This window comes from Pelodiscus sinensis, chromosome 17 (assembly GCF_052426305.1).
Source record: "Pelodiscus sinensis isolate ZL-2025 chromosome 17, ASM5242630v1, whole genome shotgun sequence".
Classification (NCBI taxonomy): domain Eukaryota; kingdom Metazoa; phylum Chordata; order Testudines; family Trionychidae; genus Pelodiscus; species Pelodiscus sinensis.
This window is the reverse complement of record NC_143068.1, coordinates 19,873,338-19,945,426: the sequence shown is the minus strand read 5'-3', so window position 1 is coordinate 19,945,426 and position 72,089 is coordinate 19,873,338.

The window sequence follows — 72,089 nt, the reverse complement described above, 5'->3', positions numbered from 1 at the left end:
TGAGTGCAGGGATAGAACAGGGGAGCGATTGAGCACTAAGACTCCCTAGGTCTTTTGGCCAGCAGCCATTTTGTGCCAGCAGCCATGGGGAACCAGTTAAGAATGGGGGCTGGGGGTGTTGGGAGTCGGGGGGGAGGGGGAAGCCGGGCAGTGAGTGTTTGTAGGGTTGCCAGGTGCCCGGAATTTTCACCGCCTGGCTGAGGAAAGTTCAGAAAATACCGGACATCTTAGGTGTCCGGTATTCTCTGAATTTTTTACCAGACAGGAGGCAAAAATACAAGACTGTCCAGGTGAATATTGGACACCTGGCAACCCTATCTGATACAGGGGCAGTGGGTACCATAGGCAAGGGAAGGCATTGCCTTCCCAAAAGTGCCTACAGTCTCTGCAAAGTGCCTGGGAGGCTAGGGGCCACAATGTGGTAACCTGGCTCCCCAGGAAAGCAGGGGCCACGGCTTGGCAGCCCAGTTCCCCAGCCACTCAGGAGGGCTGGGGCTGTGGCACAGCTGGCTGGCTCCCCAGCCACCTGATATGCATGGGAACTGCTGGGGACACGGGCTGCAGCACGGCTGCCCAGCCGGTTGGTGGCCTGGAAGGATCAGGCAATGCTATTACTGTCCCAGGTGCGCTGGCCATCTGCGAAGGGTGGGGCCATGCCACTCACCAGGATAGGGGACACTAAAAGGGCTGGGGGCTGGGCGTAGCTCCACGGGAGGGGGCAAGGTAGCAGCAGTGGTGGGGTCTTGGACAAAAGGAGCAGGGCTGCAGCTTGCCTTTCCCAGCTAAGCCTTCACCCACCATCCATGATCTGATAGAAACTACTTCGGGCACCCCCAGTGCTCCTAGTTCTAGCACCCTTATCTTAAGTGCACATCCTGAAATCCTGGGAGAGGTTGCTGGTGTGAAGTCAGTGACTGGGTCTGTATTCAGAAGTAGTAGCGATCTGATTTAAAAAAAAAAATCCAGCCCTTCTGTTTAATAAGCTTTTCCATCCTAAATTTGCCAACTCAGGAGTTTTGGAGATTAGGGATAAACAAGCTTATCTGTATCGAAGTGTTCAGACTCACCCATCACTGGTTTACATACATTTTCTTTAGAATTGCACAATATTTCCTTCATGAAGTTTATTGAGAATACAGAATCTTAATTGCCTGCTTTGAGCTCACAGAGGGCTCAAGTTGTGCAAGAAAATAAATTTTCAGTAACATGTCAACATTTTGAAATAGTTTTAGAATCTAACCGTACGTGTAACTTTCTTTCACTGGAATATAAAGTTACTGCAATGAGTCCTGCTGACAGCAGAAACAGAGCTGGGCACATTCATTCTTTATTCTTCAGAGAAATAAGCCAAATGCATTTTGAAATTAAATTAAAGTTCTGGAAAGTCATCCAGGAGAACAAATTCTTCTTAGCAGTATTCCAACAAACAAGATGCTTTTTAATGAAATAAAAAAGCAATACTAAATAGCAGGTAAAAGAAATAAGCTGCCATTGCATTTAGCTGTGACGGTAGGAGTACCTTCCCAGACCTGAAGAGGAGCTCTGTGGGGCACGAATGCTTGGCTCTCTAAGCAACAGAGGTCGATCCAATAAAAGATTTTGCCTCACTCCCTGGTCTCTCCAATAAGTTGGGTGTGACTCAGATGTAACTGCACTGCATTCAAATAAACTATAGTAAGCTTCCGATAATCCGGCACCTTTAGGACCCAGGGGGTGCTGAATTCTCAGATATGCCGGACTATCGGAAGGGGGGGGCTATGATGGGTCCGGGATGGGAGGGATGCCATCCCAGACTCCTCATAGCCTCCCCCTTCCGATAGCCCAGCTCTGCCCCAGGCGTCCCTGATTCAGCAGCTGCTGGTCAGTTTCAGCAGCAGCTGAATTGGGGACGCCTGCAGCAGAGCAGCTAGAGTGCTGCTGGGTTCGTCCAGTAGCGCCGAACCCTTGGCGCTGCGAGACCAACCTGGCAGCCCCCCAGCTGCTCTTGGGCACGCCTGGGGCAGAGCAGCTGGGGTGATGCCGGGTTGGTCCCGCAGCGCCACTCCACAGTACTACTGGACCAACCGGCAGCACCCCAGCTGCTCTGCCCCAGGTGTCCCCAAGTCAGCCACTGCTGAAACTGACCTGTGGCTGACTCCAGGAAGCCTGAGGCAGAGCTGCTCTGCCCTGGGCTTCCTGGAGTCAGCCGCAGGTCAGTTTCAGCAGCGGCTGACTTGGGGACACCTGGGGCAGAGCAGCTGGGGCGCTGCCGGGTTGGTCCAGTAGCTCCAAGGAGCAGCGCTACCGGACCAACCCGGCAGCACCCCAGCTGCTCTGTCCCAGGTGTCCCCAAGTCAGCTACTGCTGAAACTGATCAGCAGCTGATTCTAGGAAGCTGGGGCACAGCAGCTCTGCCTCAGGCTTCCTAGAGTCAGCTGCTGATCAGTATCAGCAACGGCTGAATCGGGGACAGCTGGGGTGCTGCCGGGTTGGTCCCGCAGCCCCGAGGGGCAGCGCTACGGGACCTACCCAGCAGCACTCCAGCTGCTCTGCCCCCGGCTTTCCCGATTCAGTCGCTGGTCAGTTTCAGCAGCGGCTGAATCGGGGAAGCAGGGGGCAGAGCAGCTCCAATGGTCCGGCTGCCCGGAGCACTTCTGAGTTCCTGATGGTGCCGGACCTTCAGGAGTGCCGGACCATCGGAGTTTTACTGTACCATCAAATTGAAGATTAAAAACTTTTAAATTGTGATTCTGCCCTGCAAAGTGATAAAGAGAAGGGATTAAGACTCTATATTAAAAAATAAAAAGCATGGAAGAGACCCCAGCCTGGTTCTAAAAATAGTAGGGTAGATGTTTGAGCTCCAGCTGCAGCCCAGGCTCTGAAATCTGACAGGAGTGGAGCGGAGCTCTAAGTCAGGACTCTAGCACATCTGCACATCTGCATTGGTTTGTTTGGCACTGTAGCCAGATGACCTATACTCAGAGGGTATGTCTGTCTGCATAGCAGAGCTAAAGCCGAATTAAGCTATTTTGACTTCAGCTACACAATTGACGTAGCTGAAGTCAAAATAGCTTAATTCGGCTTTTGCCGCTGTCTACACAGCAGGAAGTCAAGGGAAGAACACTCTTCCTTCAACTTCCCTTACACCTTACCATGAGTCAGAGTAAGAAGTCCTCCAGCTCCAATATTGTTTCAAAATAAAGGCTTGTGGTGTAGACGCGCACCATATTCCAAAATAACGCTCCTGTGTAGCTGTACCCCGAGACTCAACATTGCAAGTCTCGTTTTTGCAGTGTTGATATACCTTATGCAGAATGGCATCTTCTCACTTAAAAACATAATATAAGAATGGTCATACTGGTCAGACCAAAGGTCCATTTAGACCAGTATCCTGTCCTCAGATGACACTGCACAGCAGGATGGAGTTAATGGCCCTCACCACCTGCAGGAGGAGACAAAGAAACATACAACACAGAGAATCAAAGGGGGTGCCTGAGCCCTTGGGAGGTCCCTGCCTTGTCCTCCTCCCCCCACAAACACCCCCAGGAACCACTCCCTATGAGGGCCTCCCCCCAGCAAGGCTGTGTGAGGGCGGGACTTCAGAGCCCCCCCGGGGACAGCTCACCCCCCACCCATCCCCAGCCCCTCCTTTCCCTAGGTTCCCCCCTCTTCAGTATTCCCACCCCCACGGACTGCAGCCTGAGAGTGCCTTACCTCCATGAGGAGGGTCCTGACAGAGGACATTCCCCTTGCCAAACTGGTTGTCCACAGACGGGTAGCTGTCTGCGGTGGCGGCCTTCCAGATGGCGATGGCAACCCCCTTCTCCTGGTGTCACATTGTCGGAAGGCAGGGACGAGCCAGGCATGCAGCTCTATGAAGGTGGCCTTTTTCATCCTGAAGTTATTGAGCCACTGTTGGTCGTCCTACCACTCCATCACCAGCCGGTCCCATCATTCGCAACTGGTGTGCAGCCTCCAGACCCTTCTCTCCACTGTGGGGTGCAGTTGCAAGGGCCTTGCTCCCACACACAAGTAGAGGGTCTCGATGTTGAGCTCGGAGTCGAGCTCCTGCAGAACCATGAAGGCAGCCTGCACAAAGTGCTGCAGAAACTGCAGCATGGCAGTGTGGGGCCATCGAATGCCCAGAGGCAGCTCTGGCTCTATGCTGTGGTGTCCAAAGGCTGGGCAACCAGAGCACGCACTGCAAATGTTTTTGCTGTCCCTCGGAGAGGCAGGCAAGCAAGCAGCAGAAGCTGAGAAATGGCTGTTCAGTGGGCTCCCTTTAAGCACTCATCTCAGATAGCCTTAGGCAACAGCACCTGGAAGCAACTGCTGACCTGATGCCCTGCCTAAACTGGTTCCAGATGGCCTTACATGCAAGATAGCATCCACACTGATTGGACACTATCTTTCAAAATAGCAAATCGGTATTTCATCGCGCTTTTTGTGTGTGGCCGCTCTCTTTTGAAATAAGTTTTTCTGGAAGATCGTTTCCGGAAAAGCTTATTCCGAAAGAAGCCTGCACTCTAGACATTACCTTAGTGATTCCTAACATTGTTTGCTTTTTTTGACTGCCACTGTACATTTAGTGGCAATAGCTAATTTAGTCCCCATAAGTTTATATTTAAGTTGTCCAGGATGCATTCATCAACATTAAGTTTAATCTGCCATTTTGTTGCCCAGTCTCCTACTTTTGAAGCTTTTCACAGTCTGTTTTAGATTTAACTATCTGGAGCAGTTTTGTATCATTGCAAATTTTGCCTCCTCACTGTTTACCCCTCTGGATAATAATGAAAATGTTGAATGGGATTGGTCCCAGTATGTACCCGAGGGACCTCTCTCTATTCTGAAAACTGACCATTAATTTCTACCCTTTGTTTCCTATCTTAATCACGTATATCAGTCCATGAGAGGACCTTCTCTCAGACTCTTATCCCATGACAAATTACTTTGCTTAAGTTTTTGGTAAGGGATCTTGTCAAAGGCTTCCTGAAAATCTTAAGTACACTATATTAACTGGATTCCCTTTGTCCACATGCTTGTTAACCCCCTCTAAGAATTCTTGTAGATTGGTGAGGCACAATTTCCCTTTATAAAAACCATATTGACTCTTCCCCCAACAAATTATGTTCATTTATGTATCTGACAATTCTTTTATTTACTATCATTTCAACCAGTGTGCCTGGTACTGAAGTTTCATTTAATGGCCTGTAATTGTGAGGGTCCTTTTTAAAAAATTGGCATCGCGTTAGCTAGTTTTCTGTCATTTGGTCTAGAAGATGAATTAAAGGATAGCTTACATGACAGTTAGTAGTTCTGCAATTTTACATTTGAGTTCTTTTAATTCTTATTTAACTAACCTCCTCATTTTCATGTAGTTTCCCCTTTCTTACCTTAAATGCTACACTGTTGGGCTGCTATGGTGTTTTTCCATCACAAACACGTTAAATTTAATATAAATTAAATTATATTATGGTGTCTGCTTCCAAGCAAACCTACTATATTTACCTTTGGAACCAGATCTTGTGCACCACTTAGGACTAAATCAAGAATTTCTTCTCCTCCTGTGGGTTCTGAACCAGCTGCTCCAAGAAGCAGTCATTTAAGATGTCAAGAAACTTTATCTCTGCATCTCATCCTGAAGTGACATGTACCCAGATCTATAGTAGAACTCCAGAGTCATGAACACCAGGATTACATAGAATCAGAGAGTATAGAACTGGAAGGGACCTCAAAGGTCATCAGATCCAGTCCCCTGCCCTCACGGCAGGGTCAAGCACCATCTACGTCATCCCTGATAGATGTCTGTCTAACCTGCTCATAAATATTTCCAATGATTGAGATTCCACAACCTCTCTAGGCAATTTATTCCAGAGTTTAACCATTCTGACAGGAAATTTTTCCTAATATCCAACCTAAACGTCCCTTTCTTCAATTTAAGTCCATGGTTTCTTGTCCTGTCCTCAGAGGTTAAGAAGAACAATTCCCCCTTCTTTGTAACAGCCTTTTATGTACTTTAAAATGTATCACGTCCCTTTCTCAGGCTTGTTTTTTCCAGACTAAACAAATCCAGGCCTTTCCATCTTCCCTCATAGGTCATGTTTTCTAGAACTTTAATAATTTTTGTTGTTCTTCTCTGGCCTTTTTCCAATTTGGCTACATCTTTCCCAAAACTTGGCACTCAGAACTAGGGTGGAACTAGACTCAGCCCTTGGGCAGATCTGTAACTCATTACTCCAGTGATTAAAATATATATTTTTTACTCCTGTTAGTGATGCAGAGCCAATGTACATGAGAGAAAATGTCTCTCAGCATATAGGTCTGTCTGGTTCTGATTTTTAGGACTGACCCAGACAGGGCTAATGCCCAACCCACCCACTTGAGTTTGAGAAGATTAAGTTGGTTTTATTTATTTATTTTACTTGTCCTGGCCCCCAACCTGCCCGTTTCCCCCAACTTGCCACCATTTCCTGCTCCTGAGTTAGCTCTCCTCCTCCTTCCCTTGAGCTTAACATGCATATGGCTACCTTGCCAGCAGCTATGTGCCCAGCTGCTAGGGTTGCCAGAGGGTTTAACCAAAAATACCAAACACCGCCCCCTCCCACACACAAAAAAAAAAAAACAAAAACCAAAAAAACCACTGTTGAGGGGGGAAAAAAAGGGGACGGGGGTGAGACCAAAGTTGTTGAGCAAGGCCTCTGGGTTGTTTTTTTTTTTTTTTTTTTGCTGGGGCTATCTTGTTTTCTTACTCTGTATGGGAAGAGAGCTCACTTGCGGAACCAGGAGGGGGAGTTCAGGGGGGCTGACAGAGGTGGTCTGGGAGGGGCCTGGGGGCTGGGCCCATTTGCTGATTGTGGTAGGGTTGCCAGATGTCTGGTATTTTTGCCTCCTGGCAGGAGAAAAAAAATAAATCAGAAAATACCGGACATTTTAGGTATCTGATTTTTTTTTTTTCAATTTTCTGATTTTTTTTATTGGACAAGAGGCAAAATACCGGAAAGTCCGGGTCAATACCAGAAGCCTGGCAACCCTAGCAGCTCCTGCTCTTTGCTGCTCCCAGCTGTGTTTTATGCATGTGCCAGCCGACAGTCAGGGCAGTGTGTGCGTGTGTGTTACACCCAATCTTCAACTGCTGAGACACAAAGTCTCGTTGCAGTGGGCAGCCTAGGAGGCTAGAGGGCGCCCCGAAAAATACTTTAACATCTGTGACTTTACTGCTAGGACCGGGGTCCCGTCGCAGAGGGCAGCCAACAGGCTCTCAGGACGCCCCGAGTTTATAGGAAGAGCTTATTACACCTTAGATTTCAGCTGCTAGAATTCGTAATTCCTTCGCAGCGGGCAGCCTTGGGGAAAGACTGAAAGGTGCCCCAGTGGATTTTGCCACCTGGGTGTGACAAATCCAAACGCCCAAGCTCTCCCTATATCTGTCCCTAATGACCAGCTGAAGTTCTTTTAAATTGTGCTTGGTTCTGTTACAGCAACTGAAGGAGTCAGGTTAAAGCTTAAACAGTTACTATTTTATTGTTACAGGGTAAACTTAGTTGTTAAATGCTACTACTGTGTTACAGATAACACAGACACTACAAAGGACAGGACAGAAATTACACTAATAAGTCACTTACAGGTACCATGAAACCCTTTTGGTTCTCTGAGCTCTTATTAAATGCATGCAAAATAGACACATAGCAGGTATACATTCTCACCCCTGCGTTCCAGACTTGGCGTGGCCAGCGTCTTTCTCTCAATCCCTCGGGAAGGAGTAGGGTGAGGTTGGGCGTCCCACAGACCTCGGGAGACAATCAATACCTGCCAGCAGGTATAGATGACTGGAGCTCAAATGGGGTGGGCTGCTGAACCTCTTTTATACCCCTTGGGTCATGTAAGCTTCTTCCTGGTCTCAAGTGGCCAATTAGGAAAAATGGCTTTGAACACCAAGTTTCCCACGAAGGGTGCAAAGCATAATTTACATCTGGGAAAATGCAGACAATGGGCACCTCTGGTATGTGATGGGCAAAGATTCCTCTCCTGGGACAGTGCAGGCCTGTCAATTACTGGTACTAGCCATCAGGGTGACGGGAGGCCCCGGGTCGTCAGCTAGCCCATTTACTGTCTGGTTTCTGTTTATGGTAGAGTCAGGGACAGGCAGCACACCTGTGTTCCCAGGGCATCAAAGGCTGACTGCCTTTCTCTTGCTCTATGGGGGGGGGGAACAAGATGGGGTTCGTGGAAAAACAAGATGGGGGTTCGTGGAAAAACAAGATGGGGTTTGTGTCTGGCTACAGCATGCTGCAGAGTGAGAGGCATTGCAGCATGTTGGCACATTCATTCTGCAGTGCACACATAGTTCAGCTAGGGACTAGCATATGGTAAAAGGAGGGCACGCACACAACCACTATCTTATCTCCCTACCCCACACTTGAGAGGATCCAGGTTTTTTCCCCTCCCAACACTTGAAGTCAGATTTGGGTTGGATTGCCAGGATCCACCTCTGCAGCAGAATTTATTTATTAAATTCCAACCACATAAAGGGTTTGCACACGTGTGACAGCTGGAACTTGGCTTATAAAACCTTTATTACTGATGTTGACAATGATGCCAAAGAATGAAAGAACCCAGCTTGATTTTCAGATCCCAAATTGAGCATGCAGCACTATCAGAACACATCTTACCTGACATTGAGCCCTTTGGAAATAGACATTTAGCGCTAATAAGCCTGGATTCTAACATTGTCATTTTAGCAGAAGTACTTCTCAGAGTAAACTGGACTTCAAAAGATTGTCATGATTATGAATGTGGTTACCTCAGAGCACCCATCAATATATTTATAGCATTTAGGACTTGATGGACTATGGCAATAGCATCACACTCTATGTTAACTTTGTAACAAACAGCTTCAGACGGGTAGCTGAGTTAGTTTGTAACTAGAAAAACTTTAAAAAAGAATAATCCAGTAGCACCTTAAAGACTAACAAAATATGTAGATGGTATCATGAGTTTTCATAGACACAACCCACTTCTTCAGATGACAAACAGAAAGACTTGAGATACGGAAAACACCTGGCTATAGAGATTGTACAGACCCCACATTAAAAAATAAAAAATAAAACAAAATAAAAAAGCACTGTGATAGGCAGACCTACCAGCTGACCAGCCTAGACTTCAAGTCATTGTTATTGCATTAGTAATTTCAATCATGAAAAAAATGCCACCTTGTCATGCCAGTTTTACAGGAAGTCCACTAAGAAGTATGAAACTTTCTTTCCCAATGTCATTTATTATTACAGAGAGGATCAGCAGACCTGTTTCCTGGCCTGTAACTGTAATTCATCTTTTAATTACATATTGCTTCAAAGGAGGATGGAGGCAGATAAATGTCTGCAACACAGTGTAGCTGTTAACAAAAATAAAACACGAGTATTTGATGGTGGTAGAAGGTGCCAGACACACAAGTCTGAAGACAGAAACATACAGCCCACTCAGCAGCTGTGTGGGCCTCCTTGAGGCAGCCCTGCCAACAGGTTTTGTCCCTGTCCTAAGAAATCACAGCCATTGAAAGGGTATTGAATTCCCCTCAAAAACTCTATGAATGCTGCCAACGAGGGGGCAACTATAAACAGAGATGCCAGCATTGTCCTCAATGTTGAGTGCTTTTTACTTCCGGGTGACTAACACATAAGCTATCCCAGGGTTAAAAAAGTACAGTGCAGACAAGGTGATTTACTTTTAGCACGAGGTAGATGCTGGGCTGACCTCACCTAGTTTACCTCATGCGACAACTAACTAATGTGCCTTGTCTTCATTGTGTTTACTTCAGGATAGCTTATATGCATTACTTACCCTGAGAGAAAAACAAACAAACAAAACATCTCTTTTTGAAGCAGAGAATACAAAGCCTAGAATGAGGCCACCTCATTTGTATAGAACACCGAACAGTGATCTGACAAATGATTTTTAGTATCTACACTAGATTATTCCAGAATCAAAGACGAGATTCAGTGGTAATATCATTTGGCTCTTATACAGCCGGTCCCCGAGTTGCCAATGGTCAACTTATGACCGTTCACAGTTATGACCGAAGCGGTCGTAAATGGCAGACCCCGAGTTACGAACACTATCTGCACTTATGAACAGCACGGTCGTGTGTAACTCTATGGGGTCCGACTTACGAACGAACTGAGTTACGACCAATTGCTTGATCCGTAACCGGTTTGTAAGTCGGAAAGAGGCTGTATTGAGCTTTCTATCAGTATGCCAAAGCACATTACAGAGGAGATCAGGCTCATTACCCCAATTTTATGGATGGGAAAACTGAGGCACAGAGAAGTGACGTGGCTTGCTCAAAGTCCAAAAGGGCCAGAACCAGGAATAGAATCAAAGTTTCAATCCAGTGCCCTATCTACTTGGCCTTCAGTAATAAAAGAAACCTGTATCTCATTGCTAAACCAGCCAGTAACTCATGTTGTTAGAAATCATGTATACATATTACTTCAACCCAATGAAAATGCTTATATGTCCTCTGATATTTAGGTCATTTTTCCCATCAGTGTTTCTCTCCCTCTCACACCCACCACTCCCAATATCAATATCTCCCCATTCAGGAAAGCTCATGAGGATGTGTTTAATTTTAAGTACGTGCTTAAGTCACATTAACCTTTGGGCAAGCATGTGGTTACATGATGTCTTTACTAGGGATGGATTTCAGCCTATCCTTATGTACTTTTAAATCGGCTTCCGTACCTAATTACTGGAAGATAGCTAATGTGACACCAATATTTAAAAAGGGCTCTAGAGGCGATCCTGGCAATTACAGACCGGTAAGTCTAACTTCAGTACTGGGCAAATTAGTCGAAACAATAGTAAAGAATAAAATTGTCAGGCACGTAGAATATTTGTTGGACAAAAGTCTACATGGTTTCTGTAAAGGGAAATCATGTCTTACTAATCTATTAGAGTTCTTTGAAGGGGTTAAACATGCAGACAAGGGGGATTCAGTAGATATAGTACACTTAGATTTTCAGAAAGCCTTTGACAAAGTCCCTCGTGTAAACTATATTGTCATAGGATAAGAGGGAAAGTCCTTTCATGGACTGAGAACTGGTTAAAAGACAGGAAACAAAGGGTAGGAATAAATGGTAAATTTTCCAGAATGGAGAGGGGTAACTAATGGTGTCCCCCAAGGGTCAGTCCTGGGACCAATCCTGTTCAACTTATTCATAAATGATCTGGAGAAAGGGGTAAGCAGTGAGGTGGTAAAGTTTAGACGAAATATTAGGAAATATTTCCAGACAGTGAAACTAAAGCTAGAGGAATATATAATACCACAAGGAGCGTGGTGGAGGGCCCGTCGTTTGTACCACGTAAAACTGTTAGATAAAGTACAGGAGTTTACAATGAAGGGAAGGAGAAAAAAGTAGAAGACCTGCTGGGCTCTGTATCTCCTCTCTCTCTAATTTTTTATTATTCATATATAACACGTGTTGTCATAACATGCTAGAATATATTTCAAAACACAGTAATTGTAAAGATTTCAAGACTTTGTTTTCCAACCATGTGAAAAATTTCATGTTGCCATGCCAGTTTTACAGGTATTACAGTATGTTAAAAGATAGTTAAGAACATGCATTTTCCACAACATATATTATTGCACCATGGAGTTAACCAAAGTTGCTTCTCCTGCTATTTCTGGTCACTTTTTAATTACAAAAGTTCTAATTAAAGTCCCAGGACTGGCCACAGATGAAGTATTGTACTGATTATGGATCCAGGCTTGTAGGGTGCAGATGACTCTGGCATCAATCCTGCAAAAGTATTTAAACCCGTGCTTAAACTTTAACCATAAGACATCCCAGTGTCTTCATATTAATGGAATACCGTAATTGGATCGGAGAGAAGACAAACCAGCTGAAGTCAGTGGGGGCAGTTTAAATGCTCTGTTGGATCAGGGCAGGCCTGCCAATAAGGGGAGGGGAGAGAGCAATTGCCCTGGGACCTGGTGCTTCCAAAGGGCCCAGGCTCCCAGCCACAGCTGCTGCTGAGTAGCGGTGACCCTTTTGAATCGTTGCAAGAGCATCAGAGCTTCAAGGCTCTGAAGCTGCAGGGCTCGGAAGGCTGGCTGCCCTGCTCGCCCCCTTCCCCACGTACACTTTGTTCTGGGGCCTGTGGTGGCTGTCGGCCCTGCTAGATCAGGGTAAGAAAACTCAATCTCTTGCAGGATCAAGCTCTATATCACCTTCTGGGTGAGAAAGGACATTTACCCACATTCATATGTGGCTCCAAAACAAAACATCTCTATCCACATCATGAATATAATTGAAAAAGAAAACAGAAATTAACAGAGTTCACCACAGGTTTATCCCTGCCTCCCTTCTTCCTCATTAATAGAGACCTTGAAGTCAGTAACAACTGTGATAACATATTTGGTTCTACTGATGTAAATGTACTTTTTCTTATCAATAGACAAACACCTACATCTATTTATCTCCTTCACCTTTTATTTACAAGAGTTTTCTGTCTTTGAAGATGGCTTACAAAGTTTCAGAACCTCACAGTACCAACTTGATTTCTGGAGCAAACAACATTTATTATGTACATTTGCAGGAGAGTCAAGGGAAGGAATGTTTCATTTTTTCAGTTGCATTTTCCAGATTTTCATCTTGTTCATGCTCCTGGGAGGAGGATGCCTCAGTTGTGCATCTGATCATCTCACTCAGTTGTGGTGTCTTGTCTCAAATTAGATTGTAAACTCTTTGGGAGAGAAAGCATGTCTCCCCACCCCGTCTGTCTCAACCGCAGCACTACAGGGACTCTAGTTTTTACCTAGGGTTACCAGATAGACCCCCCCCCCAAAATACCAGACACACTTGATCGTGGGGGGGAGGGGAGGGGAGACCAGCTGAGAGGGGGACGGGGCTGGCCAGGAGGTGGGGCTGGCAGGAGGAGGGGTGCAGCCACTGGCTGGAGCCAGAGTCCAACAGGCTGTGTCCCTGGCAGGCACTCCCTCTAGTTGCTAGTAGAAGCTGGGAGGAGGGTAGGGGGAGTGGCTCCCACACACTCCCCCTGCCCAGCTTCTGTATGCAACCAAAAGCTCCCAGCTGGGAGGCGGGGCTGCGATTGGTGCTGGGAGCCTCTGGTTGTGTGCAGAAGCCAGGCCAGGGGAGTGTCTGGGAGTCCCAGCCACTGCCCTCGCCCAGCTTTTGCACGGACCACAGGGCTCCCAGCGCCAATCGTGGCCCCGCCTCCCAGTTGCTCCCCCACCCCAACAGGCTTCCATCTGGCGCCCAGTCGGAAATTCAGAAAATACCGGACATTGCACATGTCTGGTATTTTCTGAATTTTTCTACTGGACAGAGGGTGCAAACACCGGACTGTCTAGTAGAAAACTAGACACCTGGAAACCCTAGTTTTACCCAGGGCAGCTGGCAGCTTCTGCAGGTCTGTGGGCAAGGCATGGGGAGGGAGTGGGCACTGGCTCTGTGCTCCCAGAATGGGTGGGACCTTGAAACCGCTGACATAGTAGCAAGAAGTAAAAAGGTTAAGGGTCAATTTGCCTTTTCCTTTCCATCCTCTGCTTCCCCGATCTTTTAAAATGAATATTGCTTTTGTCTCTGGAAAAAAAAAAAAAATCACCTAAATGGTCAACTCTGGTGAATATTCTGTACAATATTCAGCATCTTAGGCTATGTCTACATTACAGCTTATGTCAGTTTAACTAATGTCACTTAGGGGAGTGAATACACTGCCTTGCTGAGTAACACAAAAGTTACATCAATGTAAGCGCCGGTGTGGATAGTGCGTTGTCAGCGGGAGAGCTTCTCATGCAGACATTGCCACCTCTGCATGGTGGGGGTGGATTAAGTCAATGGGAGAGCTGTCGTCCGTCGGTTTAGAGCAGCTACCAGAGAGCTTACAGCCCTGCCGCTGCATAAGCGCTCTACTTTAACCATGGCTTTAGGTCATATAAGAATATTATATCAGTGTTCTTAGTTAGACTTACTGCTTGGCTTAACTAGGCCTGCCAACAGGAAGCTGACACAGGGCCCAGTTATTCAAAAGGGCCTGGGGCTCCCAGCTGCTGCTACTGTGGAGCCTAGGGTTGCCAGATGGTTTCAACAAAAATACTGAACACACTTGACATTACATCACAATCTATATTACATCTTATTTAGAAAATACCAGACATTTATATTCTCAATTTGTTTCCCGAACAGAAAGCTCAAATACTGCAGTGTCCAGTTCAAACTGGACACCTGGCAACCCTAGTAGAGCCTTAGGTCTTTTAAATTGCTGCTGGAGCGTGCCCTCCTGGGGAAGGCTTGGCACGCTGTGGGGAGCTATGAAGGCTGGTGGGCAAAGGAGGGAGGCTGCGTTGTGGTCCCAGCACCACTGAGGGCTGGCTGCTCTTGGTCATGCACCTTCTGGGAGCAAGGATCCAGCCCCCGCATCTTGCCCTGGGTCCCCATGAGGCCGTCAGCGCCTCTGGTCTTAACTTGTGGCTGAGGTAGTCACATTCCTACTAGAAAAAGTTGCATGAAGTCCTGACAGGAATTTACATGCTAACTTTTTGAACAGCATAGTAACACATACATTAGGGGGCAGGAATTTGTTGAGATTTGAGCAGGGGTGGAAGTAACTTAAATTTCTTACCTGTAAGAAATGTCACTGTGAGGTGGAGAGCAGGGGGCTCAGGATAGGGGGTGCGGTACAGGAGTCAGGGCAGGAAGTTGGGTGTGTGGGGGTCTCAGGGCAGAGTGGAGGTGGAAGGGGGGCTGGGAGTGTGGCCATCATGCTGCTTGGCTATTGGATCCTGGGGCTGGCCAGCAACCCCGTGCTGCCCTGACTCCTTTGCTAGAGACTGGGTGTGCTTTGGCCAGGCCACCCAGGGCCTATGCTTGTTTCACCATGTTGGCTTGGGCTCACTAGCTGGCTGGGGCCTCACCAAGGACTATGGGGCAAGGAGAGAGGTTTGGGCTTCTGTGGGGGAAGGGTGCAAGAGTGGGAAGAATGGGCTGCCCAAGCCGAGCACCGGCACAGAAACCTTTCCCATGTATGGTGGGAAGCAACATCCAGAACCCCACCCCAAGCCAGCCTCTCTCTTACTGATGTGCCTCACCAAGGCACACAGACTTGCTTTCATCTTTTGATCTGAGTAAGAGTCAAAGCATCCCTTTGCAATACTGGGCCTATGCTGCCATCACCTTCTTTCCCCATTTGTTTCTCCCTGATGCTCACCTATTGCGGAAGGCATATTGGTGAAGTCTTCTAGGATATCTTTTCCAATGAACAAATCTCTAGACTACTTTCCCACAGTCTTCTTCAGCACCTACCTTACTGGAGATTCTTTCTCCGGGTACCTGCATGTACTTTCTTCTCCCAGACTCTACACCACAATTACTCTTATCAGCTCCTTCATCACACACTGAACAAATAGAAGGGACCAGTCTCAGCTGGTTCTTAATTGCCCCCCCCCCCACTTCTGATTAACCTAGTTCCCTTGAGTCTGGAAGCCTCCTAATTGGTTCCAGGTGTTTTCATTGGCCTGATTGCTCTGATAGACTCTAGCAGGTTCCTGCTGGCTCTGGATCAGCCCTTGCTAGTTTACACTGAGAACAAGGACCTATTTAATCTGGAGCTAATCTATTTCCCCTCCAGCACTCTCCTGACCCTGTCATAAATAGTACTTCCCATAGTGCACAGTCATCAGAAACACTTGTCTTGGAGACAGGAGTTACTGATGAAGACATGGAAACAAAGGGCCTAGACTCAATTGTTCCAGGTAATGAGGAACTGTTCTCAAGTACGGATGTTTGTGAGGACTCTCAGAAAGTGTATGTGGAGCACGAAGCAAGGGGAAGGGACGCATGGTATGTTGCTGTGTGGGCAGCATAGCTGTGGGTCATGTGGGGTGCAAAATTCCCCAATGCAAGAGAGGGGAAGGAGAGGAGGCCATGAGGGTGTTTAGTAGTTCTAGTGCTCTGGGTGGAAGGCTGCTGTTGTAGTGAGGTGGGGGAGGGATGAGAGGCACTTGGAAAGATGCTTTTGCAGCAGTGTATGGAGGGAGGAGGGAAGAGCGGCAGCATGGAGCGAACAGAGAAGTGTTGTGAGCTGTCTAAACCCTGCCTGGGTCTGTGTTATGTCCAAACAGAGCATCAATTTGCACACATATCAATAGAATTTTGCTGGGAGATGGTATCGAAGCTTTGCCTAATATACTTATCAGTTCTCAGGTGGCGATTCCATAGCAGGGCTGGTAGGTCACTCTCTCAAGCCATTCCTCAACCTGTGTTGCTAGAATCAAAGCAGCAACTGGTGCAGCTGGGGGAGGCAGGACCCCAACCCTACCTACAGCCCCGCCCTTCTGAGGCCCAGCCCCCATGGGGAAGGGAGGAGGCAGAGCAGCATGCCAAATCTGCTCCAGCCTCTCCAGAGCAGCGGGGGAGTGGAAGAGAAGCGAGGGAGCATGTGTACACAGCACAGCTCCCCTGCCTCCCCAGAGCACCAAGGGAGGGAGAAGGCCACGTGGTTCCAGCCTGGAGCAGCAACACTCTGCCCCCAGAATGCCTACAGCAGGTGTGCTGAGATAGTGTGTGGGCATGGCCGTGGTTTGGGAAGGCAAAGCCTTCCCCTGCCTAAGCCACTAGGTTCCCATGGGCAGCACATAGTTTAGCTGCATATGGAGCAGGGCACCCCCATGCAGCAGCTCAGCCTGAGTTTGCCTGTTAACCATCAGGAGTGATATGTCAGCCAGAGTAATGGCAGCCTGTGGACAAGGGTAGGCTTATTACAAATTGTTCCCATATGCACCTGCTGCACAAGCGCACACTGTATTTTCTTGAAGTGACACCCAACAGTAATCCATCCTCCTTTTAACCCACATTTAAAACTCGCCATGATCACAGGGTCTGGAGAGATCTGTATTTGCCTCTGGGGTAACAAGGAAAAAGGGAATTTTTGTTCAGAGATGTGCATGTTTGTTAATGAAATGTTACGATCTTTATCGGGGACAGTACAGTCCCTCCATGGTTAATGGTCTCTTGTCCAGACCAGACTTCAGATGTCATGCACGTTCGTCATGCACGTTCACCAGCTGACAGACTCCATCAACTAAGGGGGAAAAATCCAGGAACATGCGAGAAGATCTGGTCCCGGATGTGTTTGTTCAGTACCTCAAACACAGAAAAGAGAGGAGAAAAGATCTACCAAGATTGAAGTGAAAACACAAACCTCTCAGCTCATGCTACAGTTTGTGGAAGACCAAGAGATATTGAAGAATTTTCTCCAGATACAGAGCGTCCAATACTAGAGGCCCCACAGTCAACACAGAAAGAACTCTTTTCCTAGCAGCCCTCCTTCCACGCCCACACGCTAATGTCTGTGGCTACATATGCAAAATTCTCTATCCAGTAACCGTCCCTCTACGCTCCCCCACACATTTTCACAATCAAGTAATGTTTTTTCCCCAATCACACTCCTGTTGTTGAAACACCTCTTACTGCTGTCCAGGTGCCCTACATAAGGCTTCCTGAGCCACATCCACATTCCCAGAGCAATAGTCTTATGCAGCAAAATGTGATTTACTGTACCACAGAAGGTGTTTTGTCAAGTTGATCAGCCTCCACTATGTTTTCCACAATGCTTGATTAGCCACTCCGGCCAGCGCTTTGAACTCTGCCCTGACAGTAGTCTTCCCCACTCCAAACTGATTTGCAATTGAATGGTAGCAATCACTAGCTTCTACAAAGTAATGGCAACATGTCTCTCTACCAAGAGAGCAGCTCTCATTTGGGTGTCCTTGTGCAGCAGTTCAGGGGCCAGCTCATTACACAGTTCCAGGACGGTTGCATCACGCATCCGAAAGTTCTGTAGCCACTGGTCTTCATTCCGCACCTGCGTGACAGTATGATTCCACCACTTTGTGCTGGCTTCCCTAGCCCAAAAGCAAGAGTCTATGGTGCACAGGTGATCTATGATAGCCTAATGCAATGCCAGTTCATTGGTGTCATTCTTGTCCTCGTCAAATATCAAATCCAGAAGTAGCTGTGCAGCAAGGTGCAATGTCTTAAGCACACTGATAACAACATGGGAAAGAACTGTGGGATTCATAATTGCTTACAGCAGATGCTGGAGTGTGCAGCAAGGACAGTCATTCAAGTGGCATGAAAGAAAGATGGAAGCCCAGAGTGTGGGAAGCAGAGAGGTGGCTGATGGGACTTTTTCCTCATGTTTCCCAAACACATAGCTCTATATTGCACATTCCCACAATGCTTAGCAGCTGAGAGTGACAACAGGCACTGTGGGATGCTTAGCCACACTGCTTTGTTCTATTTATTGATAGGGTGCTAGCAATGTGGCCATGAAATGTCAACGAGAGGCAGAAAAACTGGTTTGACTCATACACTTTTGGTGACTTTTGCATGTCAACTGCACTTTCGTCCCCAAACCTTCCCAGTGTAGACATAGCCTGAGAAACAAAGAGATAATTATTCTGCTATGGACTAGGCTGGTAAGTTTCCCCATGAAAACAAGCTATAACGGATAACAGGGGCTCCACAAAGAGCTCCCATTGCAGAAGGAAGGTAGGCTCATGGGATATTTTTCAATGGTGAGGACACATTCCTTTTCTCATAATGGGAAACTACATGAAAAATACATGTACATGCAATATTCATTTACAAGGTTCCTTTCATCCTAAAGGTTCTCTGAATACTTCACTGTCTTACACTGATACTACGTAAAACTATTCAGTGATCCCCCAGTGAAATGCACACAGATCGATGGAGAAATAACGACTTAGCAGAACACAGGCATGTTATAAGACAGTTTAGGAAAACAGGAAAGAACAGTGAATCCAATTTATATTGTGCAAGGAATTCAGACAAGAAGTAAAGGAGGAGAGAATCAAGCCCCAAGAGTGCAAATTTAACAGCTGCTATTCATAGACTGCTTTTGCTTAGGGTTGCCAGGTGTCCAGTATTGGCCCCAACAGTCTGGTATTTACAGTTTCTGTCCAGTAAAAAAAAAAAAAACCCAGAAAATACCGGACATGTAAAATGTCCGGTATTTTCTGTTTCTCTCAGATGGAAGGCTGCTTGGGACATTCTTCCCTTGCCATATCTGGTGGGGACATGGGGATTTATCTGAACTTTAAAGATGGGGTGAAACTCAAGCTGTAACCCACTGAAAGCTTGCAGCATGAGGTGCAGCATTTTAAATTACCTACTGTTTAGTAGCACATTCCTTCTGTAGGCACAATGGAGTGAAATAAAAGCAGAATTTCAGCTTTGTCTTCTCTTAAGGTTTTGGACTTTAATCATAGTAGCTCTACTTGATTCCACAATGTTCCAGTTTAAGCCAAGAGAACACATAAAAGAATGTTCCAGGAAAGTGCACTAGGATTTTTACGTACTTGGATCAGATTTTGACATCTTTCACAAATCACTTTTTTAAACTGGTGCAAATTTTTGTTGCAAGTGAATTTTAATGATGTACAGTAAAAACCAAATTTTAAACATGTATGCAGTAGGAATGGATACCTTCTCCTCCAAGGAGGGGGAAGGCATGATGCTATGTGGATTAACTGACCAATCACACAATGTAACTATTGAGTACTGATTACGAGCAGCAAACTGTTCATAATCACCAAAACTTAGATGTTTTTCAGTAACTCATTAGGGATTTCACAGAAGGTATTACTTTGAGGAAAGTGTAGTTTACTCATGGACGTTCTCCAAAGAGCAAGAAATTGTTTTTTCCTCTGATCTTTTCTATATTTTGAAAGTACATTTCTGAAAAAGGATTTAGGCAAATTGTAATATACATTGTCAGAATTAGAGTACATAACTCATCTTCTGAGGGTTGATATCTAGTTTGTTTGCTTTGAACAAAGGATGGGGAAAGCATTTTAATGAATCTTTTCCCCACTTTCAGCTCTTTAAACACTGAGCATTAAACCATTCTTCTCTTCTCCCTGGAAAATTCTTACATTCACAGAGAGACAAAAACTTGGTTGAAAAGCTGATCATGGTGGAGCATCTGCAGGACCTTAGAAAGATGCCAGCCTGTGAAAGATATTCTCCTAAAGCTTACATTTGTCTCCTTGAGGGATCCTGAAGATTGTTGTACTGACATCAAATTGAGATTTGTGGGGCTTACTTGCATGCTTAAATGAGGTGGGATTTGAAATCTTTTTCCCTTTACAGCACCATTCTCCATCCTATTCCCCCACTCCTGACATTTTTCTTGAAGTTGGATGCCCAATTAAATAAAATTTTTGCTTTGATCAATCATAAGAGATTAATAAATAAATTATGTGTAACTTAGATATACAGTATATGGTGTTTTATATGGGACACCCACACCCACCCTGCGTAGAGCTGAGGTTTAGCTCATGTAGTATATGGGTCACTTGCATTTCAAATTTCCTTGGAAAGACAGACCTATGGCCTCACAAATACAGATGTGCATATTTTACTGCCTTATTACACAAAGAATTTATTTTAAGGCATAAGGCTTACAGGTTTCAAGTTCTTAGAGTGTCTAATGTTAGAATGTTACCAAAGTCTTCCAAGAGGCACATTTGGATACAGTATATGGGAAACACCTGGCTTTAGAAACATTTTGGTAAAGTTTGCTGTTATCCTTCTGTTTGACAAAAGGGTATATTTATCCCTTGACTTTTTGTCATGACCTTTGCATTCTGAAATGAATTAAAGGTTTATGTGCTGGAATGCAGAGAGCAGGAAATCAGGAAATAGCATGGGAAATGGCTTTCCTGTCCTATTTCACTGCTTTACGTACTGTAACGTCATCAAGGGCAGAGATTCTGTCAGTTTATGTCGGCATAACTAATTTGCGATGTGTAGGCCATATTACTCGATAATGGTCATCAGGAGCAACACAATCAAATGAGATCAAAGGATAACATACATTGTTGCTATTACCTAGATTTCACTCCATCACTATAAAAAAAAAAAAAACACACACTCTGATCTCAAATTGATTAATAAATCCAATTATCTGCAAAAATAATAGTTCCGCTTGGACAAGATGCATCCTATTATATCACTGCAGAGTTTACTCTTAACGACTATATAAGAACTAAAAACAGCTAAGATATCTCACCCAAGACCTTCACAAACTCTGTTCTCCCTAAGAAGCCATTCAACTTGGAAATAAAGTTATTTATGAATACAGGAAAAAATAATTTGCACTTTATAAAAAAAATTCCATAAAGCTTCTTATGCTTTTAAACACTAACAAAGAACATGGTAGGCAAAGTGCATGACATATTTAGTGTTGGAGTTTACCACCAGGGGAGGTAATATTTCCTCTTAACTGTGCCTTGTCATAATGCATTTAAATACTGTGTTATGTGGAACAGCTTGCTAGTTTTCTCTATAAAAATAACAACTTGCCTGAATTGTTTTTGAGTGCTAATTTTGAGTCACGGGACAATGAAATATGAACAGATGCTTTGAAGTTTGGGCACCCCATGCTAAGGTCTGTAGCCCAGTTTTAGAGTGATTAGCACCTGCAGCTTCAACTGAAATTACTGGAGGATGAGAGATCTAGCTTCCACTAAATATTGGGCCACTTCTGTATAAGCACGTTAATATAAATTTTAACATTTTAAACTGACTGTAATTGTGTTGAGCTCATGTTGAACTAAAAAGGCCTGCTTGACATCCATGGGAACTGAGGATGCTCTGCACCTAACAGAATGTGCATAGCACTTGCATGGTCAAGACCCTAGGGCCAAACTTGCGGTATCTGACTCGTGCGTACAATGCCACTGAAATCAATGGAATTAATGGTCATCAAACCCAAGGCAAGGGGGTTTGATACCCAGAGAGATGAGGATCAAGTTTTCTCTCTTCCCCTCGCAATATCCTGACCTGCTAAAAAGGGCCCAATCCTGTTCTTATTGAAGACAATGGCACCATTTCCATACCATTCGCTTCAATGGAGTTGTTTCTAGTTAACACCATTGTGAAAGAGATTGAAATAAATCCAAGAATGATTAACTTCCCTTTTAAAAAGCTAAATATTCTATTTACTCTGCATATTTCCATTTCTTAATTTATACCTCTTGCTCTCTGATGCTCTTTTTAAAAACAGATCCACTACATTTGTTAAAATGTGCAGTTTTATAATTATATTTTAAAGTTTGGGATTGGATTGGTGTTAACAGGAAACCGCAGAATTGCAGTGTATATTTTTATGCAGTAATTATTTATTGTTTAATATACAAACTGGGAAGGCAATGAACAGCACAAATGCATAATTGTTACCAGGCAGGGCAAAGTAGAGCATTAGGAGATAGCATAAATAGTCAAACGTGACCTCAAAAGGTCAAAAGAGAACTAAACAATTTTGTCACAGCACTTGCTTATTTAAGTCAATGCAAGCCCAATTTCCTCTCTGCTGTTTTGCCTGGTATTTTACACTGTCCAGTATTACTCTTACTTGACAGAAAGACACACAGAGCTGGTTGTCCTAAGTACATTTATTAGATATGTACGATTATTAGGTGAGGACCACCTAAAGCATTTCACAAGTCAGACAAAACTACTTTGACTGTTATGCCACCTAAAACACTAACCTGAAATGTCTATGTTATATTAATTTCTAACAATGATTTACTGAGGTCAGTCACAATAAAAATGTACCTCAGCTGTGGAGGTATTTTGCAATGTGAATGATTTTTGTTAACTCTTCGCTTGCTGTCACAAACAAGATGGCAAATTGACAGATGTAAACAATGAAGATTAAAATGTTTTTTAATGGTCTGTCTCTCTTGCTTTCAACAGGACTTAGAGTTTCTCTCTTGAACAAATTCTACTTATTAAATTCATTTATGTTTCTATAACTTTCCCCATTTACTACATAAGGCTATGCTTTCATAATGAGAACATGTGATCACAATGTGTTCACCACATGAATGAGAGGCTTATTTGGTTTTACATTTAAAATCATTTTTGCATTTTCACCGTATGCTTTGAACAGCAAAAGGACAATTTATTGACACTTTTTTAAAATTAGTTTCCTGTGGACGGTTATAAAATCACTTAGTTTTTAAGAGGAAACTATGCGTCAGTGACAAAACAAATTTGCCACAAATCATTTTTACAAAAGAACAGCAGGACTTTAGTCTAAACTCGGGAACTGTTCCTATTCATCATTCATTTGTTTTGGAAACTCCACCCTCCTCCTGCCATGTTCAATATCTAATTGGCATTCTGACACTTCAGATAACTAAACATCTGCTGCATGGATGCTTCTTAGAAATCTTTTGTTCTGTAAGATGGAGTTCAAGGGATATAGCTCACCGATACACTAGATTCATGACATTGTTAAGGCAACTACTCTTACTAAACGAGGGGAGAAAAAACATTCAAAAGACAAACATGAACAAATTGCACAAATATCCTTCCTTCTGTGACAAGCTTTCTAGGCATTCAAGATGTTTTAAGATTCAAATGTCAGAATATTTCTGCCTCCAACCCATTTCCAGTCTCTGGAGTATAGAAGGTCTTTGCAATCCTACGATTAACAGTTATTGACAAAAGGTTAATTACTGTTGCAATGACAAGCATGTTTCATAATTGATTAACACTCAATGCATTTTTTAATATAGTAGTTCAATTACCATAAGTGGACAAAGTAGATAACGCAAGATCTGCTTTTCAGGGTTGCGGTGGGACTTTAATTAATTAATGTTTTGAAAGCATTTCAGAAGAAATGTGAAGTAATATTATTATTGGATTAACAGATAAATCATATGCAGGGTTTGGAGATCAAAATTTCCATCCTTCTGGTGCCAGAGCCTTTTTGGCCCGAAGACTTGTGTCGTGTAATGTAGTTATGGATCTAATCTTACTCTTATTTGTGGTATCACAGTGGAGGCTCCATTGTGCTGAGGGCTGTACAAATACATAGTCTGAGACAGTCCCTGCCCCAAAGAACTTACAATTTCAACTGACAAGACAGACAAAGGGCAAGCAAGGCAAAAAGAGGTAAAGTCCAAGGTCACATCACCAGTCAGTAACAGAGTCAAGAATAAAACTCAAGTGTCCTGCTAGTCTCCTATCCACTGGACCATCCTGACTTGGTTTTCCAAAGAGAGATATTTTCCCTCTTTAACCTTCACAGGGCTCAACATGGTAATAGGGTTACACAGACACTTTCTACATTCCAGCTTAATAGAATATATTTTTGAAAAGGGAATGTATGTTCGCAGGTGGTATATCATGCATATTTCTAATCAGAGCCTGCATTCGGTTGCTACAGACATTTTAAATGAAATCCACGGCTGGAGCTGTGCAGAGATGTGCTCCTAAAGTGATACCTACAATGGGGATATAGCTGCACTAGTCAATTTGAGTTACTGGGCCATAACCAGTGATGGCTCACTATTGCAGTAACCAATGAGAGTGTCTGCTTAAAGGCCTCTGGCTATCTGAGGGTATGTCTACACTACCCTCCTAATTCAAACTAGGAGGGTAATGTAGGCATACCGCACTTGCAAATGAAGCCTGGGATTTGAATTTCCCGGGCTTCATTTGCATGAAGCCGGCCAGCGCCATTTTTAAATGCCGGCAGTTCGAACCCCGTGCCGCGCGGCTACACGTGGCATGGAGTTGCTAGTTCGGATTAGGCTCATGGAATGAGGAGTACAGCTAGTTCGGATTAGGAAGCCTAATCCGAACTAGCTACTCCGTGCCGCGTGTAGCCGCGCGGCACGGGATTCGAACTGCCGGCATTTAAAAATGGCGCCGTCCAGCTTCATGCAAATGAAGCCCGGGAAATTCAAATCCCGGGTTTCATTTGCAAGTGCGGTATGCCTACATTACCCTCCTACTTTGAATTAGGAGGGTAGTGTAGACATACCCTGAGTGACTCTAGAAACTACAGTATATCCAATCTATGCATATCTCGTTTTCTTGTCATTGGCTGGTTGGTTTTCTTTCATGAGTCTATCTCTGACTGTAGCCAGGTTACTTAAAACTCTCTCAGCCAAGTTTTAGATGAGAAATCAATGCAAAACCCACTGTACCCAATAAGGAGGGATTTATTTTTAATGGTGGGCGAAGTGAGTGTGCCTGCCAAAGCTCACCCTTAGGTAGGCAGTTTGACTGTGTGTGCCACAGCACATGTGGAATTTTCAGTAGCTGTACCCACATTTGCACATACAAATGGCTACTGAAAGTTCCACATGTGCTGTGGCACACACAGTCAAACTGCCTACCCAAGGGTGAGCTTTGGCAGGCACACTCACTTCATCCACCATTAAAAATAAATCCCTTCTTATTGATTCAGAAAAAAGCTCAATTGTCCAAAGTCCATTGAGGCAACAGATTCCCAATTACTTGATAGGCTTTGAAGCAGGCCCTAAATAAACACATTGATTTATGTACCTTAGCCACCACATAGGTTAGTAGCCTCCTAAATTAAAGTCTGTCAGTACTCAATCATAGGAATCTCTTTTTTTTTTTTTTTTTTTTTTTACTAGTTCTAAGCATGGAGTAAACTAATGTTACTAAAGTAACATGTCCAACCATACTTGTCCAACCAGAGGGAAGAGTCATATCTCTCTACCCACTACAGTGACTGAGAGACTTGGGAACAGAATAGTTCTCTCACCAGGGACTTTTTGCATCTGATGAATCCCAGCCCCACTGAACCTTTCCCCTTTTTATTCAAGGGGTAAGAGACTCAAAAGGAGAATCTGTTAGTCTCAGTTAATAGCCAGTGAAACAGAATTGCTGGGCCCCAGGTCCAGGTGGGGGGGTAGTTCTGCGCTTCTGGAAGGGCCTGGGCCTTGGGTGAAAGGGCAGGGCTGAAGGCTAGTCTCTCCCCACCAGCCCTTCAGCAGCACCCAGAGTGTGCTGCTTGCGGCTCTGGTGGTTATTTGTAGGGCTTGGGGCTCTGGCTGCTGCAATAGCAGCAATGGTTGCCAGGACCCCCAGGCCCTTTTAAATCACTGGGCCCCATGGCAGTTGCTCCCTTCTGCCACCCCCAACTGGTGGGCCTACTGATGGCATTGTGTTTGAAATTGCTCTTTTTGCCTTCTGTTACTTAACAATGTATATCCAGTGAGGAAGGCTTCAAAAGAGGAAAGATGGTCCCCCCTAGGCCCAGGACTGGGAGAAGTTGGGTTCAATTCCTGTTTTGCCAAAGAATTCCAGTATGACTTTGGGCAGGTCACTTAGCCACAGAAGCACAGCCGGATAGATTGAATCATGGTGGGGACTGGAACAAAAGAAGCTGAGCTATAGCTAGTTTTCCCCCTTTGTGGTCAGAGAGAATATTCTGGTAAATGTCTGACAAGAGCCCCTACTCTGCCCAATTGTAAATATACTCTTAAACGTCATGCTTCAATGTAACTTCTGTTAATGATAACAAACCCACTACCTCTCGAGAGACTTGTCATTGAATTAAAGTTCATCAAAAATGTCAGCCAAAACTGGTGAAAATTTTGTGTTCCCAAACCAAGGTTCCCCCTAATCTACCTGGCAGCATGGCCTACAGCTGCTTAATGAGCCCTGCCCAGCCAAAGACTCAGGCACGCAGCTGCCTGGTTTGGGGAGCGGCCCTTCTCCCTCACCAACACCAGAAGTTCCCTGCTGAGGACAGAGCAGCAAGTCTTCTCCAGCCAGACAGCTCCCTATGGGAGTCCTGAGCCCCTGGCTGGGCGGAGCTCATTAAACAGCTGTGGAGTTGTGCTGCCATGCAGCTTATCAGGAACCTTGTTCCAAATCCAGCAGGAGGTTGTCTTTCAGTGGAAAATCTTCACTGGCATCATCTCCTCCCTCCATTCCTTTGAGCTTCCTGCAGAACCAACAGAAAAAAATCCCATCTATATGAAATAGTATGTTTACAGGATGGGCAGCAATCCTGTTTTACTGCCACCAGAAATAGTAGCAATACTATCCTTCATATTACCAACATAGAGCCTTACCATTTTACTATGGGCTGGACCAACTCATGTGCCTGGGCATAAGGATGGCTATTGAATACTACGCCATGTCATTTCAATATCCTTGTTACTTACGGATAATGAAGATACTTTCCTGTTCACTCTTAAATCAGGTTTCCCATTGTGTCAGCTAAAGTAACTACAAGGGCCTGTTTGATTCTGCAATGCACGGTTGAAACCTCTTTAAAAAAATCAAGTGCAGTATCCTCAGTGCATGTGCATTTTCACTGTTTGCCATCCCAGCCCTTCTCATGCCCCATTCTCCTGGCCTCTTCAACATGATCGTTGGGTTCTGCTGTCATTTTCCCCAGCCTACTTTCCCTTTTCTTCTTAACCAGAGGGAAAAAAAAGAAGAAGAAGAAAAAAAGAAACATCTATGTCAATGAATGCCTGACCTACATAGTCTGACCCTGAAGGTTTCATAGATAATACAGGAGATTAAATTAGGCCAACAACTGGGGAAGGGCCTCTATATAGCTCACTTCTTAGATGTGTTTTGCTGAAGCCACTACTTTCTGCGACTGGAGAATAGCATGCATGCATGCATTCTAACATTTTGTGTCTTTTGAGGTCCTTTTGGAATTACAGGGATCAGCTACCCACAGTATTTTTGTCACGATTGTTAAATTCAGAGAGAGTGTGAGGAGGGGAGCTTCCTTATCTTCTTCATTTGCCCCATTTAAGGTATTACTACGCTTCAGTAGACATGACAAACTCCGTTCCAATAAACGTAACGGAATCTGATCAGCGTCACCACCACTTCCACAGGACTGGGGTTGTACCAGCTCTTTCAAAGAGAAACTCCTTTTGTCCTGTCCAGAAAAACCCAGAGATAGTAACCACCTCTACTTCTTAGAATGACTACAGCAATGTAAAAGGAAGCACAAAGCAGGTAAATTTCAAACTGGTTCAGATGGGGCCAATTCAAAATATTTATATTTAAAAAAACCCACAAAATGTCACGCCACACATTTATACCTCTCATACCTGTTTTTAATCATGCACAAAAGTGTTACATGTGAATCAAAGGACCTGCTGCTTTGTCATTTGCAAAAAGAAATCTCTTTACCTGTTGCTGAGACAGGGGGCGGAAAATCATATATATTCATTCACAGCATGAAGCAGGCTTCTTTACAGATGGCAACATAACATCCAGGTGTTAGGCCTCAACCCCACTTCAGCTATTGTTTATTGCCATTGCATGGATTAATCCCTGCTGTCAGTCCAGTCCACAAGATGCTCTTAGAAAGAAAGGTCTGCACAGCATCACAAATGTCAGATCCTGCTTTGATACACTTTATCTTCTCTTATCCCTTCAGACTCACCATGACTGCTCTGACTGACATGCTAAGAAATGCTTTAGAATTGGTTCATATGGACTAAACTTGTGTGTGTGTGTGTGTGTGTATCACAGAAATCACCGTGGATCTGATAAGAAGTTTGCAGAGTATTCTATTACAAACAGGGAATCCCAAGAGTCAGTGATTCATTAGTAGTTACCCTAGAGTTACAGGAAGTAAACAGCTTTTAGATGTGTAGTTTGCATCTAATTATGCCAAAGTCCACAGTCAAACGTGTGTGGTTTTCCAGAATAATAAATTAAAAACAACAAATTTTATTACAGCATCTAGGAAGGCAAGTAGCTTAAACAAGTAGGACACCTTTGCCACACAGTCCAGGCATATGGTGTTATTTGTGGTTTTAATTTAATTTACAGGCATATGAAAATGTAATTTTCTGGATGGATATGCTCTTTCATTTGATGTTCATTTCTGCCTTCTAAGGGATTCAGAATAGGTTGCCTTCTTTTTATATTTACACCAGTATAACACTAGTAATTTAATTAAGTGACTAATAATTCAGATTCTTTGTGGCAGCTACATAGGGCCCTATTCCCCTCTGAGATACAATGGAGAATCCTCTGAACTGTCATTCATGCTTAAATTCAACACTTTACGCCTAAGTTTGAACAAAGACTTTAATTATCTTACCCATTACAAAGATAGCTTCCCCAATTATCACCTCTAATATCATTAGCTCACAGACATTTACCTCCCTCCCTCCTCATCCCCCTTCTGTTCCGAAATTTGATTTGCCCTTTTCATATGTGTTCATTTTTTTAATTGTATCCTTTGGTATATATGGTTGTGACAATTTTCTTCCACTATTTGATCTGAGGAAGTGGGTCTGGCCCACGAAAGCTCATCACCTAATAAACCATCTTGTTAGTCTTTAAAGTGCTACATTGTCCTATTTTTTGTTACAGTCCTTTACAATATGTGTTAACTTCTTACACTACCCAATCTTTTGCACCTTGCATTTTCTTCTGAGGCTCAGAGTACGTTTCCCAGACATGAAGAAGAGCTCTGTGTGGTTTGAAAGCTTGTCTCTCATATCAGCAGAAATTGATTGAACAACAGATATTCCTTCACCCACCTTCTCTCTAATATCTTGGGACTGACACAACTAAACTGCATACAATGATGTTTTGCACTTGGCAGTCCTCCCAGTGCTATCCTATACTGTTTTGCTACCTGTGTGCCCTCTAATCATCTTGAGCCACATAGACCAGAAGTCATCTTCCAACTTCAGTGGTGGTTTGTGGTCCTTTTTGATTCCCACTTGTGTCGAGTCAAATACCAATTATACAGCAACCATGCTTCATTTCTCCACAGAGAGCCATGATGAGGTTTGGGCCTTTACTGAGGGAGAAGTGGCCCAATTTAACTGAACAGGAGTCTCTGTAATGTACTGCTATCAGGACAAATGGCTGTCAAAACAAATGAGAGAGAAGGACACTCCTGTGACCTAACCCCATGCTGCAATAAGGGAAAGGAGCCCGATAAGAAGTCAAATACAATAATGAAAGACTTCCAGTAGAGCTTGCATGGTCTGCAGACACTATTCATGAGGTAGATAGTATTTTTGGTAGAGATGCCACACTGAGGCCAGGTCTACACCCACTGTTCTGGAGACCGATTTCCAGTTTAGTGGATATAATAAGGACCCACTAAATCGAAAGCTGAGGGTACACTGTCAGCACGGTACTCCTCAATTCACGAGGAATAAGGGAAGGCGTCAGGAGCATTTGCTTCCATCAAATTCCTGCTATGAAGACAATGCCAAGCTCTGCTTAAGGTATGTCGATTCCAGCTATGGTATTTACTTAACTGGAGTTGCTTACCTTAAGCCAATCTTCTGGGTCTAGTATCGACCTGGCCACAATGACAGCACATTGTGGATACCACCAAGGACAGAGATCAACCAGGATGTTAAGCTGAAGAAGACTGAGAGCTTGGATTTCAGGATCTCCTTAAACTAACTAAATCTGACACACTGCCAGAGACACCTTGGGTGCTCAAAGTGGCTGTCAGCTGCAGTAGAGAATTAACAAAAGCAAAATACCCAAGCATACAACCACTCAGGAGCGGCCTGAGGTGGGCTGCCAGCAGCTGGAATGCACGATCGGTGCCCCCGCCTCCACAGCCTTCAATGGTGTGACATCATCATTGGGCACCCCATTTAACACGGCACCCTAGGCAATGGCCGAGTCGGCCTATATGCACGGGCTACCCCTGCAACCACTCCTCTAGCTTTCCAGGCCACGTCTGTCACCCCCTCACCAGATTACTTACTAATGTCCTCCCTTCTCCCACTGACCAAAATGGTGGCACCATATAAATTATAAACAGCATACACTGAATAGAAGATACATTTTTGTTGTGAAAAATACAGGGGAAAAAAAGCAGTAGCAACATATTTTTTTGGCTCTCTGTTTCATTTAAGCCCTCACCTTTAAGCTAATGATAACCTGAGATTTTACAAGGTAACTTGCCCAACTCAGGCTACACAGACATTCCCAAATGCTGAAAGACTTTAAGGCTCACTGCCTGGGATTCAACTGCAGGATTCTATTTAGTGCATTGTCTTCTGATCACATAAGACAACTTGAAGCAAAGGTGGGGCCCTATTCTGGCATGCATGTTGCCTAGACAATGAAGTTCTGTCAAGACTGCCCAAATAGTTAGCGATTCCTTTGTACTACCATCACTCAACAGATTTGGGGGACCCATCCTGGCAAACACAGTGCAGTCTAGCCTTCTGATTTGTTCATTGCCCTTCTGAACAAGATCTGCAGATTAACATCATCCAAAGTAAGGATAGCATACACAGGGACACATGCAATTACTGGCTTAATCACTACTACCAAAACCACCTAGTAAACCTCAGACGAACAATCTATATCAATCCACATACAATTATCAACTGTCCTCTCAGGTGTCCCAGTCAAAACCTCACAACCACTGCCCCCCATGGAGTCTTGTACAAATGGGAAAGAACATTTGAAAGTATTTTACCATCTTCAAACACATGGGAATGGAATTCCAAAATTTAGAAAAAGCAACATGTCATGATGGTTACCATGGAGACTAGAATCTGGACAATGACTACTTCTCTTATCCATTCCTCTTCTCCTCTCTGACCAATAGGAGCTGTAGTGCATCCAGTGCCATCATGAAGAGAGAGAAGAGTAAAGTAAAGAATTCATCCTAACTTACCCATAAGCCCTCTGCCTCTGAGAATTCTGCATACTGGGATGTTGCTTCATTTCCCCAACTCCAAGGAATTGGCCCTTCCCTCAGCAATCCATACCACAGGACAACAGCGCATATTAAGAGAACCCTTAATTCTCACTGTCAACACCCATCCCATACCTCAAGACACACAGAATATTTTGTCCTCCCCTCTCTTGAATACAAATGTGTGATCTTGAAAGCACACATATGCAGTTCTTTGTTTATTAGTTCTGGACTAAATTTTAGTTACGCATGTTCAGTAGAGGTTTTGTTTTAACTACTCACAATGTAATGGATTATTTCTTATTAAAAATTCTTTGAAAATGTCACATGGTTTATCAGTTTTGTAAAAGCCTTGAGCAAATCTACATAAAAAGCTCAAGTGAAACTTAGTAAGACTTTTGCACCAAGCATCATCACAGCCCCCCCCACCATGTGTTGTAATAATTGCCTTCTAGATTTGAATATGCATAACACAAAGATGCTTTATGCAAAATTTGTCATGAAGCATCAATTTTACAATTATAGTCTGCTGAATCTGTATATCCTATTTGTCTGAATGTATCATTTTTGTATGTGAAGTTAACAATATGAAGTGTGAATCTGTGTATAGTTCTAAATATGCTAACGAGGGCCATTACTGATGTTCTGGAAACAAAGACTCAGCATCCAAACCAAGGACCCGTGAATGGTCATGCTTGTCCTGTAAGCCCAAATAGTGGTTGGAGTATTTTTGTTCATTTTAATTTAGTACTGTAACTTACTTTGATCTGATTGTTTTCACTTGCAAACACTTAAATCCTACTTTTTATATTTAAAAAACACTTTTGTTTATTTTCAAACTCAATGTAAATAATTGCTACTTGTGGTGGAACAATCATTGTGTACATCAGGGGTGGGAAATAATTTTTGATGGGGGAGCCACTCCAAGATTTTGGAAAGTGGTCAAGGGCCACACTCTTCCATGATATTAATGGAGAAGATATGGGGTCTGGGATGGAGGTTGGGTGCAGAAGGGAGCTTGGGGTAAGGGGCTGGGATGCAGGAGTGAGACTGGAGTCTGGGAGGGAGTTGGGATGAAGCAGGCAGTTGTGAGCTAGGGCAGGGAACTGGTGTGTAGGGGTTTGGGATGTGACCTAGGGTAGGAGGGAATTGTGATCTGGGCCAGGAGACTGGAGTGCCAGATCTTGGAGGGGTATGGGTGTAAGATGGGGCACAAAAGGGCTGGGGTGCCAGAAGCAGGCTGTGGCCAAGAGACTTACCTGCCAGTTGCCAAACTAGCCTGCCTTCCTGCAGAGCATCCAAGAATATTAAAAGAAATGGCACATGAAATTGCAAGTCCATTAGCAAACATTTTTAATAAATCTCTAAACTCAGGGGTTGTGCCATTTGACTGGAGAATTGCTAATATAGTTCCTATTTTTAAGAAAGGGAAAAAAAGCGACCCGGGTAACTATACGCCTGTTAGTTTGACATCTGTAGTATGCAAGATCTTAGAAAAAATTTTGAAGGAGAAAGTAGTTAGGGACATTGAGGTTAATGGCAATTGGGACAAATTATAACATGGTTTTACAAAAGGTAGACCGTGCCAAACCAACCTGATCTCCTTTTTTGAGAAAGTAACAGATTTTTTAGATAAAGGAAATGCAGTGGATCTAATCTACCTTGATTTTAGTAAGGCATTTGATACAGTACCTCATGGGAAATTATTGGTTAAATTGGAAAAGATAGAGATTAATATGAAAGTTGAGAGGTGGATAAGCAACTGGTTAAAGGGGAGACTACAGCGGGTCATACTGAAAGGTGAACTGTCAGGTTGGAGGAAGGTTACTAGCGGAGTTCCTCAGGGATCAGTTTTGGGGCCAATTTTATTTAATCTTTTTATCGCTGACCTTCGCACCAAAAATGTCCTGATAAAATTTGCAAATGACACAAAGTTGGGAGGTATTGCTAATTCAGAAAAGGATCGGGATATTAAACAGGAAGATCTGGATGATCTTGTAAATTGGAGTGATAGCAATAGGATGAAATTTAATAGTGAGAAGTGTAAGGTTATGCATTTAGGGATTAATAACAAGAATTTTAGTTATAAGCTGGGGACACAATAGTTGGAAGTAACGGAGGAAGAGAAGGACCTCGGAGTCCTGGTTAATTATAGGATGACTATGAGCCGCCACTGTGACATGACCGTGAAAAAGGCTAATACAGTCCTGGGATGTATTAGGCGAGGTATTTCCAGTAGGGATAAGAAGGTGTTAGTGCCATTATACAAGGCATTGGTGAGACCCCATTTGGAATACTGTGTGCAGTTCTGGTCTCCCACGTTTAAGAAGGATGAATTCAAACTGGAACAGGTATAAAGAAGGGCCACTAGGATGATCCGAGGAATGGAAAACCTGTCTTTTGAAAGGAGACTCAAGGAGCTTGGCTTGTTTACCTTAACCAAAAGAAGGCTGAGGGGGGACATGATTGCTCTCTTTAAATATATTAGAGGGATAAATACCAGGGAAGGAGAGGAATTATTTAAGTTTAATACCAATGTGGACACAAGAACAAATGGATATAAGCTGGCTAGTAGGAAGTTTAGACTTGAGATTAGACGAAGGTTTCTAATAATTAGAGAAGTGAGGTTCTGGAACGGCCTTCCAAGGGAAGTAGTGGGGGCAAAAGATCTATCTGGCTTCAAGATTAAACTAGATGGGTTTATGAAGGGGATGGTTTGATGAGATAACATGATCTTGGTAACTAATTGACCATTCATTATCAGTGGGAAATAGGTCAATGGAGGGATGATAGAAGTTACCTTAGAGAACTTTCTGGGTGTCTGGCTGGTGAGTCTTGCCCACATGCTCAGGGTTTAGCTGATCGCCATATTTGGGGTCGGGAAGGAATTTTCCTTCAGGGTAGATTGGCAGAGGCCCTGGAGGTTTTTCGCCTTCCTCTGTAGCATGGGGTACAGATCACAGCTGGAGGATTCTCTGCATCTTGGGGTCTTCAAACTATTTGAAGGCTTCAATATCTGAGATATAGGTGAGAGGATTATTCTAGGAGGGGTGGGTGAGATTCTGTGGCCTGCATTGTGCAGGGGGTCAGATTAGATGATCATAATGGTCCCTTCTGATCTTAAAGCCTATGAGTCTATGAGTTTCCCAGCCAGCCAGCCAGCTTGCCTGGCCATGTGCTTCACTGAATAACTGAGCCAAGGAGAGGGGGGCATGGTTCTTCTTGGCTGCCTATTATTCCAACAAGCAGCTCCCATTGGCTGGTTTCTGATCAGAAACCAGCCAATAGCATTGTGCTGGGGACAGAGTGGCTCCTGAAACTTCCCCTCTACCCTCCAGTTTTAAAACAGAGACAGATCTGCAGCTGCATTTCTGTGTGGGGCTGCAGAGGAAGCAGGTGAACCTGGCTGGGGCTCTCCACTGCCTCTGCAGGTTGTATCCGGTGGCTTGGCAGGCTGAATCCGGCGGCTTGGCAGGCTGAATCCGGCCCACAGGCTGTATTTTGCACAGGCCTGGTATACATCAATCTTTCATGGATAAAGTGGGATGACCTCCTTATGATTTTTACACAGAGTAAGACAGATTTATTTGTGGGTTGCTCCAATTCAGCTCTCATCTCCTCAGGTGCCCGTATTTCCCTGCCTCTCAAGCAAATTCTCAATTTGAGAAACAAATACAGCAACCTACCGGTTTGTGTTAATGATAGTCAGGGTGTTTCCTCCAACTCATCTGACAGAGCTCTGAAAACAATGTGGCTACATCTACATTGGCATCCCTTTCCAGAAAAGGGATGCTAATGAGACGAGTCAGAATTGCAAATCCGCGGGGGATTTAAATATCCCCCGCGGCATTTGCATTTACATGGCTGCCGCTTTTTTCCGGCTTGGGGATAAGCCGGAGAAAAGCGCCAGTCTAGACGCGATTCTCCAGAAAATAAGCCCTTTTCCGGAGGATTTCTTATTCTTACGTAAGCGGCAGCCATGTAAATGCAAATGCCGCGGGGGATATTTAAATCCCCCGCGGATTTGCAATTCCGACTCGTCTCATTAGCATCCCTTTTCCGGAAAGGGATGCCAATGTAGATGTAGCCTGTGAGTTCACAAAAGCCAAAGTATGATAGGCTGCAATGAGAGGAACCCTGGGAATTATTTAGTTTGATCTCTAGAATTCCATGATTTTCCTGTAGCTAACCCATAGTGCTCAGCAAGAGAGATCCCAGAACACACAGGCCATTTCACCAAAGAACACCTGCCCAGAATGCTGAGTGGAGAGTTTATTGCTCAGCATTGTATGGACACAATGATTCCAGAGGGAAGTTGTTTAACCCAGGATATCAAAATGGTGTAGAAGAATCCCTGCTTGCCCAAGTTGTTCTAGGGATGTAAAATTTCAATTATTTGGCTAATTGAATAATCAATGCAATTTGCATCGACTATTCAATTAGTTGATAAAGGCGCTTTTCCCTTTAAAGTGTAGCAACAGCATCAGCGCTGTTGCTACACTTCAAAGGTGAAAGTGCTGCGGGGAACATGGGCCAGTAGGGCACTCAAGCAGTCCCTGCTGGCCCGATGCTCCCTGTGGTGTTTCAAAGCAGCAGCGCCGCACAGAGCTCGGGGTCAAATGGGCTCCATGCAGCACTGCTGCTTTGAAATGCCACAAGGAGCATGGAATCAGGCTCCACACGATGTTTTAAAATGGCAGCGCTAGGTGGAGCCCGGGGTCCACAGGGGAGCCCCAGCTAGGGACTCCACTGCTGACCCTGGGCTCCACGTGGTGCTGCCACTTTGAAATGCTGCGTGCAGCCTGGGCCAGCTGGGGACTCAGCTGGAATCCTCAGCTGACCCAGGCTGTATGCAGCATTTCAAAGCGGCAGTTCCACATGGAGCCCGGGGGTCTGGCCCCAGGCTCCACGCTGCACTGCCACTTTGAAGAGCACCTCCGCCCCCCCCCCCCCCACTGCCTCTTTCTGATAGAGGCAGCAAAGTGGGGGAGGGGGGGAAAAGCAACTAGTCGACTAGCCTGTCAACTATCTGATAAGCATTTACTTATCAGATAATTGACTAGTTGACTCGTCATTCACATCCCTAAATTGTTCTGGATCACTCAATACAGACAAATATAACCCAAAACAGCTTTCAAGAGAGGGACAAGCCCTGAATGCAGCCCAGGTGGAGTCCTGAGCCCCGGGGTTAGATCCAGGAAAGCCAACGGTCAGGTTCCTCAAACCCCTTCAGAACAGCATACACAACAAGGAAATTTCTTCCTAATCCCTTTTCAAAGTGAAATGAAAATGTCTGTTTCATCTTTAGCTGGCATTTTGCATGCCAAAAATGTAGATTTGAAATTAAAAATTTTGTTTAAAAATTTCCTATGGGATGTCTCTTGGAATTGACCTTTTGTCCCATGAAATGATTCCTATTGTTTGAGAGGAAAACTATTTGGCAGTGTGGAGGCAGCTATAATGTAGAGGGACATGAACTCAACTCTCCAAATGTGGGGGTACGGCTACACTGTTTTTTTATCCGGAAGAGGTATGCAAATAGCGCTTACATTTGCATACCTTCTTTCGTTTTTCTTTCAGAAGAGGCTTTTCTGCCATTTGGCCCCATTTACATGGGGCCAAATGTCGGAAAAAACCCCTCTTTTGAAAGCCCCCCTATCCCTCATAAAACGATGTTTACAGGGGCTTTCAAAAAAGAGGTTTTTTCCCCCTGACATTTGGCCCCATGTAGACAGGGCCAAATGGCGGAAAAGCCACTTCTGGAAAAAAAATGGAAGAAGGTATGCAAATGTGAGTGTTATTTGCATACCTCTTCTGAAACCCCCCCACGGTGTAGCTGTACCCTGAGAGTAACAACACACACACACGGCTGACAAACTTGCTAGGCCCCAGGGCAAGGTGGAGGGTGGGTTTGGTTCCCAAATGGGGCGGGACATCGGGCAGAAGAGGTGGATCTACGGCAGTTAGCCCTACGTGCGCTCCTGGAGTGCCCTGCATAGCCCCTCTCCCCCATCCTGCAGCCCTCAACGCTGTCTGGAGCTTGCCACACAATGCTCCAGTGGTGATTTAAAGGGTCTGGGTCTCCGGCAGCTGCCGCTCCTTTGGACATGGTGGCTGGGAGCCCCAGGCCCTTTTGAATCTCTGGGCCCCGTAGCAATTGTCTCTGTTGCTCACCCTCACCATCATCAGTTTTTTGTGTGTTTTCTCTCTCTCTCTCTCTCTCTCTCTCTCTCTCTCATTTTTCTGACCCTTTGAACAATCTAAACTGTATTCTAGAGGTCATTTATAGTCTTGTGGTTAAAAGATGTGGCTGGTAGTCAGGACATTTTAATTCTATTCCTGGTTTTACAATGGAGTCACTGTCTGACCATGTCACTTCAACAAATTGTGCCTCAGTTTCTCCATTCTAGAAAACCCTTCCAACTTCATTCACTATTGTGAAGCTACATTTTTTAATATTATGAAAATAGTAAAGATCCATTGACAGAAGGCATCATAGAAGACCAAAACATTATTATTCTACTGAGCTTACTGTGCTTATGAACCAAAAATTCTGATTTTGTTTTTCTTGCTGCTAAACCAGCATTTCAGTAGTGAAAACCAATTAGTTCAGCTCTAAATGGGGTGTTGCGTGTGGCAGGCTCTCTTTTTGTTCAAGGCATACGTTTCATTTTCCAGGACTGGTTGTGCCAGTAGCACAATTCTATCTGCCCCCCAAATTAAGAACAACATGGCATCCTCTGAACAATATGACCTCTCATGTACCCCATACACAAAGTCATGCAATGCAGAGATGCCATTTTGCATACTTGGCTAAAAATGTCACACACATTGGTGTTCTGTTTCTAGGAAACTAGAACTGATTGTATTTTAGGTTTCTTTAAAAAAAGTTTTAAAAAGTGCTGCTGGCAGTTTGAGCCTAAGATGGAAAGTGTATGAGTGGTAAATAACATTGAAGTGAAGACAAATTGATTCAGTCCCAGAGTTAATCTATTATATTCTTTCAATGGAATTTGTTTTGTTTAAAAAGGATTATTTGAAATCATAACTAAGGCTTCATTAACTTTGAGTGATTCATTTTTTTTGTAACCACATGTTTAGTTACAGCTGATAAAGCATGAAAACCTGCATTCCTTGCCGTTTGTTTTGCATGGGTGTGTTGAGTAATGATGTCAAATATTAAGGTACAACATTGCTCTTCTTTATTGATGTGTTAGTGACTGATCTACTTATCAGATCTGTGGGAGAACCCAATGCTAGAAAAGGGAAGTGTGAATCTGTTTAAAAGAGCCGTAATGGAGTAGGGATGATATATAGTGCAGGACAGGTTAATAACAAAAAAATTAAAAGCAAATCTCTATTGGGAAAACATTACTCTCTATGGAATAACAAAATATGCATTGATGCTTTGGAAGAGATGCCTCAATTGCTTACATTGTACGAGAGGTTAACAATTCAGATAGGATTGCCAAAACATGCAATGCTGCCATCTCTCTTTTCATTACACATAGGATTTTGTGTTTGTCACAAGTGCTTACATAGCTTTTTAAAATCTTGCAATTATATCGAGTGCTACATACTTCAGAAATCTGGTCCTTTTTTGCTTTTGTTTGCCTGCCTCTCCTTTGTCAGTATTACTTTGTCTTTTTCATATTTACCGTATTTGTGCCTTAAAACATCTTGTTTTTTCTAGTTTTGGGGTCAAGTTCTCTTAAGAATAACTTCCAAAGTTTATCACAAATTGAGACTGTAACACAATCTTTAAGATCATTGGAAATGGAGAAGGAAACTTCAGGGTTTTTTCTTAGCTTAACTTTTTATAAACAGAGTAATCATTTCCAGAAATAGAAAATGTCAATCAGATCATCTTTGACACAAGGTCAGCTTTCTGCAAATACTACTCCCAGGGGAATTCTGTGCCAAAAAATTAAAAATTCTACACACAATATTTTAAAATTCTGCTTATTTTATTTGCCAGAATAATAAAATGTAACCACACAGAGCCAGTGCTGGGGCAGCTGGTAGCAGGAGTCCCATCAGGAAAAAGGAAGCATTTGGTTAGAAATCACAAATGCCATGTGAAACAAATAGAATTCTGTGGGGAACATTAATTCTGCACAAATTCTGCATTGCACAGTGGTGCAGAAAGCCAGCAGGAGTAAAATAAAACTGGGGTCATCATATCAGCTGGGAAGATTGAAAAAAATAAAATCCCCCCCCCCCCCCATTAGGTAGGCCTCAATTGCAGTTACCTGCAAGACAGCTTTTATATCATTCCTTTATAGGACATGTCCTAGCGCAGGGGTCACAAACCAGTACATCAGGGTCTATTGGTAGATCTTGGAGCCTCTGACAGGCGATTGTGACTAGTTTGGCCAACAGACTATCAAGTGCTGGTACTTCGGCTGTCCCTCCCCACCACCGCTGCCCATCTCCTGCCCTTTGCCTTGGAGCTGCCCCCCCGGGAGCCTCCTGCTTTTTGTGCAGGGCAGGGAAGGGAGAGGAGGTTCTGATGTCAGGGTGCTCCCTCTCCCACTCTGTATTCTATCTTCACAGAATGGAGGGGGGGGGGGCACAACAGGACTTGGGATGGAGGGAGTTTGTTGGCTGCAGGGCCAGGACAGGGGTGAGCCTGCCTTAGTCCCACTGAACCACCATATAGGAGCCACCTGAGATAAGCAGTGTCCAGCTTAAGCCAGCTCCAAATTGTGCTCCAGTCATGAAGCCCTTCCTGCACCCCAAGCCACTGTCCTAGCCCTGAGCCCCCTGGACTCAAACATCCTTACAGAGCCTTTACCTTGAACCCCCTCCAACATCCCAAACCCCTGTTCCAGGCTCAGCCCAGAGCTCCTCTTAGCCCAAGACCAGAGCCTGTGCCCCAAGCCTCTGCCCCTAGGGTTACCAGGTAGACCCCCCCCGAAATACCGGACACACTTGATCGTGCATTTGGATCAGGAAAAATGTTTTTGTATCTTTTTTTAAAATGTACGTGTTTCAATTAATTGCTCTTGAATGTGATGGATTGGATTGGTTTTAGCCTCAGTAAACTGAGCTCTGACTTGCATCAGCTCTGTCATTTTACTTCTGGCTTTCACTTGTGCAGACACAGTCTGTCATGCACAGATTGTGTGGTGGGTTAGGGAATATTACATTGTGGTTCACAATTTTAACACTCCGTCTCAGTTGACTGTGTGAGAAACTCATTACTCTTTTTCTTTCTAGATGAGTTTCTGGCCCTCATGGTTGCAGAGAAAAGCCTGAAAATAGAATTAAAATCCACATCCACTCTTATAGATTTACAGCAGCAAAGCTGTACTGCTGCAAGAGCACTTGTGCAGCTACATTATAGCAACCCTGGGAGAAAGAGCTCTCCTGTTGACATGATACAAGGGGGACATGCCCGCTGCTTGCTATGCTTACCCCTCCCCTTGGCTCAGGAGGGCCCAGAGCCAAGGCCACCTGTCTTGGCTCTTTCCCTCTCTTCCCCCCACCACAGGGGAGGGTCCAAGGCTGCCCCAGCCCTGGCTCTTCCCCCCCACTGCCAGAGAGGCTACCCTGGCCCCAAGGCCGCCCCAGATCTTGGGCCCCCCACTCAGCCCTGGCTCTTTGCTCCCTGCAGCCGCCGGGAGGGGCCGACCCCGAGGCATTTGGCCCCCCACCAGCTCCTTGCCCCTCCTGGCCCCAGCTCTTTGCATTCACCACCACCCCCAGCTACTGGGGGGGGGGGGGAAGCTGCACCAGGCCTGGTTTTCCCCCCTGGAATGCTGGAAGTGGCTGGGCCCAAGGCGGGCCGGCCCAGCTTTCCCCCCAGCCATTGGGAAGGGGAGGGGAGGGCTGGGCTATAGGCAGGGCTGGCCTTAGGCTGATTTGCCCAATTCCCCCAAATGGGGCCCCATGCCTAAAGGGGCCCCGCGCCCTGAACCCTGAAGTGTGCCAGGCGCTATGGGCAGCGAGTTAATATTCAGAGCTGGGGCCCTGCTCTAGCAATATGTGTAGCTGGGTCTCTCCCCTGGCTCTGCCTGGAGCTGGTCCCAGCCCTCCCCCACACAGGCCTTCCACAGCATCCCCCCGGCCCTGGACTGTCCCTGCCGTGCACGGCTCTCAGTGCAGCTCCCCCTCACCGGCTCGCACTGCTGTTGCCATGTGTGGCATTTGCAGGTGAAGACACCCGGGCGTGACATGATGTCACGGCCCGGGACTTTAAAACTCCTCGGAGGCACGTTGTATCACGTGGCCTGGCTCCAGGTTCAGAGTCCAGGGCTTGAGCACAGGCTCCAGCCCCGCAAAGTGGAAGGCAGAAGGTAGGGGAGGGGGAAAACTAGGGGGAAGGGGCTTGTGCAGAGAGGGAGGGGAAAGAAAGGGGAAGGCACCAAGAGACAGGGTGGAGGAGAGACAAATGCCAGGGGGCCAAGTGCAGACAATGAGGAAAAGGGCAAGAGGAGAGGTGTCAGTGGGAGGGGGGACAGAGTGATGCTGGGAGAAGAGAGGGGAAGGGCATTGGGGGCTAGAGAGGGAAAGGGGGAGGTGCTGGGAGAAGGCTTGAAAGAAGGGGTGGGCATGAGAAAGGTGGGGATGGAGCAAGCCATGTGTGAGGGCACAGAGGGGCAGGAGGGGAATGGGGCAGAGAGTGGTGAGGGGGTGGACATCTGGGAAAAAGAAGGCAAAGGGGGCATGGGCAGTGAAGGAAGGGGGAGGCATCAGGAGAGTGCAGAGCTAAGGGAAGGTGCAGGTGCCAGGGGATTCTGGGGTGAAGCAGAAGGGCAGACACCTGCAGGGGAGGGACCATCACCAGAGGAGAGAAGCAGGGCAGGTGTGTAGAGGGAGGTGTTGGAAGAGGGGATGAGGAGGAGTAGCTCACATGATCAGAGTGGGGCTACTGGAGGAGTGGGCACAGGGAAGAAGAAGGGCTGGTGGAGGGGGGCAGGTCGCAGGAGGGCTGAGGGCAGTGAGAAGGGCAGGAATCAGGACAGCAGAGGAGGGTGAGGAGTTGGGGGACAGTAGGCATCAGAGGAGTTGATGGAGCAAGAGGAGAAGACATGACAGCAGAGAGAAAAGATAAAAGTTTATAAAATATGTATTAATGACTTTGGTGCCACAGTGGCACATCCAAACAAGCCACATGAACTCAGTACACATGCACAACACAAAATCCATTCTGCTCATGGGAGGAAACTCTTAGGCTATGTCTACACTGGCGGCTTCTTGTGCAAGAACATCTTGCGCAAGGGTTCTTGTGCAAGAAGTCTTGTGAAAGAACACGTCCACACTGCCATGCGTGAGCTGTGCTTTTGCGCAAGAGCATCCATGGCAGTGTGGACGCTCTCTTGAGCAAGACAGCTCCAATGGCCATTTTAGCCATAGGGGTTTTTTGAGCAAGAAATCCCTGCCGAGCATCCACACTGCTCTCTTGCGCAAAAGAGCTTACACCTGTTAGAAAAGAGCATAGGTCTTGCGCAAGACACCCTCTCTTGCCACGCCGTACTATAAATTTCCTTCTGCAAGAGCAGGCGAGCAGTGTGGCTGCTCTGTGGGTTCTTGCGCAAGAACAGCTGTACTTGCGTAAGAAGCCACGAGCGGAGACATAGCCTTAGAGGGAACACTTCCCCCAGTCTCTCTGCCCCTGAGTTAATGTCACACACATTGGGTTAATGCAATTGCAGGATAGTTTCATGAGGGAGGTTTGGTGGGGGCCAAAATAATCCCTGTTGGTAGGAGGATGGTGGGAAAAGTCCTTCGAGAGGGGTGACATGACACCTTTTACTTCTGGTCATGTGTCCATCTTGCCCCGAGCGTGGTTAATGGGGGTCAAGGGGCGTGGTTAACGAGGGTCAGGGGGTGTGGCTAATGGGGCACCACCAAAAATTATACAAATCTGCCGCCCCTGGAGGAGGAGTGCGTCTGCTGCCTGCGCTACAGGAAGTGTGAGTTTAGTGAAGGGTTTTCCTGTGCCGCGGGAGGGTGTGTATGTGTGTGTGTGTGTTGGCGGGGGATTTTTTTGTGGTTTTTTTTGCTCAACCAAAATTACTGTGGGGCCCTGTCAAAATTGTTCAAATTGGGCCCCGCACTTCCTAAAGCCGGCCCTGGCTGTAGGCAGCTCCAGCTCTCCACCTGGGCCCTGGGAAGGGCCAGGCTGGGAGTGGGTGGGACTTGTTCCTGTGGATGCAGAGTGACATCATGACATCACTCGGTAATCCCACGGGAAAATTTTTGAGAGAGAGAGAAAGAAAACCCAAGCTCAACGAACAGCGGTAGGTATGTTTTCTGCCAACATAGCGCTGTGCAAGAGCACTTATGCCGACAACCATCACACTCCTGGTTTTGCACACCCTGAGTGAAGGTGTGCTTTTTCACACCCTCAAGTGACAAAAGTTTTGCTGACATAAGTTCTAGCATAGGTGTGGCCAAAAAGAACTCTGAAAACAAAACAATCCCTAACCCCAAGCTCATGATTTCTGGAAGCTGATACAGGATTTTTGAATGTTTAAGGGGGTCAACATTAATATAACCCAATTTTCCCCCCCTTACTATTATTTATTTACAGTACTGCCTACTGAATGTGCCAAGCATTGTCCAAACACTAAAGAATTGTTTGTACTCCACAATCCTCAGTCGAAAGATAGACAAGTAGACAGAGCAAGGGAAAAGGAACAATAGTCTCATTCTGATAAGCACTTATGTTTATTGTTCCTTTTCCCTTGCCACCTAAACTTAGATTTTAATGCAGGACTTTGGGGGAAAAGATTGTGCACTAGTATATATGTCATCTAGCCCACTAATTCTATTTCAAATATCTTGAGTATCTATGGTATCTAAAGTTGTTTCCTTACCATTATTGTGTATTTGATTATAGAAAATAAGGGTCAGGTTCTAAAAGGTAGAGGCATGCTAGGGCTATTCCCAATGGCTCACCTATTTAGCATGGACTGTTACCATGATAGTTATGTATATAACTACATACACCTGTAACTAGGTGCATTGTACGAGCAATTACACTGTTCCTGGCCTTTTCTGACAGTCTGGCTCTTATTCGTCCCCTAATATCTCTGCTTTGTCATTCATGGACATGTATTTCTGTCATGTAAAAAAACTCCTAACCAAGAACAACACACACCACCTGCAAAATAGACCTCAGAATAAGGAAAGTCCTTTGAAATACACTGTGTGCCCAATAGTTTTAGCCTCCTGAATGCTACCACATCATCATGTAGACCAGGGGTTCCCAACCTTTTTCGGTCCCCGTACCCCCTTGGCTTTTAGTAAACCTTCCCGTACCCCCTATTCAATATGAAAGGAAATAAATTCTAGACTCTGGAATCCACAAGTTTTTTCTCTAACACTACTACTTTTAGAATATTTCAATTAGGATAATCTAGTTATTTACCAAATATTCCCCATGCCCCCTTGACAAGCTTCTCATACCCCCTGGGGGTATACATACACCAGGTTGGGAGCCACTGATGTAGACTAAATATAACAAAAGCATTTGATTTTTCTTTATGTCCTCACTTGAGAAAACAAAGTCAAATATGTTTTTAGGCTCAGACATCTCATTGTCATACAGTTCCTGACCCTTAACACATTTTACAAAAGCAAACCTGTGTGATGCTCCTGTAGATGGTGTGACAGGATGTCAGGTGTTTCATTTTCCTGTGTATGCACAGCCGTACTCTTTTTATAAAAGGGGCTGTCTTGATTCTTTGCAAATTGAATATGATGGACTTTCTAGACGATAAGATTTGAATTATTCTATTTGATAAGTTCATAGTGTTAATAGTGACAAAATAAAAAGTTTTGAAGGCACAATAAAAGCAGAACATGTAAGGAAGAGTAAGGGTTTTATTTTAATGGGGACCTTGCACTGAGATTCCTAGTCTTTTTTTTTTTTGGACTTAGATGTATTTAATCATCTTCACTGACAGGAAATAGCTCTAAAGAGAGCAGAGTAAAATCTATTCTTTCCTTTTGATGCTTACAATGAAAGACAGATAAGAGGATTACATAGGCATGTGTGTGTGTGTATGTATGTATATATATATATATATAAAATAAGCACTGAAGACATACTATATGTTATCAACATTAACTCATAAGCCCTCATAAAAGTATAAGATGTATCTGATTAATTCAGATATTATACACTGCAGCCAGGGTATGATACAAAGTTTGCTGAAGTCAGCAAAAAGCCCCCATTTGGCTTCAATGAATCTTGAATCAAGCAACAGATCAGCATCAAGCAAAAGATCAGCATCACTACAACTGGAGGACATCAGAGGTGGTTCACTGAGGCATAAAAATCAACTGCCCTTCACAGAAGTGGGACCTTTAAACAAGCAACAAAATTGCACTTTCAGATGTAGGGTTGTACTGTATCTGAAAGCACACAGTAAACTACAGTGATTTCTATAATTATAATTAGATCACTAACCAGGGAGGTCTTTATGGTTTATGGTGGAAGTAGAGGGGAATGGAGGAGCAGCCACTCTTCGGGGTGTGGGTTGCAGTCAGGGCTCCAGGGGAGAAGTAGCGTAAGGAGGCAAAGCTCAGAAACTGGGGGGTGATGCAGAACCCCCACATTTTATATAGGTTCCCAGCTGCCACAAGTCCTGCGCCCAGGGTCCTGGCTGTAGCTCAGGTCTCTGCTCCCAGTTGCACACCTGCCCTGAGCCTCAATCCCCAGCCCTGTAGAGGTACCCACCTCCTGGAGGCATGCCCCTACTTCTGACCCCAGCGAGCTGCAGTGAATGATTGGTGAGTGGGTGCAGGATGCTGCAGAGGGGTGCTGGCTACTGGAGCCAGCACTGCCCACTCATTGCTGTCTTGTCTGGCAGCAGTGGTCCCAGGCATACTCAGAATATACAGCTGCCTAGTGCATCACTAAATATGGGATGCCTCAAATTTAGTATTGTCCTTTACAGCTGTGTATTCTGAGTATGCCTAAAGTTGGCCCTGTCACTAATCATGAGTTTGCACCTGGAAATAAAGGTGCCTGTGGCTTTAATGTGGCATGGGGAAAGCTTGCATTGGTGTTGACTCTGCTGTGGGCCTCAGTCACCAGAAATTTTGCTCTGATATTTTCCCAGGAGGAAGGGGGGCAAAATCACTTACACTCAGCTTGCACTGAGTTCTGTCCACATGTTGTGAACAAAAGTTTGATGACTATTCAGTAAATCTGAGGGTATGAGTGTAAGACAGGGTCAGATACATGCATCAAAATTATATCAGTATTTGCTTCCTTTTTGGGTAGCATACAGTACATTGCTCAGTTCATATACTTCAGTATCCTTTTCAGGATGCTCTGTCCACAGAATGAAATCTTACAGAATGATTAAAATATTTTTAAAAAGGAATTTAAAGAAAAAAAACACAAAAAATGCCACAAAACTACATTTAAATTGCCATTTTTCCTGTGGGAAATTTATTGCTAGACGCAATCTAATTTTCAGGTACATAAAAGATAAGGTTAAAATCAGATACTGTGATCTCATGTTCTACATTTCCTCCTCCCTAATGAGACTCAGAATGTTTCACTTTTTATACAACAAGCATTACATTCAGGATAGCAATTTATGAAGCTGCTTTAGATGGCATTGGGCCGGCCATGTCCTTTTGAAATCTAAACAGTAGTAATATGATACACTGAGGCTTTTCATGACAAGAGACATTTAATGAACCCAGGATCTAACTAAAATGCTTGTTTCTTTTTTCTTGCTTTCTTCCCCCTCCCGAACAAGCTAAGTAGCATTTCTTGTGCAATGCCTATATGAATGACAGCCTGCACAAGGCATGGCAGAGGATTTCCAAAACACCCAGGCTTGTATTGTGCTTTATTGTGCTGCACCTTATTATCATTCTTTAACCCTGCACATATGGTCATCTTCCATTCTTTTAACTGGTTCCAGGGCCCTGGAATTCCGCATGACCCCTAAGGGCTATTCTAATGCAATCAGTAGGAATACTATATCCAGAGCCAGTCCAAAATCAAAGGCCTGGCCAAAGCCCAGGATAAATTACAGCTGTTATAAAGAAATCACCTTTTCACCTTGGCTCTCATATTCTTTCAGTTTACAGTCATAACTCAACAAGGCCAGCAACATTTGTCATTAATAAACCTGGTTGGATAAACAAGACTGATGGATTAACAAGTCACATGTAAAGAAACTTGAGAAAGTGAAAAGTTTGGGACAGAAGGTAAAGGATAAGCTAAAAAAAATTTCTGGGGAGGAAGATTTAATATATTTTATATCTACTTTCCCATACATTATTATTTTGACTGGATTTTGCTTGCATGATTGACAGCTATAGATACAGTAGTTCTGATTTACTGCCAATTTTTTATTTTTTTTTTAAAAAGAGTAATCCTATGTGCTTTTGGAATGCAAACATGACTTCTTGACCTATATTTTGCAATGATAGCAGAGATGGTGGCTTCACCAGTCTATAGACTTTTTTTGCCAATATGTATTTCTTATCTGTCCTGGGGGAAAAAAAAATCTCATGAATGAAATTCAGAAAAAGCCTGTGGATATCTCTCTTTGAAATACATGTTCATCAGGAGGCTGCATTTCAGAGTGAGTTGTGTCATCTTACTCACTTTATTGTAGAGTTTTTTTGTGTGGTGTGGATACATTTTTGGCCTTCTAAAGTGTTTTAGACTGAAGATAGATTCCAAACATGTTTTTTATGCAACACAGCAACATATATTTATGCTCATAAATAATGTTTGATCTTCCCCTAAAGGCAAAAACAAGTCATAGCAAGAGTGATTTCAACCCAGAAGCTAAAGGGTTAAAATTCACAGTTTTGTAATGGAGCTTCACAAAATCTGTGAGAAAAGCAGGTTGTATTTTTACCCATTTGTCTCAGAAAAGATCATAAGACTTTTCTTTGTGCTTCACCATTCCCCAGCTAGGATTTTTATTATTAACATTCACATTTTTATATACAAGAAGTACAAATACTGTAATATGTTTTTGAATGCCACTACTAAACATATTTCTGTTTATGTTCAATAATTTAAGAACTGCATAGGCACTTGCAAGTATAAACATCATCCACTAACACAGATTAGTACATTTAGCATTTTTTTAAAAATAAGCTACATACCTATTGGTCATTTGAAGGAAAGCTGTTTGAAGGGACAAGACAGTTCAATTGCCAAGTTTCTAAGAAAGCAATTCCCAGGTGTTCATTTTAGCTTGAAATTCAAACTGAGGGAGAAGGCTGTATGCTTTCTATTTCTGTTTCTGACACAATTTGATCTAATTAGTCCTAATTTGCCACTCAGCATAGTGGTTTGTAATTAGAAAGGAAGGAGGGGGGGGGGGGTTGGTGAGAGGAATATAAATTTTGAATGGTTACCCAACACATTTGTTTTTGAAGCAAAATGCAGGACAATGTAGCACTTTAAAGACTAACAAGATGGTTTATTAGATGATGAGCTTTCGTGGGCCACGAAAGCTCATCATCTAATAAACCATCCTGTTAGTCTTTAAAGTGCTACATTGTCCTGCATTTTGCTTCAACTACCCCAGACTAACACGGCTACATTTCTATCACATTTGTTTTTGTGTGTCTTAATATAACATCTTGGAGAAAAAAAAATCAATGATAAGTTTGATGGGTGTTTTAAGTATTTTGGCTTTAAACTGTATTCATAGGGACATCAGCTGTTTACTCTGAAAACATCCCCACCCAATTCACACAATTCAAGGTACTCTATTTCAGACCAGGGCAGCTGCAAAGCACCTTTTGTGTTTTCAATTTAAAGCCTTTGGGTTGATAGTTCACATTAACATGGAGCGAAATATACAACTTGTGAGTTTGAAAAGCAGTTTTTACTCATAAAAACCTTTGATAGTTTAGCCATCTGGTCAGAGTGAAAGAAGCTCATAAAAGAGGCCCAAATAAGGTCAAAGGTCATCTGCTACGTGGGTCAAGGGGGCCTAAGAAGGTTTGCTGTAGTGGACTTTACTAAAAACTTGTCAGTAAGGATCTTTGACAAATTATGGCACATTCCATGGCTTTTGGGGGAAAGTATTTGATTACAGTGTGCAGGAATGTTGTTGATATTTGCAAAGGTAAGGGGGAAAAACATTTACAGGAGAAGTTTTACAAATATTTTAAAAATTGTCCTATCTGAACATGCACATAAAATGCTTCCTATTTTATTCAGCTTTTCACTATTTGTTTTCTGAATGTCCTACAGGAAGCTGGGTAAAGACTTTGACCTTTTATTTTTTAAATTATTTTATTATAACAATATCCTAATTACTCCCTCCTCCTGGTTATGTGACAATACATAGATATATAAAGTAATTTACCTGCTATTGTGTTCACATCAACCAACTAACAATATTTGTAAGTGGTTGTTGTGGACCTAACAATATAAGGAGATTAAAAGGCAATTTTCTTGAAAAGGAAAAGAAGAAAGCAAACTGTTATTTTGAGGTGTCTGGAGGCACACTATTATCATCGACCACAGTACAGTAGTCATATCTTGAGATTCGGGGTCTGAATGGTTAACTGGGTAAGCATCATCCCCCTGACCTCCTGGCCCTCCCCCCCCTTTAATCGGTTAACCATAATGTTTAACTAGTTAACTGCTTAAATGGGATTTTACATCCCTTCTTGAGATACAGAGCTATATCATCAGGTAACTAAAAAGAGGCTGCACCACAAAAACAAATAGATCTATGCAGTTATTTGCAGCTCTCCTTCCTTCCCTCATTTCTGGCTCAAATCAATTTCAGATTTTGCAAATGTGGTGGCTGTAATCAGTTGTAAAGTTGGATCCATATTCGTTCTGGCTGTTCAAATCCTATGTTTTTACACACAACTTTGGACACTTCATTTTTTAGGTTTTTTATTTCATTTTTTGGGGGAGGGGTTGTTTGTTTTTAAAAAACAAAAGTTGTTCGGCCATATTGGAAGCTGGACTGAAAATGGGAGGAAGTATATGGTATATAAATCATTTTTTTAAAATGTTGACACTACAGCTCTTAATCTAATTTGTGATGGAGAGACGAGCTCAATTTTGAAAAATATCTGTTCCTGTGGATGTTTAGATCACTGCAGCAGGGCATGACAGCTCAAATTAGAATCCGACCTTAAAACTGACGCATTATGTTTTCTAGTCCAGAACAAAAACACTGGATTACACCAAACTAAATAAAGATATACATCACAGAGTTGTCACCCGGACATTTCTTTTCCAAGAACCATAAATCATCTTTAATAAGATTTTTTTTAAGAATAGGTTTCTCCCCATAATATTGGCCCTTGAACATTGTTTGTATGTCCTGCTCACATCTGGTGTCCATACTCACAGAACATTCTCCAATGTAGAAATGCTTATTGGAGCTTATTTTGCAGCTATACGGCCAGATCCTTAGATAGTGTAAACCAGCATAGCTATGCTGACATCAAAGCTATGCAAATGTACACTAGTGGAGGATCTGCTCCGTGATGTTTATACTGCCTTAAAAATAATGGTTTCTCAATACTTTAAAAAAAAGTTTGAAAGAGTGCAATTCTGCCCCCAGGCAGGTTACTGAGTGAAAATGATTTTCTGCAGTCAACAGGAAAAAAAAATGTTGCGCTTTAACAGTGGCATTGGAACAATTTTTATAGTGAGCGCACTGAAAGCCATTGAACCAAACTGTAAACCCTGGATATGATGGAAACCCCTTCCAGGCAAGGGTGCTGCCACCATCCCTGCACCTCATTTCAGCAACCCTGTGCTTTAAAGTATCAGAGGGGATAGCCGTGTTAGTCTCCAAGGTGCCACAGAACTCCTCCTTGTTTTGACAGATGTAAACGAATTTATTAGGGCAGAAGCTTTCATGGGGAAAACCCACAAAAGCTTCTGCCCTAATAAATCTGCTTGTCTCTAAGGTGCCACAGGACTTCTCATGGCCTGTGCTTTAAGAGATTCAGGAATAATAATATTATCTGTATTATTTAAAGAGATTGTCTGGAGGCATTAGGCCATGCTGCCAGATTGTCTTACATTATTTAAAAAACAGCTGTGAGCGTAGAAGGCTAATAGCGGTGGTTTGACCCATATGAACATAGGTACTGCCATAGCAGAAATGAGCAATGATTCATTCAATATGGTACCTGCTAAAGTAGTTTAGGCTAGTATCTAACATTTTCACAGAGAAGAAACAACCCTGGACTAATGCAGCTGGTCATCACTGTACCACAGGTGTTGGGGGAGGAAGGAGTGCAGGCAGGATTGCTCTATTCCCTGGGCCGGTGATCAGTTTATGAGCTCACAGATGGACTGATAGGATTAAGTGGGTGAGGGACTAACTAGTGTAACTAGCAAATGCTATTCTTATTCACGTGTTTAATCCTTAAATCCTACTAAACTACTTGTCCCAGTAATATCCTGCTGCAGTAAATTCCACAGGTTAATCATATATTGAGTCCAAGATGATTTTCTATTATGGATTTTAATTTGGTTGCCTTTAATTTCATCAAGTGGCCCCTTATGTCATTGAATGGATGAATAAACACAACCGATGATACCACTGTATGTGATTCTACACACAAATATTGCTACAAAATCTCAAAAGTTCCTTCAACATTTAGGGGTAGACTAACCCCACACCCTTCATGTATTTGTTAAAAACCCAATCGCCATAGTTATACTCATGACTTCACTTTGGATGAGGTGCACTTGGCCTGGCAAGTGTGGTACCCAATGGCTGCAACTATGTGGAGACTAGGGTTGCCAGGTGGTTGAAACAAAAATACCGAAGGCAACCCTGGCTCTCCCCCCACCCCAGCCACCAGGAAGGGAGGACCAGGGCCTTGCTAGCCCCAGCTCTCTCTCCCCAGCCACCAGGAGTGACTGAGTCAAGGCCAGGCAGCCCCAGCTCAACCGCTCCCGCCCCCGCCCCCGCCCCTGCCGAGGCTCTAACCTTATTGTTCCTCTCCCCCCAGCTATCAGGCAAGGCTGAGGCCGTGCCAGCCCCAGCACTACCCCTCACATCCCACCCTTGGCTGCCAAGGAGGGCCGAGGCTGCGCCAACCCTAGCTCTCTCCCCCCGGCTACCGGGGGGGGGGGGCTGTTCAGAGACCTTATCAGGCCCCACGCTCTCACCACAGCCAACAGGGGATTGGAGGGCCAGTCCAAGGACTCACCAGGCCTCATGCTCTCCCCATGACCGCTGAGCACTGGGGAGAAAGAATGAGGGAGGCTGTAGCGTGGCAGCTGAACACTGGGGAAAGGGGAGGGAAGAGACAGACAGGACACCAGAGTGTACATCATGACGTCACTCTGTTGTCCCTCAGGAAAAGCTATAGACAGATAGATAAAGAAGCACAAGCAAGAGGCCATTTTCATGGTGAAAGTTGGGCATGTGCTTAAATTTGGTCTCACATAACAATGCTTTCTTTAATCAAGGCCAAAGTCCTGAACTCATAAAGCATCACTCCCTTTTTAAACAAAACCCTCCCCTACATCTATGTCACAACAGGACTGGTCATAGAAACATGCCAAATCAGGACAGGAGCTCTTCTATTTTTCATTCACCTCTATGAACTGCATCATTTTTAAGGAAAATATTTAGGTATAGTGGCTTGTGTGTTAGATGAGATACAGCAAGGAACACATTGAAAAGATTAAAGAACCACACAGCATTAGCTAATGTATATAGGACTAGACTATGGTGGAAAAATCTTTTTTTATTCTTCCACCCTAGTTCTTTCCAGAGGATCTGCTTAGGTCAGTTAATATTCACTAGTTTTATCAGGTTCCCTCAATAAGTGTAAGCCTGTAGATTTCAAGAATACTACACATGCTGGGATTGGGACAGCATGTCGCCATAGCCTGGGTCTTTACTGCTAATCTGATAGCACACGGCTTTCTAGTTCCCACTGAGCTAACCAAGTTGTAACTTTTTTTTTTTAATTAAAAATATTTATTATGAGATTCACAAGATCTGACGAAGTGGGTCTTTGCCCACGAAAGCTTATGCTCCAACACTTCTGTGAGTCTATAAGGTGCCACAGGACTCCTCGCCACTTTTGCAGATTCAGACTAACATGGCTACCCCTCTGATACAAGATTCCAAGGTTAACCCCGGTGCATGACAAAAAGGTGTTGATTTGTACTGCTCTCTTTCTTTGGTTGCACTTTTCTCATCATTGTCTCTTTTCTACAGTAAAACAAACAAACATGAGCAAAATGATGAGCTCATTATTTATTATTAATTATTATTATTATATTATAGGAGAGGGGTAACTGTCTTTTCAGACATCTCTGGAATATTGCTAAGCTTCAGCTTTTGCTCTCTCAAATCGGATTTGTAGGTACTTATTCGTGCACTCGTGACCTCCTGATGGGATTATTGGAATTCTTTGTTGACAGCTCTTCCTGATAATGCATTGCGTAGGATTCAGTCAATCCAATCTGCAGTGGTGAGGATTCTGTCTGTTTTCAGTGCATTGACCCAGTACCATAACCACACATTGGCTTCTTGTAAATTGTCAGGACCAATACTAGGATGATTGGATCATATTCCAAGATGCCTCTGGCATACAGGGACTTAATGAACATCTCTTTTATCTTCCTTCCCCTGTATTCCTGGCTCTTCTATGTGCATTTGTGGACTTTGGGTTATTTTTGATCTTTTCACCTACTTACCTGCCAGCCCCTTTTTGTTCCATATTTTGAAATCCTTCCATCCCAAACATCATTATGTTGAGAGGACTTTTACTTAAAAGGATCACCTAAATGTTGTTTGATTTGGATTTACCAGAGTTATTTTTCATAGGGATTGTCTACACTACAGAGAAAATCAATCCTCCGAAGGTTGATCTTCTAGCGATTGATTTAGTGGGTCTAGAATAACCCCCCTAATCGAATGCTGAGGGCAGCTCCCGGCGGCGTTGTGTACTCCTCATTCTGTGAGGACTAAGGGAAGCCAACGGGAATGTGTGCACTCCCATTGGCCTCCCGCAGTGTAGACGCTGCAGCAGCTTGGCTTAAGGTAAGCCAAATCCAGCTACGCATTTTGCATTCCAGTGGAGAAGTTACACTGTGCAATAGAAGAACATGAAGATGGTGTGGTCAGGGACTTGTAAAGCCTTCTAAGGACTTCCTCTCTCCACAACTGTGAGATCGGCTGAAGTGTATTGAATGATAGCTTCTATGGCTGGTGGTAAGACAATCTCGACAGAGGGCCCTTGGCCTTTTCCAGGGCAACTGAACACAAGTCTATTGTCCTTAGGGTCAAAATGCAAGGTCATATTTTCTCATTTTTGTGGCTAAATGTTGTGATTAACTTTTGATCATAACAATCAATCTACTTCACACAGAGAGAGACTTTGACTTCATGTGATGGGTCCTTTAATATGTCCAGTAACTTTGCAAAAGGTGAAATTTTACATTTAAAACCCAAATAATGACAGTCATGTTGTACCTGAAGGCAGCCCCACTGATTTCACTAGGGCTCTTGCAGTCATGGAGGTCAACCCCTGTGGTTTCTTTTGCAAAATTGAGGCCTTACAGTCCACAGTTTGCCCTCAGTTCCCAGGGAAACTAATAGAAATTCCTTCCTGTGCACAGTGGGGGGCAGAATTTATTTATATGGAATAAAGTCAGTGAGCTACACAGAGAACTATGCAGATAGATTTCTGCCTCTGCACAGAGCGTTGGTTGCAATGGAGTTCCAAGTGGATGCAGGGCTCCTCCTCCAAGGTTTTCTTTGCAGGATTGGGACCATGGTGACATCAATAAAAAATAAATGTGAACATCAGGCCGAAGATATTTACATAAAAACATTATAACCTATTAAAGAATTACTGAGACAGGATGCAAGAAAAAAGTTTCCATTCTTCTGTGTGGAAAAGGGTTCATATTACTTGGCCAGATGCTCAGCTGGAGTAAATGGAGGTAACTCTTGTCTTCTCTATTTAGATTAAAACAAATAATTATACCCTCTGAATCTAATGGTTAACCATGTAATTTGCAAGCAGAACTATTGCATACATTTGTGTAAATTAGATCAGAATTTACACATAGCAAATAAGAACAACGAGCAGTCCTGTGGCATCTTAGAGACTAACAGATAATATTCTATCATGAGCTTTGGTGCGTAAGACTCACTTCATTCACTTCTACTCCAGCCTCATCTGATGAAGTGGGTTTTACCTATAAAAGCTCATGATAGAATATATTTGTTAGTCTCTAAGGGTACGTCTACACAGCAACATTACAACTCTGACTCCTGTAACCCTCATTGTATGAGGAGTAAGAGAAGTTGAAGGAAAAGTGCTCTATTTCAAAATAAGTGATTGTGTAGATGCTCCCAGTTTTGAAATTAGCTATATAATTGACGTAGCTCAGTTTGCATAGCTTATTTCGAGTTAAGCCCTGCTATGTAGACTCATCCTAAGATGACAGAACTGCTTGTTGTTTTTAAAAACAACAAATGGTCCAGTAGTACTTTATAGATAACGAAACATGTAGATGGTATCATGAGACAAACATGGCTATCCCACTGAGACTTTAAAACAAAGAAGATTTTTTTTTTTAAATTCCAGGGCAAAAAAACTCTTATGAATCTTCTTGGTAAATCCTGAATCTTAACAAGTATTTATCAAAATTGGGCATTTTTATGGCCTAGGGCTTACTGTAGGTAGAACCTTTCAAAAGGAAATTCACATGAGGAATTAACATTAACACATTGGCCCAGAATGAAAAGGTTCTTGGCCTACTAAGATTTAAAAGAAGCCAACGTTCCACTTCATGTTTCTTCCAAGTGTATTTACACCAGAAGAAAGCGAGCATGTTTTTGTCTAAACAAAATGCAAGCAAAGCCATTTTAACATCCTGTCATGGATTTTTCCAAAGTAGTTAGGGACCATCTGAAACATTATGAGCCCAAAAGCTTAGAGTAAGTTCTGAGAACTCCAATCTTGAAACACCATATTCTAAATGTGCAGAGCTGACCCAACTGTTCTACAGGGCACCAGCCAGGCTGTAGGCACTATTCATAGAAGCCCAGCTTCAGGGATGCTGCTTATCTTTGCAAATCACCTGGCTTAACAGGGGTTATGAACCACATTCACGTGCCATGCTATGACATGAGTGCATTGCTGATAGGCAAGACTTTGTACGAGGGGAGGTGTGAAGAATGTCCACCAAGGAGTGCTGCTATTCTTGGACCTCTCCTCCATGAATTTATCTAGCTCTTTTTTGAACCCTGTCAAAGTCCTGGCCTTCAGAACATCCTCCGGCAAGTAGTTCCACAGGTTGACTATGCATTGAATGAAGTAAAAGGAGTCTCAAAATGAGTAGTTACACGATCCGACATGTGCACATCCTTCTGTTTGGAAGAACTGGATCCCAATATCAACAGGTCTATCATTTGCTCTTTGGTGGCTGTCTTTCTGGTCTGCGGCTTTGCAGGAAACATCTTCCTAGGTGGTTCCAATGCCTTGGTACCATAATCAGTAGGAAACTTAGCAGTATCCCCACCAAGATGTGAGTTCCTCTTGCTCCCATAATTAAGTGGAGGCTTCTCCCAAATGTAAGAGGTCCCACTCTCCTGATGGAGAGACTTCAGAGCTGGGAGATTTCAGAGAGATAGCGGTGTTAGTTTGTTTCAGCAAAAACAGCAAGGAGTCCGGTGGCACAAATTTAAAAAATTTATTAGGGTATTAGAGCATAAGCTTTTGTGAGCTATAACTTACTTCCTCAGATTGCAGTTGTCTTAGAGCTTGAAGCTTCCCTTGATCTCTGGATCCAATGAAGATTGGGGAACTTTTAAGGAATAATATATGAACTTAGAGTAAAAGTTAGTCACTAGAGATAATGTGTCTTGGTGATGGCTCATTCGCCATTGAGGAAGTTGTCTCCTTCCCTGTTTTGCCAGTGATATAATGTAAGGTTCTGTTATCTAGCATTGTTCCATCCCAAGACTACCCCTGGAAAACCATCAGAGACAACTACAAACACCTGAAACCAGCTGGAGGCAAAAAAGGGAAAATTACCACAGAATAATTCAGTATGAGAGAAAGGGGAGAATGACCCTCTGTATGGAGATATTCTGGTGCGCGAGGATGGTCTCATGCAAAATTGGATCCTGGTCCATGGGAAGCCACTCAGCTTTGTACAGAATGAACTTTTGGGAGGAAAACCTACTTTATTAATAGTTATCTTTCTTGTCTGATAAGTGGAGGCCCACGTTCATCTTTTATTGTTTTGTTTTGTATTATAACCATTTGTTTCCACCATTGTGTTTCTAGCTAACACTCCATTCTTCCTTCAGTAAAACATTTTGTTTTATTACAAGTGCCATATGCTATAAGAGCAGGGGATTAAGGTAAAACGAATATCTTATGGTACCAAACATTTGTCCTTTAGGCACAGAGGATTAGGGATGTTGAATAGTTGAGTAACCTCATGAATTCTTATTGGTTAGTCGACTACTCTATAGTACCCAAGGGTGGGGCCAGCAGCATCAGAGGCAGCCGTGTAGGGTGCCAGGTGGGAGCTGTGAGGGGAGCCAATTTAAAAACCAACTCCTCTCATGGGCTGGTTGCCTGTTGCTCCATGCTGCTGCCTCTGATACAAAAGCAGTAGTGCGGGGTGGCAGCAGCCCCTTTCCAGGAAGGGCGGAGATCTGTGTTCCTGGACTTGGCATGAGCCAGATCTGAGCCAGGCTGTCTGCCAGCCTATCTCCTAATACACTTTAAATGCAGAGCCTCAGTAGGGTAGGTCCTGGACCCATCGCAAGCCAGGACTGAGCCAGGTTGCTGGCCATCCTGCTAAAAAAAATTACTTGGGGCAGGGCGAGAGGGGGGAAGAAATGCATGTAGCCTATAGCATTAACCTATAAGCTTTTGTTTATTGGTTAGTCAGTTAATCAACTACACTATCACATCCCTACAGAGGATCTGGGATTTCTGTGAGTAACTGGATTGTTGTCGTGGGCTAGGATCAATGTTGATAAAAGGGAAATGATTCAAAGTAATGTGGGGACTAGGATGCTAATTCTATTAGCCTATTAGACAAAGGCAGGGCTGGCACAGCCCAGGGGAGAGTACTGGAGTGGCTGACAGACTTGTGGTATCGGGGAGTCATCATCCAGTTACCACAGTCAAAACTCCCTCATGCTGGAGGCAGCGGGTAACAAGCTGACGGGCAGTCTGGGCATGCCAATAACGGTTACAACAGGCATGTGCACATCTTCAGAGTAGGGTTGCCAGATACTTTCACAAAAAATCCTGAACATGGCAGGGAAAAAAATTGAGTGAGCAAAAAAAAGAAAAGGGGGGGGGGGGGGAGTGGGAACAAAGTACAAAGTTGTTGAGAAGAAGAAAAAAAAAGTCATTGCTTCCATCTTAGAAAAACATGATGACAGTCCAGTATTTTCTGGGTTTTTTTTAACCGGACAGGGCCACAAATACTGGACTGTCCGGGCAAAAACCGAACATCTGGGAACCCTACTTCAGAGCACGCCTATGGACTAGAACTCGAAGAAGAGGGGATTTGGACAGGGATCTTCCACCTCTCAGATCAGTGCCCTCACTACTGATGGGATATTCTCAGTCTCTTTTGTTAAAGCCATTCCCCTTTGTATTAAATAAATCATATAGTAATTTGTACAGAGGAGGAATGAGTGACTATTGTCCACTGCTTAGGGCACTCAGCAGAGAAGTGGAAGAAAGACCCTCTCACCAGGCAGAAGGTGGAACTGAATCAGCATGTTGCATGGAACCCCAACTCTATGAAAAAACTGATATTTCAGACACTCCGCTCTAGTCAGCAACTACCATTGGCTAGGCTAGGCACCTCCCCAGCTAGCGCTCGGCTTGTATCAGTCCCATTTTCAGATCTCGCTTCCCCTCGTGCATTGGATAGGGAGCCTAGGTGCCTAACCCAGCGTTTGTAGATTCCAATGACTTTCCAGGCAGTTCAAAGTTAGTCACCCCTTTGTGGATCTGGGACCATGTGCTTGCAAGCCTGGCCCCTTTCGACCTCACTAGTTACCATATCTCAGTGACACAACGGCTGCTGAAGCTGGGGCCAAGGCTGCATGGTGGCTGTCCGGCTGCTCCCGGAGCCACATGGCGAGTGGCTGGAGCAAGGGCCACGGTGCAGCTGCTCCTAGGGCCACACTGTAGCCCAGCTTCAGCTCTGACAGTTGCCCACCATGTGGCCCTCCTCAGGAGCAGCCAGGTAGCCACCACACAGCCCTAGCCCCCCACTCTCCCACCAAACCCACCACCAGCAGCAGCTTACCTTCCACATGCAAGGTGGGAGGGATTACAATTCTTTGTGCATGCCTGCACCCTAGACGGAGCTCCCAGTGGCTGCCAAAAGAACTGGTTGTTCCGTCACGGGCCACATTTGGCTCGCAAGCCATAGGCTACCTACCCTTGCTGTGTATAGAAATGAACTAGGAGCTTTGGTTAGTCAGAGTTCGATACATTGGGGCTACAAGCTGGTTTTCTCACTAAAACGTGGGTCTTTGGGATCCCAGTTGCCAAAGAAAAAGAGCAAAGACAGGCGTGGGCATGCAGTTAAAATGCTGTATATTGATGCCTCCTTTTCAAACAGGAAGAGGCTCCCAACTAGTTGATTATATAACACTATGTGTCATTGCATCCTAAAACAGTAAAAATGAATGATCCATCCCACAGAGTCATATTTCTGGAGGGGAGGATAGTCATTAGGAACATATCCTAAATCTATCTGCTCCATTAAACTTTGGAAGTTAGACTAGTTCTAAGGTTTGAAGAAGCAATTAATATCATTCAGACAACCACATTCTTCAATAGATGACTCAGGATTTCAGTTACACCTTAGCAGAAAGTAATACTTTCCAAAGCCTTGATAGAAAAACCTCATTCGGAAGTGCAGTGAGAGGTCATAAAAATGGAGGATTACTTTAGTTAGTCATTTGTAACAGGTATATGCATCTGTTTAACTTCCTGGAGTGGGGGGAAAAGGTCTTTATGATTTTTCCAGGGTTATGAATGAATAAATAAATAACAATGGTCACTTAAGAAGAATGGGAGATTTGGGATTTGTCTGTCTACACAATAGAGAGTCATCTACTAACACAATAAAATATTTTTTTGTTTGCTATTGGCATCAATCATATCTATAGGAAATGTAAATATTTCACCATCTAGTTCAAAATGAAAACTAGAAAATAATCACCTGACCTTCACAATTAGTTGTTTACACTCAACTAGCTTTTTGTAAATGCATTATCACAGGAATTCTTGAGCAACAAATTCATAGTTTTTCAAGCCGTATTATCCATTCTTCCATTTCAGAAGCTAACCCATTCTCATAGCCAGAATTGAAATAAATTATTTTTAATTAAATCGGTGAATTAAATTACCCTTTTCCCCACCTCCCATTGGGCCATAAACGTATTTGTACCTTGTGTTATATAGTGTCAATGCATTGTGTTGTAATCAGTTGAAAGTTCTCTCTCTAAAAAAAATGCACATACTGCCTTTTTCCAGCTACACATCAATGTATGGGGGTGCACTCCCATGTCCCCCTGCCATGTACACAGCTGTGGAGTTTCCAGCACAGCTTGGTGTGTTACACATACATGTACAAAGATTGCATTTGCATGCACATAAATTGAGAATGGCTTAGAGAACTCTGAAGAATGATGTAGCTAATAATAAAAACTAGCATTAAAAGGCATGGAACTGGTTAGTTAAGGTGAAGAAAAAATTCTAGTATCCTTTCATATTAGATATTCCAGTCAGAAAACTAACTCTCACCTGGGGTAGCTTCTAAACAATGAATATGGAAGCTCACATTTCAAGTCATCAAAGATCTGATTTTGACTGGTAAAAGGACTGATGGAGATAATTCAGTCCTTATTTTTCCCCCACTAAGTCTAGCGCATAGGAGTCAAACAACAGACAGGTTTCCTGCTCAAGTCTTCTAACAAGTAAAGATCTCTTTGTCCAAAACTAACTTGTTTTGTTTTTTAAGCCTGATCCAGCATCCACTGTAGACTCATACTGGCTTCAACTGGTATTGGATTGGGACAGTGGGTGAGAGAGATTACCCACCACATACTGGGTAACAGGTGGGCCAACAGCTTCTGTGGGTCCCCAAGCAAGGTGTGTGTATGTGGGGAGCCAGTTCTGTGCAACAAAAGGGGTGAGGCTTTGGGTGGAAGAGGCGGGGCCAGGGCCACTCAGATTGCAGTGCTTAGCTGCCGCTCCCCCTCCCCCACACACCTCACAGAACCACGGCTCCAGTTCTCTGGTAGCAATTTAAAGGACCCATGGGCCCATTTGAATCACCAGACCCTGGGGCAATTGTCCACTACCCTCTCTTCCCCTTGGCAGGCCTGTTGGGTAAAAACTAATTAAACTGTTCAGGGCAGGAAGTGTTTATTATTCTGTGTTTGTGCCTAGTACAATAGAGTTCCAGTCTCAATTGTCCCTTAGGCATAACCATAATTCAAATAATAAATAATAGCATGATAGATGATACACACTGTGAAAGTATCAGGGGGGTAGCCGTTTTAGTCTGAATCTGCAAAAGCAGTGAGGAGTCCTGGGGCACCTTATAGACTAACCGAAGTGTTGGAGCATAAGCTTTCGTGGGCGAAGACCCACTTTGTCAGATGCATGACTTGCATGACATGCATCTGACGAAATGGGTCTTTGCCCATGAAAGCTTATGCTCCAACACTTGGGTTAGTCTATAAGGTGACACTGAAAGTTTCCCAAATAAGGGAATGTCTACGCTAGAGTGTTTTGTCTGAAAAACAGCCATTTTTCCAGCAAGACTTGAGGAACATCCACACTGCAATTGTGTTCTTCCACCAAAAAACAAACAAACAAAAAAACCCCAACAACCCACACACCCAACAACCAACCACACCAAAGAACAGAGGGTTTTTTTCCGGCATTGGTAATCCTCATTCTTTGAGGAAGAAGCGTTTCGCAAAAAGGCATGCATGGACGGGGAGGAGGGAGTTCTTTCGGAAGAAGAAGAAAGAGGAAAAAGCACAGGTGCCCTAGTGGCCACTCTGTCCATAGGAATCACAGTTTACATGCCAGAGAGCGTCCATTCAGCTCGGACACTCCTTCAAAAAAGCAGATTGCTTTTTTGATGCACTTTTGCAGTATGGACGCAGTCTTTCAGAAAAAGTTTTTTTGGTAGATCTGTTCCGGAAAAGCTTCTTCTGAAAGAAGCCTGTAGTCTGGATGTAGCCTAAGTGATTTAACTGTTTGTATTCCCCTCCCCCCCAAATTTCCTTTCAACTTGGTGAAAGAAGTCCTGTTCATCCTGGGAGTCAGATTTAGGGAATGTAGAGAACTGAATTTCAAGAGTTGCAAGAGAGATGAAACCTTACCTACAAGAAGATTAGTATATTATAATATAGAGAGGTCAATAATGTGTCAAACTGCCTTCAACAAGGTAACCTGTCTTTTTCATGACACCTTCAACCCTCAGCGCTCTATGTATTTTCTTGTTCTTATTTTGCTGTCACCTTAATGAGTGATCAACATCCCACTGAAGCCAATGAAAAGACTTCTATTGGCTTCACTAGGATCTGGATCAAAGCTTTAACTCCTAAGACTTTGGAGGTTGTTGTGACCTCTTACCTGTATGTGTTCCACTGAACTATGACTGCATAGTGCCAAATGCACTTACATTACTATACATATAGTCCCCAACTTATGAACGAGTTACGTACCAAACACTTGGTTGTAACTTGATCTGTTCATAAGTTGGACCCCATTCATTTAAATGTGACCGCACTGTTCGTAAGCGCAGATCACATGATCGTAACTCGGGGACCGGCTGTAATGAGCTTAATGGGAGGTTGGTTGTAACCACGAACGGTCATAAGTTGATGCATTCGTAACTCGGGGACCACCTGTATAGGCTTTACAACATATGTGTGGGCATACAGAAAAGTACACAAAGACTTATCCTTGCAGCTCACTTAGGAAGCCAGATGTGTTTAGTTACTAATTTATTAGCAAATAGGCAGCGTGGATACGAAAACATTTGTAGTTTTGGATGTGCTCATTTAAGATTTTCTCTGTAGTTTGCGAAGTATTTGGGAATTCTTTAAGATGAAAGATGTTATATAGATATCAGCCATTCATAATGTTTAAAAATCCCCTAGAAGAATTACCAATTAATTCCTCATGTTTATTGTCATATAAGATTTTATACATTCAGCTCTTACTCAGTAACTCAGTGGTAATTTTTAAAGGAGATTTGCCTGGATAAAATCTGAGTAAGGTATTCACTATTTAGTCATACTTTGGTTTTTCCCCCCCCGAACATTCATAAGCCTTGTCTACACTGGGAAGTTTTGCCACCATAAACTGCTTTTTGGTGACAAAACAGTGAGAGCGTACACACTGTAATGCAACTATTGTTGAGAAAAATGCTCAGTTTCAGTGACAAAAAACTTCCATACCTACGGGAGACCTTTTTCTTTTCCCCTCCCTTTATTGTCACCAAACATTCAGTGTAGAGATACCACAACACCTTTTTTCACTTTTATTGCCCTCCAAGAAGTGTCCCATAATCCCCATGCTGCCACTCTGGTCAGCAGTTTGAACTCCACTGCCCTGCAGCTGGGTAAACAACAATCCAGCACTCCCCCTTGCTAGCCTCAGGAATTTTAAATTTCTTTTCCTGTTTGCTGGCTCAGAATGGAGAGGTCTCATGGGCTATGTCTACACTCGCGGCTTCTTGCGCGAGTAATATGCAAATGAGGCTAAGTGTGGAATATCGCTGAGCCTTGTTTGCATACCTAATGAGCCACCATTTTTTTCAGAAGAGGCTCTTGCGCAAGAAGGAGCGTCTACACTGCCTCCTCTTGTGCAAGAAAAACCGTCTTGCGCAATGCCATTACACCTACTACTTTTCAGGAAGAACGGCATTGCGCAAGAAGGTTTTCCTTGCGCAAGAAAGGGCAGTGTAGACAGCTCCTTCTTGCGCAAGAGCCTCTTCTGAAAAAAATGGTGGCTCATTAGGTATGCAAATGAGGCTTGACGATATTCCATGCTTAGCCTCATTTGCATATTACTCACACAAGAAGCCGTGAGTGTGGACATAGCCATGGTGTCTTCCCGCTTGGGTGACTACTGCTTGAAGCTATTGGATTTGGTCAGTGTATGGGGAGAAGAGTCTGTTCTGTCCCAGCTGTGAGTGACCCATAGGAACTAGAACACATAAGGGCTAATTTCTCAAGGCTTGTGAAAAAAGGACTATGACCAGTACAGGCTGCAGTGCAGAAAAAATCAAATTGCTGAGGTAGGCGTACTATAAGTTGAGGGAGGTACTGTCACACTGATGCTGCACCTAAACCTGCCATTTCTATAAGGAGCTAGATCCTTTCCCTCAGTGGTAACCCCACCTCCACAACCAAGAGCCCCAGGGATACTTTGGAGGGCACAGAGATGGCAAAAAGAGGACCTAACTCGGAGTATGAAATAGTAGATGAAGCGATTGACCTAGACAAGGATGGGCAACTCCCCGTGGGGCAGGTGGCCAGGAACTATTCTCTACTCCCAAGGTGCATAGCCAGCCTCAACAGCTGGTCTTCAGGAAGCAGAAAAGACACAGAGTAAGTAGCAGCTGTGACTTATGAAATATAGAAGTATGTGCAGGTAAGTGTTCCCTGTAAGCTATATGCTTGTGACACACCTCAGGAGAGATTCCAATGCCACCCAGCTGATTAGCAGAGCACTCACAGATAGGTTTTGTGTTTCTATTGATAGTGCACATTCGCACATGCCTCAGTGCGCACAGCAAAATTGATTCTGCACATGGATAGAAAAGATTAGAGGGAACATTGTGTAGGATATAGAAGTGGGAAACCAGCTATGTTTCTGTGAGCTGGACATTGTCCTTTGTGGATAATTGGTATGGTAAAGCAGGATGTTGATGCACATCGAGTGCTCAGTGGAATCCTCCAGACAGATGTTCTTGTAAGTTTCCCAGAAGAACCTGTTAATTCTCGGCTGCAGGTTCTATGGTAGTGAAACTGTGTTCTTTCCCCCATTGTAGGGCACTGTCCCATGTCATTCTGCAATCATTTGTGCTGGGACCAAAGTAGCACAGAGGTGAGCTGTATATGGAACGGGGTGAAAGCTGCAGGCATGTAATAGATGCACCTTGGTTGCCCTGTTTACCGTCGGCAGTGACATGTCTGCTAGAATGAACCTCGCCTGTGGAAAAGTGTGGGATAATTTTAGATTGAGTTCCCTTCAAAGCTGCATCACAAACCCTGCAAAGACTATATTTTCTGTTGTCCATATGCACCTCTACCCAACCTCAGTACTCCCCATGCTCCGGGTGCTTGCAGAGGCATGTGTGCTGGCAAGGGTCAGTGAGAAAGTGATTAGTAGGTTGCCAAATCTCCTTGCAAGTGAAATGTTTCAATGCTGAGCTAGAATTTAACAATCCCTCCTTTGTGCATTGTCCACAGCAGCAGAGAGCGTGAGGTTCACTGTATGCACCCCAGCAGAATGTCTCCAACAGATCAGAACAAGGCCAAGATGCTGAAAAGAAGGTTTGCATAGGGAGGTGCTCCAGCACTTCTCTGCAGAGAGAAGGCAGCAAAAGGAGTGCTAGGAAGCCAAAAGGCAGGGCAGAAAAAAAAAAAAGAGTCAAGCACAGGGATGTGAGTGACCGGATAAGTCAAGGAGGAGCAGACAGAGATGCTGAAGTCTTTAACCAAGCTTCAGAGTGAGCAGCTCTGGGGATCGACCTCCACTGTAGCACATGCAAAAATTTTTGTCAAGCATTCTTCTCTTTATGCTCAAATTCCTTTGCACTGTGAGAAACTCCTCAGTTTTCCCTTCACTCCACCCTCTCTCACAACTTTGACAATGATCGTTGGACCGACACACAGTTGTGAGGCTTTACTCGTTCCTAGGGTTGCCAGATGGTTTCAGAAAAAATACCGAACAACAACAGAATGCCAGGAAAAGTTTGTTGAGGGGAAAAAGAGGGGGGGAAGGGAAAGGACCCCAAGAGTTGTTAAGCAAAAAAACCCCAAAAAACAAAAAACACCGTGACCCTAGGGCTTTTTGGCTGCCGGCGGCCACCCGCCATCTTGCCTGCCTGTGCCGGGCCGGACAGCTACCCTGCGTAACCCAGTAAGCACTAGGGTTGCCAGGCTGCCTCCGTACTGAGCCAGATAGTCCAGGATTTTCACCTCCTGGCCAGGAAAAAAAAATCAGAAAGTACTGGACTTTTTTTGCAGGACAGGAGGTGAATATACCAAACTGTCCAGTTCAATACTGGACATCTGGCAATCCTACGTGTTCCAAGCCTCTCTTTTAACCAACCAATGTGCATTTTGGTGTGTTTCACTATACTTTCTCAGGCTTGATAAAAAAATCGTTATAGTAGTACAATGTTTTTATTTTGTGATCCGCATAACATAGCGCTCACTTTGATCCCAGGTCCAGGTTATTTAAGCATTTTCTTGCATGGATATGCAGCCCAAAAATGTTACATGAGATGCAACAGCGAAGCATCTCCAAAACAGATATTGATTAGTGCCCCTCATTGTCAAAATGCTTCTTTAAAGCCTCCCGAAAGCTAAAAGCACGCATTTCACAAATTCACATAGATTGTGCAAAGTGCAGCACACATCTATGACCATGGAACATTATCCTCATTATGGTCTAACCTGCCATAGAGACCCCCTCCATCTGGCCTTCAATCTGCCAAAAGCACATTTCACTACCATGCGGCACCTGCTCAGCTTGTTGTTAAAACCTGGCTGCTCGCCGGGTGCTCTGTGTAGAGGTTCATGTGCTGGGGCTATAAAAGATAAGCAGAGTCTCCCAGGATTATTATGGGCATTTGAATAACTAAATAGGTCATTGGATCACATGTGTCTCCCACATCCCAGGAAAGTTGCTTAACCCATGGAGACAGAATCTCTCATATCTCCTTTGGCCCAAAGAATATTACATTATTTATACAAAGTGGAACTACTTCAAAGGGAGAGCTTGGGGGAGCCCCACCCCCACTGCACAGGGGTAAAGACACTGGCACTTGGGAGGTGAAATCCCTGCTCCACAGCAGGCAGAAGAGGGGATTTGAAACTGGGTCTCCCATATTGTGGGTGAGTGCTCTAATCACTGGGATAAAGGTGAGAAAGAGACCACCATCACTTTAATATGAAAGGCTTAGGGGCCAAACTGCAGGAAAAGGATCACAGTGAATCTCGAGCAGAGGAAAGCACCAGTCCCTTAGCCTCCAAGTCTTTTATTGTCTTTCGAGCCTTTGAACAATCACATTTTCAAGTTTTCCTTCAAAATCATAAGGATGTACTTAGTTTAGAAATAATATTTAAATAAATGAAAGACAGAGATTCCCACATAATCGCTTAAATCCTGGTGGTAGAGCTTTAAGAAAGGCACCAAATAGTACTTTTTCAGATCTGAAGAAGACTTCTGTGTAGCTCAAAAGCTTGTCTCCCCACCCCCCACAGGTATCGGTCCAATAAAAGCATATTACCTCACCCACCTAGGCCTGCCAACAGAGATGGGGCAAAGGGGGAAGTTGTCCCAGGGCCCATCAATACAAAGGGATCCAGAGCACCACACCACATGCTCTGTACATCTCTGAGGGATGGGGGAGAGGGACGCACCACGGTCTATGTGGACTGGAAGGCTGGTTTCCCCAGCCCCATCCATTCCGACCAAGACTCTGTCCCTTCTGGAACCATAGGGCTGGGGGTTCCCTCCTACATACCTCACCAAGAGGCTTGTGGAGACTGTCAGCTCCTCTGCACCCACCTTGTCTCTCTAATATCCTCAGACTGACATGGCTACAACTATATTGGATATATTAAATATCAGGAAACTTTTGATAAAAGTCAAAAGAATTAGCAATACCGGTTAGGCATTGCTTATTTTAACTGCTAGTAGGCTGGACACGTAAAAATAGAGTTTCTGATTTTATACTGAGCTCTGAAAGAAGAATTGCAATCTATTATCAAGTTCTGCCATTAATATTTATATCAGAAGCCATCTTTTAAAAGACCAATAAAATAAAGCAAAATATGCTCATCACAAGCTAAATCTTCAGCACAAGGAAAAAAAATCACACTTTGTTTTGTAAGTGCTAAATAGTTAACTGGATTCCACATTAATAAAGCAGATGCTTTTATTAATGGTCCAGAGAACAGCAGAAGTGAGGTAATAATTGGCAGGGACTGACCTTGGGCTAATTTGAACAATCCAGATTCAAAGGAAACTCTTGCTTTTATAAAGCACCTCCTATATACAGAGTGATTCTGTATCTGCCATCAAGTTTACTTTTGACATTAGCAAAAGGCATTAACAAAATCAAAAGAATACAGGCATTCCCCAAAGCTCCCATATTGTTAAGTGACAGAATTGTCTGGAAATGGTAACAGTTCCAAAGTTTACTGCTAATGAGTTGCAGATTTGCATCGTAATTGAACATCCAGATTTCCATTTACAAAAGAAGGATGTGCACAATAAGAACAAACAACACATAGGGCCAAACAAAGAAGCAACAAAAAAAAGTAAAGTCACTGACAGAAATATCAGCCTAATAGCTAAAGACATGATGAAGTTTGGTGTGCAAATAACATTGGGTAATTCAGCCAACCTATATTTTTAATTTGCTTCTTGAGGTGTGGTATGCTAACCTGAGCACTTACTTGGAGTTTCCCTGAGAAATATTTGTGATAAAGGCTTTCCCTCTTTCAATTTTTAAAAGCAAACCTACTTGGGAAGTTATTTTCATCCCTCAGGGAATAATACACTCACACAAAAAGAGAGAACACTGAAAAAATAAAATTGCCCAAATAAAAGAAATTAAGCCTGCCATAAAGTCTGTGTTTCATGTTAACAGACTGCACTATCCTGCTGTGTTGATCATAATACTCTATCACAAGCACTGTCAGGGGCCCATGCTGGGTGGCTAATTAAAACAATTACAGAGACAAAGAAGGTATCAATAGCATTCCAAGCAGCAAACAAAGAGATAAAGTAGGGAAGATTTAAATTATCAATGGTTGATCTCTTCAGTCTGGTTTTGAAGTAGGAACATGTTCCCCAACACAGTATCTCTTCAAATAACTGAGGTGTTGGTTGGTACAATTGTAATTATTTCATTCCCTGGGTGTGTGTGGAACCATTAAAAGTAGCTTCTAAAAATAAGCAATACTACAAAATGTCACTATATCTTCTGTTGCTTGCAGATTTTTGTTGGTTAAAACTGCTATAATCTACAGTATAATCTGTTTAAAGCTCACTAAACAAATTATAGATTTTTTTTCCTCCCCAGCATGTAAAACAAACTCTTCAGTTTTAATTCTAGGTCTTCACAGGCCTAGGAGGTAAACATATATAACTGAGGGAGCCACTGGGAAAAAATAGATAGTTGCATAAATTAGGCAAGATTCTCTGATTAGAAAATCTTTAACCCAAAGTTTTGATAAAGGAAATGCCCTAGGCTAGCCAATACATGGAAAAATGGCAAACAATCCTGAAATGTTTGAAACTCAAGTTGTACTAATACTTTAGACAAACATGCTTACCTTGATTGAAGCATGTAAGCAGTAACTGATTTTTTTCTCTTATCCGAACATCAAGTCAGCTTCCTTAAATTATATTTTTTTCATTCCATACAATCCATATACACCAATTTTGCAAAGCCCCCCTCCCCCAAACAAACTTTTAAACCATAAACAGGGTTTTAAAAACATTGTCAAGCTCAGCTGACTATCTGCAAACTATCATGTATTGAGTGAGTCAGGAATGCAAATTCTTTCTGAATTCCAGCCAACTGTGCATTTAATCATCAGGGTAAAGAACTAAATATTGGCGTTAACCAACAAGCAACCCTTGAGGGGCAAAGACAGCATTTTACCTGTCAGCCACTTTCCCCCACAGGAGAAAAGCTACTGGGAATGCATCAGGCAGAGCAAGGGTGGGGAACCTTTTCTGGGCCGGGATCACTGACCCACAGAAAAATCAGTTGGGGGGGCTGCACAGCAAAAACAAACAAAACAAAAAAACCAAGCCCTTCACTGATGTGGCCTCCTGACTGAGAAAGACCCTCCCCACATTCTCCTTACACAGCAGACCTGGGGGGGGAGGGGGGGGGAGGGAACACGTAGGCCAGTAGGTTTTGTGTGCATCATCACAGGCTCTCCTCAACAGTGGGGGAGAGGGGAGAGGAGAGCCCCGAGCCTGAGGGGCTAGATCCAGGCAAGCCAGGGGCTGCATCTGGCCCCTGGGAACTGAGGTTCCCCACCGCCAGGTAGAGGAATAAAGACAGTAAAAATACATACTATGATCAACTAAAAGCACACATTAAAGACAAATTAAAGTTTCAACATGTTGGTCCGGTCAGTGTGTCTGCACAGATGCAAATTCACTTAATGCACCTAAAAAAACCCCAAATAAACAAACCTGAAAGAAAGTGCCAAAATGTACCTGGGTAACACAGTCATTGCCAGGACAGGATTAACTTTTCTGGGGGACCCCATGCTGCAGAGTGGGGCAAAAATGAGGAATTCATTGTGCAGGAAGCAACTGCATATTGGAGCAGGAAGTGTTTGAAGTGTAGGAGGGGGTTCCAGGTTCAGACCAAAGAGCTTGGAGTGTGGGAGTAGGCTCAGGGCAGGAGACTGGGATAGGAATGTGGGGTCTGGAAGGGAGCTAGGATGCCATAGAGGGATCAGGGTTGGGGTACAGGATACTTGGGAAACTCCTTTTTGGTGGTAGGACTGGTGGCTCTATGCTCACCTGCAGTCACTGCACCCCTCCCCCAGTTCTTATTGGCTTCAATTCCCAGCCAATGAGAGCAGTGGGGGTGGAGCCTCCAGGGGAGGACAGCATGGAAACAGATTTCCAGCACTCTCAGTGACTTTTTGGGGGGAGGAAGGGCAGCACGTGAAGTTGCCTTCCCCCAGCCAGGAAGGGCTAGCTCAGAACACAGGGGCTACAGCCTGTAAACCCCTTTCTTTCACCTGGCCTTGGTCATTACACCTACCTTTGAAAATCATGTTCCCAACTTCCATGGAATTAAAAAGGTAACACCAGTCTGTAGTAGTTCTGAACTCATCATTCAACAACTGTAAAATCCATCTTAGATTGTGTAAGTGAAATTAGCCAACCTTGAGAAGCTGAGTTTTTACTCCGGCCCCACCATTTATACATCCATCCAAATGTACCTATTGATGAAAGTAAGCAAGCAGGTCTGAGAACAGGGATGGGCAATAAGAGGCCAGATGTGTTTTTCCAGAATTTGCCTCCGGTGGGCTGCCGGATGCTTATTGGCACGTTCTTAGGTACAGCCACTTACAGCTCCCATTGGCTGCAGATCTTCCCCAGCTAATGGGAGCTGCAGGAAGTGGTGCAGACCAGGCCACTACTTCCCACAGCTCCCATTAGTGATAGCCAATAGCGATTGGCGGCTGATGGGAGCAGCAAGCAGCCATACCGGAAGATGCACTGGTGTATACAGCATCCAGTAGCCCACCAGGGGCTAGCCCTGGTGAAGAGCATCCAGCCTATGG